The 71,580-nt window shown below is 42.9% G+C and overlaps 1 protein-coding gene and 16 non-coding genes across 17 annotated transcripts; 4 read left to right on the top strand and 13 right to left on the bottom strand.

The window, feature by feature from the left end:
- Window positions 1–9,822: 9,822 nt before the first annotated feature.
- trnan-guu (transfer RNA asparagine (anticodon GUU)) lies at window positions 9,823–9,896 on the top strand. Its single transcript has one exon. It is a non-coding gene; the product is annotated as a tRNA-Asn (tRNA).
- A 2,080-nt stretch (window positions 9,897–11,976) lies between these two features.
- Window positions 11,977–12,087, top strand: trnal-caa (transfer RNA leucine (anticodon CAA)). The gene is made up of 2 exons: window positions 11,977–12,014; window positions 12,042–12,087. It is a non-coding gene; the product is annotated as a tRNA-Leu (tRNA).
- Window positions 12,088–12,804: 717 nt separating this feature from the next.
- Window positions 12,805–12,877, top strand: trnak-cuu (transfer RNA lysine (anticodon CUU)). The gene has a single exon. It is a non-coding gene; the product is annotated as a tRNA-Lys (tRNA).
- A 3,590-nt stretch (window positions 12,878–16,467) lies between these two features.
- On the bottom strand, window positions 16,468–16,540 carry trnam-cau (transfer RNA methionine (anticodon CAU)). The gene has a single exon. It is a non-coding gene; the product is annotated as a tRNA-Met (tRNA).
- Window positions 16,541–17,078: 538 nt separating this feature from the next.
- trnam-cau (transfer RNA methionine (anticodon CAU)) lies at window positions 17,079–17,151 on the bottom strand. The gene has a single exon. It is a non-coding gene; the product is annotated as a tRNA-Met (tRNA).
- A 571-nt stretch (window positions 17,152–17,722) lies between these two features.
- trnam-cau (transfer RNA methionine (anticodon CAU)) lies at window positions 17,723–17,795 on the bottom strand. Its single transcript has one exon. It is a non-coding gene; the product is annotated as a tRNA-Met (tRNA).
- A 2,812-nt stretch (window positions 17,796–20,607) lies between these two features.
- Window positions 20,608–20,679, bottom strand: trnae-cuc (transfer RNA glutamic acid (anticodon CUC)). The gene has a single exon. It is a non-coding gene; the product is annotated as a tRNA-Glu (tRNA).
- Window positions 20,680–30,602: 9,923 nt separating this feature from the next.
- LOC142385689 (uncharacterized) lies at window positions 30,603–32,368 on the bottom strand (the record flags this gene model as incomplete). The annotated part of the gene is made up of 2 exons (XM_075472414.1): window positions 32,339–32,368; window positions 30,603–32,192 (listed from the first exon to the last, which is right to left on the bottom strand). Coding segments are annotated over exons 1-2 (1,620 nt in total), but the record flags the coding sequence as incomplete, so codon positions are not given.
- Window positions 32,369–54,591: 22,223 nt separating this feature from the next.
- Window positions 54,592–54,680, bottom strand: trnay-gua (transfer RNA tyrosine (anticodon GUA)). The gene is given in 2 exon segments: window positions 54,592–54,627; window positions 54,644–54,680. It is a non-coding gene; the product is annotated as a tRNA-Tyr (tRNA).
- A 716-nt stretch (window positions 54,681–55,396) lies between these two features.
- On the bottom strand, window positions 55,397–55,468 carry trnah-gug (transfer RNA histidin (anticodon GUG)). The gene has a single exon. It is a non-coding gene; the product is annotated as a tRNA-His (tRNA).
- A 316-nt stretch (window positions 55,469–55,784) lies between these two features.
- Window positions 55,785–55,857, bottom strand: trnar-acg (transfer RNA arginine (anticodon ACG)). Its single transcript has one exon. It is a non-coding gene; the product is annotated as a tRNA-Arg (tRNA).
- Window positions 55,858–55,971: 114 nt separating this feature from the next.
- On the bottom strand, window positions 55,972–56,060 carry trnay-gua (transfer RNA tyrosine (anticodon GUA)). The gene is given in 2 exon segments: window positions 55,972–56,007; window positions 56,024–56,060. It is a non-coding gene; the product is annotated as a tRNA-Tyr (tRNA).
- Window positions 56,061–57,164: 1,104 nt separating this feature from the next.
- trnar-acg (transfer RNA arginine (anticodon ACG)) lies at window positions 57,165–57,237 on the bottom strand. The gene has a single exon. It is a non-coding gene; the product is annotated as a tRNA-Arg (tRNA).
- Window positions 57,238–57,556: 319 nt separating this feature from the next.
- Window positions 57,557–57,630, bottom strand: trnai-aau (transfer RNA isoleucine (anticodon AAU)). The gene has a single exon. It is a non-coding gene; the product is annotated as a tRNA-Ile (tRNA).
- Window positions 57,631–58,137: 507 nt separating this feature from the next.
- Window positions 58,138–58,210, bottom strand: trnar-ucg (transfer RNA arginine (anticodon UCG)). Its single transcript has one exon. It is a non-coding gene; the product is annotated as a tRNA-Arg (tRNA).
- A 1,647-nt stretch (window positions 58,211–59,857) lies between these two features.
- trnak-cuu (transfer RNA lysine (anticodon CUU)) lies at window positions 59,858–59,930 on the bottom strand. Its single transcript has one exon. It is a non-coding gene; the product is annotated as a tRNA-Lys (tRNA).
- A 10,808-nt stretch (window positions 59,931–70,738) lies between these two features.
- trnam-cau (transfer RNA methionine (anticodon CAU)) lies at window positions 70,739–70,811 on the top strand. The gene has a single exon. It is a non-coding gene; the product is annotated as a tRNA-Met (tRNA).
- Window positions 70,812–71,580: the final 769 nt, after the last annotated feature.

The raw sequence follows: 71,580 nt of genomic DNA, 5'->3' as shown, positions 1-71,580 counted from the left end.
TTGTACAATACCACTGTTTTATTTAAAAAGAGGTTCAGGCTGGCAAGTTAGACAGCCTGAACCGCCACTGCTGCGGCAGCTTCTTCCGTCGGATTGGCGGCGGCAACCGCCACTGCTTCTGTCGGATTGGCGGCGGCTTCTTCCGTGGGACTGGCGGCGACAACCACCACTGCAGCTTCTTCCGTGGGATTGGCGGCAGCAACCGCCACTGCTGCTTCTTCCGTGGGATTGGCGGCGGCAGCTTCTGTCGGATTGGCGGCGGCGACCGCCACTGCTGCGGCAGCTTCTTCCGTGGGATTGGCGGCAGCAACCGCCACTGCAGCTTCTTCCGTGGGATTGGCGGCGGCAGCTTCCGTGGGATTGGCGGCAGCGACCGCCACTGCAGCTTCTTCCGTGGGATTGGCGGCGGCGACCGCCACTGCAGCTTCTTCCGTGGGATTGGCGGCCGCCACTGCTGCGGCAGCTTCTGTCGGGGCGGCGGCCGCCACTGCTGCGGCAGCTTCCTCCGTCGGATTGGCGTCGGCGACCGCCAGAGAAACATTCACTTCTCTTTTAGCCTTCAGATTTACTTGTGAGATGTCAGCTTGCTTATATTTCATGTTGCCAATGGATGCAGCAGCTTTAACTGCTTTGCTTTCCATTAAGACTGCAAAGAAGTTCAAAAGTGGATTAAGAAATATAGACAAGTTAGCCATAAACAGAAAATGCAAATACTTCAGACCTGCCCCAATATATGGCATTAAACTCAGTTTAGTCACTTTTCTTGCAGTGTGACAAAGCTTTAAAGGGCTTTACCATATCCTGACACGTACTATACAACTATGCAGAAGTCAAGTAGACAGCAGCAGATTGAAACGGGTCACTGTTCAAACAGAAGTCTTATGAAAACCATTTTCCAGTCAATGCTCAAACGCAGTTTATAAAGTTTCACCATCCAAGGAAGACTCAAACTCATTTTGCATACCTTCTTTTGAGTTCTTCCCCAACATGGAATCCATTGGCTGGACAAGTTCAAGGGGTTTCCTTAAAGACAAGTCTATGACACAGAAGGCATCGAGTTACTATGAAAACCTACAGCTTTAAAACATTTCTTACAGCTGTCCTTACCGCTTTGCTTTTTCTGAACCTCACTGGCAGCTCCATGATTCATCCCAACTATTGGCCAACATGATCCTATGGAGAGAGCATATTTTGCACAAATGCTAATCGTGAGACAGAACAACAGACACAATCCAGTTTTAGGACTTAACACCAATAAGAGCAGACAAAATGCAAAACCTTTGGCCAGCCAAGCCGTCAGCACAGAAATCAGCAGGACTCCAACAGCTCCCATTGTTCCAGTCAGCAAACAACATCCCAACCCACCTGTGAGGTTTAAATCAGCTCCTCGTGGAGGTGACACAGCTGTTGCTCATCAGGTATAATTAGATTTAGAAGATTCAGGGCTCATTCAGATAATAGTGAATTAAAAATACCAAAAGTGGATTTAAATAGTAGTATTGAGGATTTTAATCTTTATATATGTAATGCTATTGTAGAAGTGGCTAGTCAAACTATAAGGATAAAAGGTGGGAAAAAGGAAAGGAAGTTGGTACCATGGTGGACAATAGAATGTACTGCAGCTATTGAAGAAACAAAATAAAGCCTTTAAAGTATTAAAAAGAAATCATAGCCCTCAGAATTTGAATGAATACAAAAAATTGCAAGCAAAGGTAAGAAGAACTGTTAAAAGTGATTAAAAGAATGAAAGGAATTAAAAGAGTGAATGGATGTCCAATATTAAATAATGGAGAAACAACAGCAGTGAAAAATAAAGATAAGGCAGAGATGTTGAGAAAAGTGTTTGTTAGAATTCATAGTTCTGAAAATATCAGTGTAGTAGGGCAAGAAAAGACAATTCTGGAAAATAAGAAGTTATTGGAGAAAATGGTCGAATCGAATGATTTATTGAATATGTCATTTACAATAATGGAATTGAATAGGGTAGTTTAAAAATATAAATGATACGCTCCAGGAAAGATCAGATTTGTTATGTAATGGTAAGTCATTTAAGCGAATTTTCTAAAAATATTTGATAGGAATTGTATAATAGAATTTGGGAGGAGGGAGAATTACCAAAAAGTTGGAAAGAAGCTGTGGTTATACCAATTAGAAAGCCAGGAAAAGATGAATCAAAACCAAAAATCTAAAATTATAGACCAAGAGCTTTAACATCCAATATATGTAAAATAATGGAGAGAATGATAAATGAAAGATTGTTATATTATATAGAAAGTAAAGGACTTATATCAAAGTATCAAAGTGGATTTAGGAGAGGGAGAAGTACAATGGATCCAGTAATATGTCTAGAGAATGAAATAAGAAAGGCTCAAGTAAATAAAGAGAGTGTTGTAGCAGTATTTTTTTATATTGAAAGAGCGTATGATATGATGTGGAGAGAAGGGTTATTAGTTCAAATTAGAAGAATGGGTATAAATGGTTGTATGTTTAAATGGATTAAAAAAAATTTAGAAGGAAGAAAAATACAAGTGAGAATAGGGAAGGAATATTCTGAGAATTTTAACATAGAAAGCACAGTTAGTCCATTATTATTTTCTGTGATATGTTTAAGGCCTCTCACCAGAAGAGCACCTAAAAGATTTCTGAGGAGTGTGGACATAAATCCCGCCACATTTTACCTGGAAAGCAAGCCCTTTATAATTTGACCTAATTTGCCTTCCACATTTGGGTATATACTGAAGAGATTGTAATAACCCCAGCCCTAAATTTGACTTGTCCTAAGTGCAATTGCTTTTGTTTCGCCTAATTTTAAATCAAACAACCTCAAACATCCCTACATGAAACCACATTTAGATAATAATGATTCTATTTTTGTGAAAGGGGGATGAATTCATACCCTCTGTACACATAGCCTAGCTTTACATTAACCTGTTTTATTAATGTTTGCAGATGACTAAGACAGGGAAACCTGATGCTTACTGGAGGGACATCTGTGTAAAATATGCCCAGGGCCAATACCACTTCTCTACTGGCAAACGTCCAGGGGCCAAGAAGTGGAAAAGGGCCCTGGAGAAAATTGATGCTTGTCCCCTGCAGAACCACACAAAGGATCTGTTCGGGGGAAGCCTTCTGTGCTCCTGTGGGTTCCACAAGGTAGGTGAAATGATTTACTAAGTCCTGGTAAGCCACTGCAGCATGTGGATTTATTTATTGAACAATATATATCTGCACAACTCTGGAGAAAACTGTGAGTGTAGGATTCTGAGTTGCATGTAGTACAGCCTAGTCAGCCAAGGAGGAGGAAATAGTCCACCGCTACACAGCTCTCCATGCCATGGACAAGAAGCCTTCAAGGTACAAAATAGTAATTATTTTGTGCACCAGAATTAAACATACATTCCATGGGCTGAATGAAGAATATGGATGACTCTTTCACCATTTAGCTACACCCAGAAGGCTAGGAAGAAAGCGCGGGCATCAGGAGGACCGTGGAGAGCACCGAGGAAGCCGAGTGGCTCTGCTCCTGGACAGCAGGCGGCAGAGAGGTGCTTTCTATCATTTTGGTTCAATGCAAATCATTGACTAAGAGACAGCACATGTTATTAAGTGTAAATTACTTTATTGCAATCCCTACTGACATTGTCACTTGGTTCTTCGTGGCTTTACAACCTTGTTCACGGTCCAGATCATATCACACTTCTCTCCCACAGACTGTACATGACTCACGGCCAAGCAGCCCGGGACCCCGAAGTCCACAGGGTCAGTGAGTGTGTCTGCCTCAGACTAGTGATGTGTCGGTCGCGAACGATCCGGCTCTAAGAGCCGGCTCTTTGAAGTGAACGACAGGAACTGGCTCCACAATGGGAGCCGTTTTGGGATCCTATTTGGGAGCCGTTTTTTTTTTTCTTTCAGTATCTCGCTGTCTCGCTTGTGCTCTGCAAGTGCCACAGAGCCGACAGTTTTGTCCCCACGTCGGTTTTTTTGTCCTTGATACCTCGCTGTCTCCCCCCCCCCCCCCCTCACTCTGCTCAGCTTCTGCCAGTGCTAGACGGAGAGTTTTTTTTCCTCGGTCTCCACTGCCCTCATGGAAGCGTGTGCTCCACACATCTGACTAATCACACGCAGCTTTCAATTAATAAGGTGACGGGGCTGCTTTTATACTTTTTCGTACTGTGGTGGGTATTTGTATTTAACACAGTGAGTTCTTCATCTCTAGTGGTTCAAAACTTGTGTTGTTCACATGTTTTTTATCCTTCATAGTTTTATACTTTAATTTAATAGCACTGAAAGTGATACTTGTATTATGGTACCTTTTTGTTATGAAGCTGCTTTAATACTTTTTCGTACTGTGGTGAGTATTTGTAATACAGTGAGTTCTCCATTTCTAGGCCTAGTAGTTCAAAACTGGTGTTGTTCACATGGTCTCTTTTATCCTTCATAGTTTTATACTTTAATTTAATAGAACTGTATTTGATATTTGTATTGTGGCACCTTTTTTGTTATGAAGCTGCTTTGATACTTTTTCGTATTGTGGTGAGTGTTTGTATTTTATCTGTTTAATTTATTTTAAGTTATTTTTGTGGAAGTGGTGCTATTTTGTGATAATTTAATTGGTTATAATAAAACTTTTATTTATAAAGCACTGTTATGCAGCATTTTTACTCATCATAAGTGCTTAACAATGTCAATAATGAAACAAAATGTTATAAAATTAGGTTTAAGCTATTAATAATTAATAATGTAAAAATATATATGGGGAGCCGTTTGGGAGCCGAAAGAGCCGGCTCTCCACAGTAAGAAGAGCCATTAGAGCCGCATCTCGAAAAAGAGCCGAAAATCCCATCAGAGGTTTGTAGCAGAGTGGCGCAGCGGAAGCGTGCTGGGCCCATAACCCAGAGGTCAATAGACCAAAATCATCCTCTGCTATGTATACATTTTCAAATCAAACTCGACATCTCTCATTAAAAAACCTGGAAAAGACGATGTAACACTCATAGCATCACAATTGACACTTGACCAACTCTGAAAACCTTTCAACACACTCTTAATTAAAACTCGTTTGGTGTGCTCACGAGTGTTCTCCAAAGTCCACTTTTCTGATATAAGTAAAAAATAAGAATTATTGTTGTCAAAAGACTGAAATCTTTCACTTTTGTTAAATGGATTAGAGGATCGTTTACCCGATCTCTTTAAGTTGTGTTTTTTATTTTGAATAGTCACGTGGATAAGGCACTGGTCTCCTAAAGCTGGGCATACACTGTGCAATTTTTGGCCCGATGTCGACAAGACTTTCACTCGTGCGACTATTTTGGAGATCGGACCAAGTTTTGGCTCAATCGTGCGTCTCGCATCGTGTGGTATACATGGGGTAACAACAAACGATTAAGCCCTCCCGACCACCTCCCGATCGTTCGGATGAAAATCAAACTTGTTTGAAATCCTGGTCGCCGCTCGTGAGGCTCTCGCACAGTTGAAGCAGTTGCACGCGGCGATTGACCTCATTCTGTCACACTACGCAGAGCCAAGCAGAATGTCCAGCAAAGAGGTGTTCTTTTGCTGGGGAGAGGCCGAGTGCTCCTGCTCAATCGTTTCCAGTTGTTGCTTGGCTCTTTTGATATAAATTATCAGAGCCTGAATTTGTACTTGTACCTTCAAAGCATCCTCGGGTGACAGGAACTTCATCCTACGAAAGCGGGGGTCAGGGGCAGCAGCAATGATGGCCACATTTTGTCCATTCTCTTTGAAGCAGACTCAGACTCCCACCTTGCTTTCATCTCTTGGTCTGCAGCAATCTGAAGCAGACCCGTATGTGGTTTTCTTGTAGACTTATGGAGACCCTTCAGCAGTGGAGGTAAAACAGATATTGTGACATAGGACTCTCCACTGAGAAAAACAGTGGCCTGAGGACCTGCTCCAGTTCCTCTAGTAAGATCCACTGATCATTCCTCAAATCCATGTATTGCTTCCCACGCTGTGTAACGTCTGGGTCAGAAAGTGTTGGGACCACCGGCCACCGTTGTTCCAAAAGGCGACTTACCATGTAGTATGAGCTGTTCCATCTGACAGACACATCCTGGAGCAGGGTATGCTCAGCTGTACCCCACTGTTTTTGTTTCTGTTTCAGCTTGCTGCTAGCCGGCTCACTTTTCTTGAAATGCTTCACAAGAGACCATGCAGCCCCGAGTGTCCTGTCGATCATGGGGTTGTTCTTCAAGGCATGATTTACCACCAACTGAAGCGTATGGCCGGCACAACGATGTGATGCTACCGCATGTTTCTCCTCTAGGATGCGAAGAGCTGCAACAACATTTGCTGCGTTATCATGTACAATCGCCAGTACATCATCTCAAAGGGAGAAATCAAATTTATCTGCCACCATCTCAACCCAAGAGGCAATATTTTCAGCAGTGTGGCGCTCCTCAAGTGGCATTGTAGTTAAGCTAAACGAGGTCAGCTCCTAATTTTCATTAATGAAATGACAGGTGACACCTAAATATGCCTCAGTGGCCAGAATGGTCCAAGCATCAGTTGTTAGGGATAGTTTGGAAATGCTTTTTTTCTAGTTCACTTTTCACTTTGTCCATGGTAACCATATACTTCTTCTCCATTAAGTCAGGAAGTGGCGCCTGGATGGAAGGGTGTATCCTGAGTGGAAAGTGTTTATCATTTCACGGAAGCCTTCACCTTCAACAATCGCAAGGGGCCTCATGTCCTTCACAATCATAGAAACGATCCTGTTTGTGTACACACTAGCCTCCTGGGGTGTGCAAGGTGCCTGGTTCTTTTTATTAAAAAAAAGGTCCGCCACACTGCTTTGCTTACTCCTGTAATGGCAAAAAACATAAAGTACATGAATATTCACAGCAGCAAATCAAAAATATAGCATCGTCCACATCATTGCTGTTATTATGATACATTTAGCTAACAGTAGGCTATACTACAGCCATCTCAGAGGCTCAACTTAAAAAATTATTTATGTAATTTAAATTGTCAACTTGTAATGCGTGTTTACTGCTTGGATCTGGTTGCTACTAGATCGTGGAATTTCGACAGTCAACAGGTAGACTAGAACTACATAATGGCAGAGTATAAAATCCACCGTCCGGTGTTAGCAAATAGATAACACAGAAGAAACATGTCGGGACTGGTAGCGCTAACAGCTTTAAACTAGGCAAACATGGGACCTGTTCTAGTCGTAATTAAAAGACGTAAATTTTACGCCGGGAATATAACTGGACAACAACTCAACAGTCTAACGTAGCATTTATTCAGAGAGGATCTTGAAATGAACAGAACTTACAGTGTTTTGCTGCCATCCTGACGAGCTCCAGGGTGCTTTCGTTTTAAGTGTTCGTGCATCGCTGATGTACTGCTGTGGTACGCCAAATTAAATTTGCATAGTCTGCAAACAACCACATTGTTAGCAGCATTAAGGGTGAAAAATTCCCGGACTTTGGAAGACCGTGTGCGTGATTTTTTAGCTATATGCTCTTCAGTGCTCCAACTACTGCTTGCCGCCGCCATCGTTATGAATTCTTCTTCTTCCGTTTTAAACTAAGGCGTCTACACCGATTGGCGACTCTGGTGCATATTTACTGCCACCACTGGACTGGAGTGAGAGTTCATCTAGTAGGTCGTTTGGAACGGGGACTTCAACCAAAAAAAAAAAAAAATTAGCAACGTATAAAACGCAAATTATTCATGTCGACGAATTTATGACGTCGAATAAGTCGAATACGTCGACTATTTGACCCAGCTCTAGTGCCAAAGCATGCTGAGCTGTTTGATGAGAGATATTACAATTGTATTGTAACTGGTAATCTTGCTGTATAGCACCTCCTACTTTTCGGTTCAAGTTTGACATAGATTTAGTCAGCAGTCAAATGTTCACTCAAGTCTCATCACGCAAAAATACAGAACTCTTGCATCTACCGCCATGAGGGGGCAGCTCGAAGCCACGCTCACTGCCAACAAAAGCCAGGCAGAGTCTCTGTGGCGCAATCTTTTAGCGTGTGTGGCTGTTAACTGAAAGGTTGGTGGTTCAAGCCCACCCAGCGACAATTTTTTATACCAAAAAATCCACTGGCCAGCAACCAGTTGTATGTTTGGTAGCAAATCAAAAGATTCACGGGGTAACTTGTCCCACTGAACCCACAAGTTATCCTTTAAGTCATTTGGTTGACATGCTTGCCAAATTCAAAAAGGCTGAGAGACCAAATGAGGGCAGTTGGGAAAAAATTTGACATTAAATCTCTTTCTTTAAAGCTGCAGTCGGCAGGTTTTCAAAATTAAGAGTCTAAAGTCGGAAAATTCGAACTGATACAACTTTCAGGTCCCTCCCCGAACCTCTAACAAGCTCCGAATCGCCCCCCAAACCCCTCCCCCTCTGTGGACGAGGTTGTGCACGTAAGTTCACACCAGTGTGAGCGCACACAAGCTGTGTGATGACTCACGCTCAGCAGCGTGTGCACAAGCTGTGATTGACAGGTAGGATTCCTCCACCCTAACTTGATTGGTTAAAAACAGTCGGGAGCGCTCGGTTTTTGCAAGCATGATTACAGGCTTCAGAGGGAGCTACAGATTTCGTTATTTTTCCTAAACAGACTATTTAATATTCTACTTCCAGAATCCCATGACAGTTCAAGCTAATATGACTAAAAAAAAGTTGCAGACCACAGCTTTAACAAGTCAGAGCAGGAAGTTATTGACTACTTGTTGTGTGCTACTTTACTTGTTACCTACACAGCAGATATCAACCTTATGACAAACATTAATTAATCGAACACATACTCTAATGAAGGGATGAGAGGTGGTAGTGATCGAGGCCACGCCCACAGACAGCTACAGCAAGTCTCTGTGGCGCAATCGGCCAGCGGGTTCGGCTGTTAACCGAAAGGTTGGTGGTTCGAGCCCACCCAGGGACGAGTGTGTGTACCAACAAATCTACTGGTCAGCAACCAGTTGTAGGTTTGGTAGCAAATTGATAGCTGTAATGGGTAACTTGTCCCACTGAATCCACAAGTTATCCTTTAAGTCATTTGGTTGAGAAGAGTTAAGGTGCCAAGGCATTCTGAGCTGTTTGATGAGAGATATTACAATTGTATTGTAACTGGTAATCTTGCTGTATAGCACCTCCTACTTTTTGGTTCAAGTTTGACATAGATCAGCAGCAGTTCACTCGAGTCTCATCACATAAAAATACAGAACGCTTGCATCTACCGCCATGAGGGAGCAGTCAAGCTCGAAGCCACGCCCACTGCCAACAAAAGCCAGGCAGAGTCTCTGTTGAGCAATGGGTTAGCGCGTTCGGCTGTTAACCGAAAGGTTGGTGGTTCAAGCCCACCCAGGGAAGTTCTGACTTATGCGTATTACGTGAGTTAAAGTAAACATTCTGCTGCCAAAACGCTCTCCTTACGCATTATACACGCTCCTTGGCAAAATATTTCTCCAAGGGTGACCTGTTAAGTGCAGTGTAATGCATGACTCAACCTGGAGGCTCCTCTGTCTTTTGTCAAAATTGCACATGCAAAGTGAAAAAACAACCTTTTTGTCATATTGCTATGAAAGTCACACACAAACAAGAAAAAATTCAAAAAGGCTGAGAGACCAAATGAGGGCACTTGGGAAACAATTTGACATTAAATCTCTTTCTTTAACAAGTCAGACCAGGAAGTTATTGACTACTTGTTGTGTGCTACTTTACTTGTTACCTACACAGCAGATATCAACCTTATGAAAAACATAAATAAATCGAACACATACTCTAATGAAGGGATGAGAGGTGGTAATGATCGAGGCCACGCCCACAGACAACTACAGCAAGTCTCTGTGGCGCAATCGGCCAGCGCGTTCGGCTGTTAATCGAAAGGTTGGTGGTTCAAGCCCACCCAGGGACGAGTGTGTATACCAACAAATCCACTGGTCAACAACCAGGGGGGTATTCCTCGAAAGTAGCTAAAGAAAGCCAGGCTATAGCCAGAAATCGTCGCTTGAACTAGCACCCTCTCCCAATTAAGCCTCAAGTTGCTCCACAAAGACATTTCAGCTACATCTCAGCGAGGCTAATCCAAGCGAGCTTACATAGCCTAGCTTAGTGCGAGTGCACGAGGAACGTAAGAAGCCCTAACGAGTGGATGGTGGAAAAATGGAGATGGCAGAAAAGGAGAGCAAGACAACAGCTCTAATTTTTTCGGCAGCCGAATAAATAATGCTGATGGAGCTGTATGAGGATTTTAAAAGTGTCATCACCAGAAATGGTAATACAGCTGCGATCAAAAAAGCGAAGAAACGGCATGACTAACAACTGCAGACAGACTAAACGCCTAAGTTCTGAAAGTTTCAATTGTTAGACATTTATTTTACTGTACTCATGTATTTATGCTCTCCTCTTTGTGTTATAATGTGTTTACATAAAGCATGTTGAATTGTCTCTGTATGAGATGTACAGCACAAGTATACTGGCCCTGCTCACTTTATTAATAACCCAATAATCGACACGTATCATCATACTTTGTGACTATATTATCGTGAGTGTGTGACCCACATATTAATTTTTTCACTGTTACATCTCAACAGGAGCTATCTTAACAGCCAAAAGCGTACCTGTCAGCAGGTGAAGGTAAAGCACAGGAAAATATTTCAGAGTGGTAAGTAGCCTTTGAAGAAATGTGTTTGTCAAATAAAGAGAGCAGCAAACTAGCTATGGAAGAAACTGAAAATAAAAAAGATCAAGCTAGAGATTATGAAACTGGAGAGGGATGTTAGTATAAATTCAGATAAAGGAGAATTTCGTGTTGTGAACTGTATTTAATTCTGTTTTCTCTCCACAGCTTGAGAAACATGTAATAATAATTAAACAATTCAACACAACTTGAACTCAAACTTGTCATTATTGTACGATTCATGCAAAGTGTTAGAAATGTGTTTTTTACATTTATATTCACAGTGGGGTGCAATGAGCTAAACGTGTGGAAAGTTATAAATCATCTCTGTCCATTTAGCCTTCTTACACTTGCTCTGACTTAAACTGCTACTGTGTCAATGCTAAATTATGAAAAGAAGTTCTAAGTAAAAGGTCACAACAATAAGGATCAAAGGAAATATGTGTCCCTGTATAGGTCCCTCACTGTGTCAGGAGAAACTGAGTCCTTTCAGGCACCAGAACCTGCAGGGACTCAGACTTCAGCCTGAAAAGTTGTCCACAAGACAAAATGTATAAAATATGAAGTATACTATTAATTTAAGATGGCTCTGTCAGAAGTCAGCTATGGTGCTTGAGAATTTTAAGCAATGAACCTGTATTTAATTTGGCCAAAGGTCATTTCTATCCGTGCCCTTGTTTTAGCATGTGCATGTGCATGTGCATGTGCATGTGCATGTGCATGTGCATGTGCATGTGCATGTGCATGTGCATGTGCACATGCCCTTGTTCCTGGATCAGGATATGGCGTGAGGAGGGACGGCCAACAGATGTTTGATCCAGCACTTAAAGTCAAAGTTCAGCTCTGTTACCACCATCACAGCGTCCTCAGTGGTGCCTCTTTGAATGATCACAAACCTCCTGAAATGCACAATATGAGTAAAAAACATTCAAACTTGTGCAAGAGCATTACTTTGACCTTTCTTTGGGCTCATGTCATTTCTGTATTCCCCGTTTGCTCAAGTATGATCATTCACTTTAAAACAAAAGAAGGAAGATCTGAATAACAACCCATGGCCTCTGGCCCTCTCTTGCTTTCATTACTCATCCAGTGACATCACTCCCTGGCCAATCAGTGGCCTGCAGTCTGTAGACGTCACATTTTCGGCTGGACTCAACTCGAATCCCTGCCGTGTAGGTGCTAAAAATGTAGCTGCTACCAGCTGTTACTACCTCATGGAAAACCCTAAAACCCGAGTCGAATTTAGTCAAGTGGAGTAGCGTTTTGCATTTTGGTTCACGTTTCTCATATTTTACACAGGCAGGGAAGTAATGGTGTCAAGATGGCCGAGTGGTCTAAGGTGCCAGACTCAAGGCTTTATTCCTTCCTTAGGACAGGGACTTCTGGTCTCCAAAAGGAGGCGTGGGTTCAAATCCAGCTCCTGACACTAATTTCTTGCTTAAATCTTACTTTCTTATTAGAAGACCGTGAAGAAAGCCATGTCAGGCCATGGTGAAAAAGGGCATTTATCTCTGAAGACGGGCCTTCAGTTCCTCCCATCAACATACACAATTCTGCTGTGCGATGAGGCAGTTCTCCTGCTACATTAAGCTCTTTTCCACTCGTACTTACTCACAACCACCTCAATGTGGGTGGGGTCGTTATAGCAAGGAGGTCCAAAAGTCCTGTGATGTCACTTTTATTGGACAAAACATGACACAACAATTTAGGACATCAAGGTGAAGGTATACCTGCTACTTGGTCTATGTCTTTGCGTCTAGCAATCCACCTCGTTGACGATCACAGAATACATCAAATCCAACTGTTGCTGTTGCCGGGTTCTTGTTAAGGAGTGGCTTTCATGACTCATCCAGTGACATCACTCCCTGGCCAATCAGTTGCCTGCAGTCTGTAAATGTCACATTTTCGGCTGGACTCAACTCGACCCCGACCGAGTAGGTGCTAAAAATGTTCCACCTTGTGCCAGGTGGTATTACCTCTTGGAAAACCCTAACAGCTGAGTGGGATCCAGTCGAGTGGAGTAGGTAGAGGTTGAAAAGGGAGGAATGTGTTCCCATGTCATTCGAAATCTCTGAAAGTTGACTTTGGCTTTTTTTATCTCTTCTTTTTTTTTCCGGAAGGCATGTTTTATAAAATGTGAATAGCCCGGCTAGCTCAGTCGGTAGAGCATGAGACTCTTAATCTCAGGCGCGTGGATTCGAGCCCCACGTTGGATGTAGTAGTTTCAATAATCAACAGATGTTTGATCCAGCACTTAAAGTCAAAGTTCAGCTCTGTTACCACCATCACAGCGTCCTCAGTGGTGCCTCTTTGAATGATCACAAACCTCCTGAAATGCACAATATGAATAAAAAACATTCTTTCCCTGCCATTTGCTGCCTTTGTGTACCTCAAGTACTCTGGAAAAGATTTCCCTTCAGAATTGCTTTGACTCTGTAGTAGCCAATTTCCTGACAACACCAGTTATGTCACTGTCCATGAGCTTTACTGGCCACAACCCTGGATCATTTAAAAGTAGATCCTCACTTTCAGACTGGCAAATGTCCATTAACCCTGCCCCCTCCTGCTCTTGCTCCTTACTCTGTGCTGCGCTGTCATCTGCACTGCTGGCACTGGCCCTGTTGTCGTCACCATGGCCTGATGAGGGGCTTGGTTCTGTATCATGGATTCAAATGGAGTTTAGTTAAAGCATGCAGGTTAGTGATGCACGGACGTTAATGCATAGAAAAGTTAAATGCATGCAAGTTACAGTTATGCATGCAATCAAATTGACTCCATACTTAGCTGTAAAAGTGTAACCCTTAAAAGAAGGGAAACATCTTATTGTGAATCAATTTGAAAGTGACATGGTACTCTTTGCTACTTTCTCACCATCTTCACTGCTGGTCCTCGTCCTGTCCTCCTGCACTTCAGCAGTGGTGGTGTCACTGGCCGCTGCAACATTGCCTGATGTGGAGCCTGGCTCTGTATCAGTAATGAATGCAAGATAAGTTAATACAGGAAAAGGTTAAAGCATGCAGGTTTCAGTTATACATTCAAGTTGGATGTATATTAATATGTTAGCCTACCATTCGCTAACATCTAGTGTTTGAAAGCTCAAAGTCAGTGAGTGAACTTACCTTTCTTTGAGAAAAACTGAGTGATCAGTTGCCTGCCTCTACTGGCCCTCTCGTCTTTCTTCCGTCTTTCCTTCCGCTTCTGATAACCCGACTTCATTCTAGATTATTTCAGTCAGCTCACCGTCCATCATGTGTTTCAGACAGCCGCTCCGTACACCTGCCTGCATTTCGGATGCGTTCAACTACAATTCGATCAGAACTGGACCGCACCATTTTGCAAGAGGGGGAGGGCCGAGTAAATGTCAATATGCCAAAGAACTAAAGAAAAGTTATTGAAATCGAAAACTGTGTTTAATTAGTTTATTTTCCATTAAAAATGTTGTAATTCATTAGAAAATTCTAAGAATGGGCAACAATATTAATATTATATTATCACTACCTCCGAGGGCCCCCCAGGCCGCTGGGCCCTTAGAAACGTTACCACCTTTACCCGCCTGGCGGCGCCCCTGGTGATGCCCGCCTCCACCAGGCTGTGCACCTGCTCCACCTTCGCTAGAAATAAAACCACCGCACTGTTCATGCGGGCAGCGGACTTTACCGAACCGTGCCCGATCACCTGCCCCACGGCCAGCGCCACTTCCTCCACGCTGCACGGAGAGCCGGCACCGACTCTGATGCCGTGCTTCCGGGACAGCATGGAGAAGCCGCCAGACGCCATTGCGGCCGGGTAGCGCACCAAACAAATGCGAAAAAAACCTCGAAATTAACCTCACAAGACTACACAAAGTACACAGAACTAACACAACTAATGAAACATTTAACAGAGAAAACAAGGATAGCGAATAATGGGTAGAAAAACCACCTTTACACTTAGCCTTTCTCTCAGCTCTTCCACTCACACTCCTCTCACCAGCAGAAGAAGAAGAAGAAAAGGAGGAGTGAGGATGCGCAGTGGTGGAATAGGGGGAAGAGGCCGAGGAGCACGAAGACACCGTGCTGTCCCAGATGAAATTCGGGCCACAATTATAGATCATGTCATCATTCATAGCCACATAATTTTGCTTGTTTTTTGTTTGTGTTTATATTACAGTATATGTGTGCAATGTATATTTTTCTTTTCCTTCTATAATACTATACTGTATGGAAGTTACGTACTTCACAGTATTTGTGTGAATAAAAATGGTTGGTATGAGTGTATTGTGTGTGCTTTGAGGCTACTCTTACTGTGAAACTTTTTTCCTTCACTTTTATACACTATTGTATTCTGTTAGGTAGTCCTATGCCATAGTGACAAAACATCTAAACAGTTTGACTTGTAGTTCTCACACAATGCCAAAAGGACAATGCATTTTGGGGGCACTGACTATTTGAATGAGAAAGAAACTTCATTTTGACACATGGCTGAACTGTTTAGGGGGAGATATGAGCTTTTGCTGGTGAACCATGGTGTTTTGCTGAACCATTCAGTTTAGTTTAGCAAAAAGTACTAAAGAGTGTTGAAAACGTCCGGTCTGTTTCAAGAAATGAGCCTAGGCAACTGAGAAAGATCTTAGCAATTTGGGTGGGACTGACTCTTTTCATGGGAAAGAAATCAGGTCTGAAGCATGGGTGAACAGTATTGGGAGAGATATGTGCTTTTGCAGGTTAGCTATGGTGTTGTGCTGAACTATAAGAGTGTTATGCCAAATGATCTTAGAGTTTTGAGAATGTAATTTCTGTTTCAAGAAATGAGCCAAACCAATAGAGAAAAACTGTAATAGGACGTTTGTTTGAATGGAGGGATATATAAGAAACAATATAACTTGATACTTACTGTAAGATTGTTTTTTTAAGTCGGCAGAGACAACGGCTCGATAAAAAATCCCTCTTCTGTAACCGCTAACTTTTATAATCCTCTAACCTAACGAAAACAAAATCTTTAATTTGTTTTTTTGTTGGTTTTGTTGGAGGAGGGGGAGCGGGAAGGGAGGGAGGTTAACTCCAAGTTAGGGCTTCACCTTGATTGGCCGAGTTCCATTGTGAGCTCGGGCGTTGATAGGCTCGGTTCATTGTGAGTCGGTGCGACATTGGCTAAACCGTTCAATGTGAGAATGGAGAAGTAGGAAGCCTATTGGAGGTGAGATTTAGACTAACGTGAGCGAGGTAGCGCCAACGAGGCTTAAAAATCATAAATATGCATGTATTGTCAGCCTAGGCTCACTTTCCCACACCCATCCATTGGTCCTGCAGACTTTGCTAAAGGTATGTGATAGCCACTTGCCCAGCTCACATGGATTGCATGGCAATCAAATAAGTGGATGGTAGGAAATAAGATCTTCTAACCTATGGGGGGAGAGAACGGCAAAGCCAAAGAAAAATGTGTCCCATGTCAGTCTATGTCAAGAGAAGGAGAGTCTGCAAAGGTGCTTTTGTCACACAGCGTATTCTATTATGTTAGCGTGATGAACTTCCTATCCTTTGTCACGGGTCTTGGCCAGGGTGCAACTTGCTTTTCTGAAAGAGACATGGTTCGAATCCCCATAACTTGGGTTTGACACAAGGCGACAAAGACCTGATTGCAATGCTTTAAAAAAAAAAAGAGATGGTTCGAAACCCCATAAGTTGTGTTTGACACCTTCCACACTTTGGAGTGACTGAGCTTCCGAGTGGGCTTTCTGCAGCTCCAACAGAGAATAATCAGAGACACTTGTGCCCAGCAAGTTTCCAGCTGTAACTGAGGTGAAGTGCTATAAACACATCTAAACACCTGCCCCGTGTGAGGGTCGAACTCACGACCTTCAGATTATGAGACTGATGCACTGCCTACTGCGCCAACGAGGCCTGCAAAACATAAATATGCATGTATTGTCAGCCTAGGCTCACTTTCCCACACCCATTCATTGGTCCTGCAGACTTTGCTAAAGGTATGTGATGCCCACTTGCCCAGCTCACATGGATTGCATGGCAATCAAATAAGTGGATGGTAGGAAATAAGATCTTCTAATCTGTAGCCCCCTGTGACATCTATGGGGGGCGAGAACGGCAAAACCGAAGAAAAATGTGTCTGACATGACAAGTTTAAGTAGATAATAAAGGAAGCAGAAACTGAAAGGCGACAAAGATCTGATTGCAAGGCATCTCTAAAAGAGCGATGGTTTGAATCCCCATAACTTGTGTTTGACACAAGGCGACAAAGATCTGATTGCAATGCTTTTAAAAAAAAGAGATGGTTCGAAACCCCATAACTTGTGTTTGACACCTTCCACACTTTGGAGTGACTGAGCTTCCGAGTGGGCTTTCTGCAGCTCCAACAGAGAGCAATCGGAGCCAAGTTTCCAGCTGTTACTGAGGTGAAGTGCTGTAAACACATCAAAACACCTGCCCCGTGTGAGGGTCGAACTCACGACCTTCAGATTATGAGACTGACGCGCTGCCTACTGTGCCAACGAGGCCTGCAAAACAGAAATATGCATGTATTGTCAGCCTAGGCCCACTTTCACACACCCATTCATTGGTCCTGCAGACTTTGCTAAAATATGTGATGACATGGCTTGTTGAGCACGTAGCTACTTGTTCAAAAGACCTGTTGTCTGGACTAGAGGTTAAACAATCAACTCACAAGTTTCTTTATCTGGCTTTCATTCTCATTTTGAAAGTTTATGGAAAGTTGCAAAAGAGGTAGTTTCACGTGGGATAAACTTGACTGAATTGTCCCATGTCAGTCTATGTCAAGAGAAGGAGAGTCTGCAAAGGTGCTTTTGTCACACAGTGTATTCTATTATGTCAGCGTGATGAACTTCCTATCCTTTGTCATGGGTCTTGGCCAGGGTGCAACTTGCTTTTCTAAAAGAGACATGGTTTGAATGCCCATAAGTTGCGTTTGACACTTTCCACACTTTGGAGTGAGTGAGCTTCCGAGTGGGCTTTCTGCAGCTCCAACAGAGAGTAATCGGAGCCACTTGTGCCCAGCAAGTTTCCAGCTGTAACTGAGGTGAAGTGCTATAAACACCACATCAAAACAACTGCCCCGTGTGAGGGTTGAACTCACAACCTTCAGATTATGAGACTGACTCGCTGCCTACTGCGCCAACGAGGCCTGCAAAATATAAATATGCATGTATTGTCAGCCTAGGCTCACTTTCCCACACCCATTCATTGGTCCTGCAGACTTTGCTAAAGGTATGTGATGCCCACTTGCCCAGCTCACATGGATTGCATGGCAATCAAATAAGTGGATGGTAGGAAATAAGATCTTCTAATCTGCAGCCCCCTGTGACATCTATGGGGGGCGAGAACGGCAAAACCGAAGAAAAATGTGTCTGACATGACAAGTTTAAGTAGATAATAAAGGAAGGAGAAACTGAAAGACGACAAATATCTGATTGCAAGGCATCTCTAACGCTAGTCGTCCATTGTTCCGTCACGTCAACTTAACTCGCCGGATTGGATGCCTAGTGTCGCCGTGTTGCTACTACAGTGGGCGTGTATACGAAGTTGTAGATAGAACATACGGTAGAACGGCTCCGGGGTAAAGTAAATAACTTGTGATTTTAATCAACCGAAGTTTCGGAGTTTCGGAGGGAAATTAATGTGTATTAATCGTCAGCAATGGAACATTATTTCATATTGCACCATGGATGTGGATCTGCGAGCGAGGAGAGTTGCTATTGTGCTGCTGCTGCGACACAGGAGATCTCCTTCTCGCTGCATCACCTGTCCCTGCACCTTTTCTCTGATTTGAAAATGAAACATGAACAAGACATGTTGTGAAAACATGGCCATGGGTGTGATTTGGTTCTTTTGTTGAAATGAATGCCTATCACAATTATGGATAACGTTTAATTCACTACTCCACCTCTACCCATGAAAGAATTTGATGCACTGGATTGAACCTCTATTCCTTGATGGTCATTACTTTACTGCAAAAGTGGAGATGCTCACAATTGCCTGATGTTTGAGGTGTGTTTATTCGCCTACAATCGTTTTAGCACAGCCATTCTGGCCCCTGCTGCTGTTCATTTTGCCCGCAATAGCAATGACATGAGCAATACCCGAAATGTTCAGGGGTGAATAAACAAAGGGAAAGAAAACTACATGATCTACTGTCATTGGATAACGCACTACGTCTGCCGTGGCAAATTTGCATAAACTTCGAGCGAGCCCAACTTTTTGACGTGCCGCAGGTCCCCAGCTCGCCGTGTCAGAATCCCAGCATGCTTTGCGAGCACGGCGACAACGATCGGCCGGATTTCATTGGAAATTAACTGAATACGTTGGATACGGCTTGCGTTGACGGAACAATGGACGACTAGCGTAAAAGAGCCATGGTGTTAACCAGTACATCTTTTGATTTGCTACCCAACCTACAACCTATAGCTCACCGGTAGATTTGTTGGTGCACACACTCCTCCTTGGGTGGGCTCAAACCACCAACCTTTCGGTTAACAGCTGAACGCGCTGGCCGATTGCGCCACAGAGACTTGCTGTAGCTGTCTGTGGGCGTGGCCTCGATCATTACCACCTCTCATCCAATCATCAGAGTGTGTGTTCGATTTCTTTATGTTTGTCATAAGGTTGATATCTTCTGAGTAGGTAACAAGTAAAGTAGCACACAACAAGTAGTCAATAACGTCCTGGTCTGACTTGTTAAAGAAAGAGGTTTGATGTCAAACTTTTTCCCAGGTTCCCTCATTAGGTCTCTCAGGCTTTTTGAATTTTTTTTGTTTTGTGTGTGACTTTCATAGCAATATGACAAAAAGGTTCTTTTTTAACTTTGCTTGTGCAATTTTGACAAAAGACAGAGGAGCCTCCAAGTTGAGTCATGCATTACACTGCACTTAAAGGGGAACTCCGGGGCATTTGAAGCGCAATCCCATTGCTAGAGGTTGTCAAATACTGATAGTAGGACAGACAGGTGCAAATCTGCGCTCCCTGTGCGGATATTGCGCTGTTTGTGCAGCCTGTCATGCGAGGCTAATACGTGGTGGCTAAGGGGCAAGTGCTAACCCTTCCACGTAAAACAACAACTTGCACACTGCAGAAACGTCACACCACTTTATAAACCATCCGACAATAAAGTCACAAGCCTTACCATCAAAACCATATGCATGGTTCTCACATTATTGGCATGGGGACGTTACAAAACAACTTTATAAACAGCATGTCACTTACCTGTTGTTTGTATGCTCGCGCATGTGAAAGCCCAAAAGAGTCAATGGACGATACTCCCAAATACAAAGCAATTATCTTCTCAAGAAAAACTGCGTTCAAGTATTTAAAACATTACAACAATACATGCCCAGTAATATTGTTGTCACCCTTGGAGAAATATTTCGCCAAGGAGCGTGTATAATGCGTAAGGAAAGATTTTTTTATATTTATATTAATTATATATACATTTATAAATTCGTTCATATTTATATACATTTTTTTTACCCAAAATTTCCCCCATGCCAGATCGCCAAATGCTCCAAGTCCGCGGACAAAAACATTTTGTCCGACAATAGACCATGAAATTTCTCTTTTTCCGTGTCATTTGTGGATGCTCATGTCATTTAATGACAAATAGCATTTGTCTTTGCTGCTCAAAATGTTATTAAGCACCGTATTACACATCAAAGTATCAGAAAAACTTGATCATTCTTTTAGTTTTTAAAAGCCACGATGGTCCTAGAGCTGCTGGAAAGAGTTAAGCGAGCCCTTCTCTAAAGAGAAGTAGTAAATCTGCTGGCTGTAAAGTGTTATTTCAAATCAAGTGGTGCGCATAGGATGACTCGTTACAAACCAACGTCCTATTGAATTTGTCACAGGGCTAGATTAAATTGACATTCCTAGTCATGTCATTGGAAAACAAAAGCAGAAATGTCTTTGGTTTACGCTACTCACAGTGCCAAAACCTGGTTGCCTCATTCCCTGACCAGGAATCGAACCCAGGCCTCGGCGGTGAGAGCGCCGAATCCTAGCCACTAGACCATCAGGGACCCGAAAGCAGTGCACACGGTACAGGTTGCAAGACTGTGGTAAACTCATTCCTGACTGGCAAATTAATTGGCATAGTGCATTGTACTGAAGTTGTGAACATTTTAGCCTTAGATGAAAGCAATTGTGCGCATCTGGAGAATGAATCCAAGCAAGCACAAGTTTCACGCTTTAGACTTCTCTCTTATTTCAGGGAGAAATAGAAAGATTCCTGAGTAAGAGTGAGTGTGTCATAGCCCTGCAAGAAAAACAGTTGATAGATGACTAAATAAGGGTCTGTCAGGGCAGTGGTGGTATAGTGGAGAGAATAGCTGCTTGCCACAGCAGGGCCAGCCATGTATAGGTGTAGAACTGTGACAGCCAATTAAATTACTGCATTTTTTTCAGTCCTGCATATAATTAATGTCATTATGTAGTTCATAACCCTGCAGGTTCGAATCCCGTCAGGAGCACTCTAAAATAAAGAAAATAAAAGAGGAAGGTGTTGGAAAATCACTGTTTTATTGCAACTGCAACTTACATGGTTGTACCCACTGTAATATTCATGTTATGAGGGTCAAGAACCCTTTTGGTCTTCATTTATTGATTCATTTGTTCATTCCTATCTATACTTGTTTTTTTCCCTTTTACAAAACCACTTGGCTCGTAGGAGTATCAACATGAAGGAGACCACACACAGTTGTGCAAATGAACCAGTACATGTTTGTTTAAAGAATAAAATACAAATCAGTAATGTGACAGTGTACTGTGTATCACTAATGCAAAGATGTGGTGCAAGCAGCAACGCAGGGAGCACAGAGCTGGCCAGGTCACACCTCCTCCTGTAGGTTTAAAAATGAACACACAACAAACACAGGGAGAACAAAGCTGGCCAGGTCACACCTCCTCCTGTAGGTTTAAAAATGAACACACAACAAACACAGGGAGAACAAAGCTGGCCAGGTCACACCTCCTCCTGTAGGTTTAAAAATGAACACACAACAAACACAGGGAGAACAAAGCTGGACAGGTTATACCTCAACCTGTCACTTTAGAAATAGACAGTGTTATATTTTTCCATTCTACCTTTATCATAAAGCTTTCTATGCTTTTGCTGAAAATCCTGTGTCTTCTTTTATGAATGAGAGTCTGGCAGTGTGACATCCATTTCTGGCATCTAATAAGCTAATGTACCTAATAATATATTAGTGTCTTACAGTAAATATAGCATACAGAGCTCTGTGTTTGATCATCTTGCCTTCACCAACAAAAAGGCTGTCAATTTGGAGGATCAGAACTGTACTACTCTTCCACAAAACAGGTGTTTATACTAACACAGTTTTCATATCTAATCAAAAGTCATTGTGCGTGCGCTCGTCCAGGCCCTCTATCTTGTCCTTGACTCTCCATAGCTCCCCCTCGCCTCGGCTTTGGTTCTCATATCAGCCACCTACAGAAAACATAAACTCACATATACCCACACACATAAAAAAGAAAAAGAGACAAAGAGCATATACAACACGCATCCTTCCAGTGATCTGAGGCCCCATCCACACGTAGCCGGGTATCTGCTAAAACAAATATATTTTTCTACGTTTGGACCTGTCATCCACATGAAAACTCATAAAAACGCATCGTGAACGAATGTTTTTAAAAACTCCGGGCAAAGTGAAGATTTTTGAAAACTCCGTTTATGCATTTGCGTGTAGACAGAGATAACCGGAGATTTGCGTTTTCGAACGTCACAATATGCGCCAAAACAACAACAAATCTGCTTTAAAGTCTAAAGTGCGACCTTTGTTTACTGAAGAAGCATGGATGCCTTGAGAACTGTGGTGGTTATTATTGTGCAGGCGCTGTTTACAGCCTTGATTTTACACGCCTAAGTTATACTCCCAGAGGAATGGTGTGACAATTTCGCATGTCCCGGTCCTCACTCCTGTCGCTGTCGGAATTATTACGTCCTCATATCGAGGGGCAGTCCACTGTCATACGATCACCTGTCCGTGTGCTCAAAAAAGTGGCGTGCACACTTTATTATTTAGCTGACGAGGGCAGATTGCGCAAAACAGCAAATGCATTTGGGTTGTCAAGACAGGTGAAAACGCAGATGTTCGGTTATGTGTGGAAGGTGTTTTTTTTCGAAAACGAGGTAATGTGGATACAAATTTTTTTTATAAACGGAGGGGGGGAAACATTCGGTTTTAAAAATACCCGGCTACGTGTGGACAAGGCCTGAGACAGCGACACACTTTAACACACTTTAACACTGACATTCAAGTTTGTACAATCAGGGTCATATTAACAACACACAGGGTCATATTAACAAGTCCTTCCCACCATCCACCTGTAGATATACAGTATGTATCTATTATTCTTATGATCCCAAGACTGTGTTTCCTTTACCTAAAGGAAATATCATCATTTGAATCAACACAGGGAACACAGAGCTGGCCAGGTCACACTCCTACCTGTAGGTTTAGAAATGGACAGACAATAAACAACACAGGGAACACAGAGCTGGACAGGTCACACTCCTACCTGTAGGTTTAGAAATGGACAGACAATAAACAACACAGGGAACACAGAGCTGGACAGGTCACACTCCTACCTGTAGGTTTAGAAATGGACAGACAATAAACAACACAGGGAACACAGAGCTGGACAGGTCACACTCCTACCTGTAGGTTTAGAAATGGACAGACAATAAACAACACAGGGAACACAGAGCTGGACAGGTCACACTCCTACCTGTAGGTTTAGAAATGGACAGACAATAAACAACACAGGGAACACAGAGCTGGACAGGTCACACTCCTACCTGTAGGTTTAGAAATGGACAGACAATAAACAACTCAGGGAACACAGAGCTGGACAGGTCACACATCCACCTGTAGGTTTAGAAATGGACAGACAATAAACAACACAGGGAACACAGAGCTGGACAGGTCACACATCCACCTGTAGGTTTAGAAATGGACAGACAATAAACAACGCAGGGAACACAGAGCTGGACAGGTCACACTCCTACCTGTAGGTTTAGAAATGGACAGACAATAAACAACTCAGGGAGCACAGAGCTGGACAGGTCACACTCCTACCTGTAGGTTTAGAAATGGACAGACAATAAACAACACAGGGAACACAGAGCTGGACAGGTCACACTCCTACCTGTAGGTTTAGAAATGGACAGACAATAAACAACACAGGGAACACAGAGCTGGACAGGTCACACTCCTACCTGTAGGTTTAGAAATGGACAGACAATAAACAACACAGGGAACACAGAGCTGGACAGGTCACACTCCTACCTGTAGGTTTAGAAATGGACAGACAATAAACAACTCAGGGAACACAGAGCTGGACAGGTCACACATCCACCTGTAGGTTTAGAAATGGACAGACAATAAACAACTCAGGGAACACAGAGCTGGACAGGTCACACATCCACCTGTAGGTTTAGAAATGGACAGACAATAAACAACTCAGGGAGCATAGAGCTGGCCAGGTCACACATCCACCTGTAGGTTTAGAAATGGACAGACAATAAACAACACAGGGAACACAGAGCTGGACAGGTCACACTCCTACCTGTAGGTTTAGAAATGGACAGACAATAAACAACTCAGGGAACACAGAGCTGGACAGGTCACACTCCTACCTGTAGGTTTAGAAATGGACAGACAATAAACAACTCAGGGAACACAGAGCTGGACAGGTCACACTCCTACCTGTAGGTTTAGAAATGGACAGACAATAAACAACACAGGGAACACAGAGCTGGACAGGTCACACTCCTACCTGTAGGTTTAGAAATGGACAGACAATAAACAACACAGGGAACACAGAGCTGGACAGGTCACACTCCTACCTGTAGGTTTAGAAATGGACAGACAATAAACAACACAGGGAACACAGAGCTGGACAGGTCACACTCCTACCTGTAGGTTTAGAAATGGACAGACAATAAACAACACAGGGAACACAGAGCTGGACAGGTCACACTCCTACCTGTAGGTTTAGAAATGGACAGACAATAAACAACACAGGGAACACAGAGCTGGGCAGGTCACACTCCTACCTGTAGGTTTAGAAATGGACAGACAATAAACAACACAGAGAACACAGAGCTGGACAGGTCACACTCCTACCTGTAGGTTTAGAAATGGACAGACAATAAACAACACAGGGAACACAGAGCTGGGCAGGTCACACATCCACCTGTAGGTTTAGAAATGGACAGACAATAAACAACTCAGGGAACACAGAGCTGGACAGGTCACACTCCTACCTGTAGGTTTAGAAATGGACAGACAATAAACAACACAGGGAACACAGAGCTGGACAGGTCACACTCCTACCTGTAGGTTTAGAAATGGACAGACAATAAACAACACAGGGAACACAGAGCTGGGCAGGTCACATATCCACCTGTAGGTTTAGAAATGGACAGACAATAAACAACACAGGGAACACAGAGCTGGACAGGTCACACTCCTACCTGTAGGTTTAGAAATGGACAGACAATAAACAACACAGGGAACACAGAGCTGGGAGTAGGTTTAGAAAGAGAGAGACAACAAACAAACATAGCCCTTGTAACGTCACCGTGGGAATATATGACCAAGGACGATCCACACAACAATAACAACAAACGATGTCCGCCTTTTATACACTACTTTTACGACTAATATTTACAGCCAAAGGCAGACAAAATATGCTCATGTATGCCAAAGCTACGGCGATTTCACACGATCACACACGATCACAAAACACAGGTGCATAAACACAGAATAACAACAAACGATGTCCGCATTTTACACTACTTCAAAGGGAGACAAAATATGCTCATCATGTACACCAAAGCTACGGCAAGGTCAAAGTACCACATGTATTAAAATCATCATCTACTGCACATAAATTGTCATTTCAATGCAGTTGTTTTAAAGCAGCCAAAGACACAGCTAGTGATGCGTTGAACTTTAAGATAGCCTCTACATTACAGTCGTCTTTGATATAATAGTTTGACAAAAAACACGCCGAATGGAGACGGTACTTGCATGTACCGGACAGCTTTGTAAAGTTATACCATCATAAAACACACATTTTGACTTGTTGACGTTATTTACTTACCTCAGTAATTAATCAGATGATGAATGATGATGAACGGTGCTAGTAGCAGCAGCAGCCTGGCGACCCGGTTAACTTTGGCCGTTTCTCAACTAATACTTTGTAATAAGAGATGTATAACAGATATACATATATAACATTTGTAGAAATGAAATACTGTTATCACTAGCAATACCGTGTAACAAATTGGTCTGGTCTGCCTCTTTCTGGCTAGCAACTGCCGTACTCTATTCTGATTGGCTAACCAAACGAGTCTACCTGTAAATGTCCCAAAATATCCCCCATAGGCCAAAGAGTGCAATGCATCCGTGGTGTAAGAACTTCCATTGAAAATGAATGGGAAAAGTTAAGAGAGTTAATCTTAACGCTCGATGATGTTGTTTTCATGAATCAGGCGTTTCTGAGTGATGAAGAGGTCTCACTCTGAGTTATTTTCGCGATCCGAGGAACGGAAGCTTGTTGGAACCAGGTGGAACCGTCGATATAAAGACATCCTTCTACAAATACACGATCTTTGCTGCAATACCGTGCCTTACGAGGGTCAAAAGTCACTCATTGAAAAGAGATATGGCGAAGAGGAGGAAAGAATGACATGAAATAATGTAAAATTTAAAATATTTATGAATATAAAAAGACAGTTATTCAAAGATTATGAAATAAAAAGAACATTGAAAAGAAAAGAATAAAATGTAATATATTGAAATAAAATTTCTGAAAATAAAAGACAACCTGATGCAGGGATAGAACAAAGAAATAAAAATCATGACGAGAAAAAGGAATAAAATGAAAACAAATCAAAGGGAAATAAACAGAAATGTATTAAAATGAAGACGATCTGACAACAAAATATTAAAATGCATCAACTTAAAAATCATCAAATAGTTAGACTAAATAAAGATAAATACAAATAAAAAGGAAAAAAATGGTGCCATCCAGTAAAAAACTTCTACTATCATTGTATGGATGTATTTACAGTAAATGTTATCATTAATATTGTTTCTAAATGTCATGGTGAGACTGTTTAGACTTTTAAGACAAAAAGGTTTTTTTCCAGCCAGCACACACGCCCATGATGCACAGCGGTGGGTATTTAAAGCAAAAACTATTTAATTAGTATACTATGACAAAATGAATAAGAAATAAAAACAGAAAACAAACTCTTTGCCACTATCCTGGTGAACTTATTTCATGTTAAATCATGTCAACTTCTTTAGGTTTCTGCTCCATCACATCTGTGGACCTCTGCTCTGATCCATGCAGTCGAGTTTTTACCTGGTCCACCATCACAGTCTCACTGCAGCACCCCAAGACTTACGGGGACCTCATCAGACCAAAGAATACAAAGACCATCAAAGACAGCACTTCAAATGTGACGTGAGCTGAGAAACGTTCAGGTAACACTGTTGAACTACTGACACCTAGTGGTCAGAGCTGGAGATAGCAGTCATCTCACTGGAACTCCAAACTGCATCTGTATACATTGTGTAATTCGAGCGTTCTGCTGGGAAGAAGTCAGAAATGCTTCTTCCTGCAGTAATAACACCATTTCTGTTCATCCAGCTTTGCTTCCACATACTAGTAGAAACAGTTTTTAATCATTTTTTTCTCACACATTCTTGTTATTGTGGCACATTACAACTTTCAGAGGAAATGAATTCTGAACTGTGGCTTTTAAAGTTTGAAGTTTGGACCAGAAGAGGCTCTCTCTGTCCGTTCAGACGCAGCGAGTGCGTTGCAGCCATTTCATGTTGGGAATTATTCCTGCTCTTGGTGATCCTGCTGATGTTTAGCCAGAGCAGATGCTGAGACGAACACTGCAGCACACCGGTAACAGTGGAACAGTTCATATTCAGGGTGGGAGGGCTTATGAGCAGCAGACCGACTGGTGTCGCGGCTGAGCTGCTCCTCAGTGTGAACACGCTCATGAAGCGTGCGCTGACCTGCTGATGGGAAGCTTTTCTCACAGTGTCCACAGCTGAATGATTTCTGTCTGCGCTGGACTGTTTGGTGTCTTCTGAGGTCCGCTGCAGTGGTGAATGATGAGCCACCCTGCTGACAGCAGTCCTGTTCACCACTGGGACGGTGCACACAGGGCTCAGAACTGGGTCCATCTGAGCCGCTCTGCTTCTGAAACAACAAAGACACAAAGACAGGGAAGGTCAGGGTTTCCTGCTGCTTTTTACAATGAACACACCGGCTCTGAACTCAACCAATACCACCAAAGAAGAAGATAGAAATCTGCCAATGTTGTAGGAAACTGAAAGCTAGGAGTTTTATTTCAGTCTAATATCTGGAGGTTAAAACTAGAAGTTGGGAGCATTCAGTTAGAAAACAGATCACAGTTTGATGCCTGATGAAGTCAAATTCCTTCTTAGCACAAAGAACAAATACTTTCCACAATTTTTCTGAGGAAATGTCCTGATTTCTGCACTTTGGGCTGTGTTTACTTTACTGATTTAGCTAAATGAAAACAAACTGTGGTGCTTCTGTTCTGTTAGTGCCAGTAATCTGGCATCGAAATCCTAAACCAAACCAAACGAGCAAACAGTGACCGCTTGAAGAGGTGTTTTAGTCGAGATCGAGATATGAAAGCAGCACGGTCCAAAGACGTCCAGGAATTTAGATACATCTCTAGGATGCTCTGGGATGCATCATCAGTGATCTTCCTGGGGTCACAGTTAGCTCCGACATGATCACCCGCTTGGTGGCGTCTGAGTGAATAACCAAGTCTGTCTGTCTAGTCTTGTCTGGGTGATGTGTTCAGGGACCTTTAACTGTTTTCCAAGGTCCACTTTCAGCTGCCAATCTGAGGCTGTGGACAGCCAACATGCATTTGTTTTCGGGTGGTATGGGGGCTTCTCTCCAGCCCTAAGAAAGGGGATGGGACTCTTCCTAGGGCGGTGTCTGCTTGAGAGAATGGCTAAGGTGACTGCTTCTGCAACTGCCTTCAACACCTGGGCCATTTGTTTATGGGCAGGAATCGGGCAAACATACAGAACAGATTCTTGATTTTAGACGTCAGTCAGTTCTAAACCTAGGGGCTGTGTTGCTCATTAGAGGTCAGCATAGGCATCAGAACCACATATTATCTTGATTTGTGTCTGTACAGTTGCTGGATGTGGTCACTGAGTCCATTTGAAGTGCCATCAACAACAGGAAACTCTTCAAACCATCATCACACCAGATAACATTCATTAGAACAGGAGAACATCCCAGCTCCTGGCAGAATACTCAAGAAGATGCAGGTGGACCTGGGGAAGCAGCTCAGATTTACTAAAGACATCAGAGAAAAGTCTTAGACTGGACATTATGCTTTTTGCAAAAACATCGAAACAGGTGGTCCTGGAGGATGGGGTTTAGCTTGAAAGACCCAAAACCCTGTATGACCCAAGGTATTATCACTGATGATGTATACAAGAGTATCAACAGATGCACATTACAACCATGATAACCTTTCTTCGCCAGGGAATTCCAGCATTAGGATGGTTGATGACCATGAATAAACCAGGATCAACTGGAGGGAAAGCTGAAAGATGCATCCGGGTCGGAAGGGGCAGCAACTCAACCTGCAGCTTTTGTGTGGGAGGACGCAAACCTGCATTAAAAACTCCCAAAGAAACATAACCCAAAGAGAGGCCAAGAGGAGATGAAATTGAGCACCCCGAAAGACAGATAAGCAGGCAACAATCCATGCGATCACACAAATTACATCAAAACAACTTAATGTATGTCACAAGATCTCCAAACACTCCCAAAGCCTGAAATCCACCAGGCCGAGATGGAATTGCAGGGAAAGGTGACATGAGGAGCCGTGTCGTATGAGGAAACATTTGAGCCGTGACAACATGACAAGGGGCGGAGCTACCAGCCACCAAACACCTCCGTCAGATGTGTTCCTATGGAACCCAGAACAGACCCAGCTGAGGAGAAGGAGCTGAAATGGTTACAGGAACTGAGGGCCGTGGTCCCGAGTTCCTGTATGTGCGAATGTGGGAAAAAACGACCCCGTTCCTGAAAAGGTTATAGGAACTGTAGAAGGTTCCTACAGTGGGAATGCGCCTAATGTTCCTGAATGCAGGTAGGATCTGTAGCAATTGGTTGTAAAGGGTTGGATAGAATTCAGAAAAAAAGAAAGAAGTTAAATAAAAAGACAGAGAGACGTGGGATGTGGTCCAGAATATACAAGAGCTGGGGTTAACTCCTGGACCCGTTTGTTCTGTGACCCGACCTTGGATAAGAGGATGAAAATGGATAGATGGTTTGGATTGGCTATTTATGCTCCCTAACAAATTAATTATTGGTTTTATTTAGACTACACAGCTGTTTGGTCCCAACATGTTAAATTCTCTCCATCCAGTATCTGATAATGGTCTTCCTTTCACAATTAAACATGACCTTACTTATACTGTTGATTTCCTTTGGGTTTGATTTCGCCGAACATTTAAATGACATTGAACACTTCTGACATGGCTGTTTAAGGAGAAACAACTCACTGAATATGTTAGGATTAAAAAACTCCTACATCGCTGTCCTTCTCCAATGGGAGCCTCTTGCCTACTTGCTCAGTTAAATCCTAAACTCATCAGGAGATGGGAAAATAAGTGTTTGATGTACATACCTCACAGTGATTCTTCTTGGATCGTCTCTTTCTGCCGTGGCTTTGTTGGTGACTCTGAAAGCCACGTGGAGTCGTTAAATTTTCATTGCACTGGGAATCACTGCATGGTTGTGCTCCATTGCAGACAAGCTGATGTTTTTTTAAGGCAGAGAAGTAACCAAAGGACTCCCCACACTGTCCACAACTGAAATGTTTAACTCCACTGTGGTTACGTTGATGTGTTATTAAGGTACTTTTCTGAGTAAAAGCCTTCCCACACTGTCCGCAAAGGAAAGGTTTAACTCCACTGTGGAGACGTTGATGTGTTATTAAGGTACTTTTCTGAGTAAAAGCCTTCCCACACTGGTCACAACTGAAAGGTTTAACTCCACTGTGGATATGTTCATGTGATATTAAGGCACTTTTCTGACTAAAAGCCTTCCCACACTGTCCACAAATGAAAGGTTTAACTCCACTGTGGTTACATTGATGTGTTATTAAGACACTTTTATCAGTAAAAGCCTTCCCACACTGTCCACAACTGAAAGGTTTAACTCCACTGTGGATACGTTGATGTCTTATTAATTCACTTTTCTGAGTAAAAGCCTTCCCACACTGTCCGCAAAGGAAAGGTTTAACTCCACTGTGGATACGTTGATGTGTTATTAAGGTACTTTTCTGAGTAAAAGCCTTCCCACACTGGTCACAACTGAAAGGTTTAACTCCACTGTGGATATGTTCATGTGATATTAAGGCACTTTTCTGACTAAAAGCCTTCCCACACTGTCCACAACTGAAAGGTTTAACTCCACTGTGGATACGTTGATGTCTTATTAAGTCACTTTTATCAGTAAAAGCCTTCCCACACTGTCCACAAATGAAAGGTTTAACTCCACTGTGGATACGTTGATGTGATATTAAGCCACTTTTCTGAGTAAAAGCCTTCCCACACTGTCCACAACTGAAAGGTTTAACCCCACTGTGGATACGTTGATGTGTTATTAAGTCACTTTTCTGAGTAAAAGCCTTCCCACACTGTCCACAACTGAAAGGTTTATCTCCACTGTGGATACGTTGATGTCTTATTAAGTCACTTTTATCAGTAAAAGCCTTCCCACACTGTCCACAAATGAAAGGTTTAACTCCACTGTGGATGCGTTGATGTCTTATTAAGTCACTTTTATCAGTAAAAGCCTTCCCACACTGTCCACAACTGAAAGGTTTAACCCCACTGTGGATACGTTGATGTGTTATTAAGCCACTTTTCTGAGTAAAAGCCTTCCCACACTGTCCACAACTGAAAGGTTTAACTCCACTGTGGATATGTTGATGTGTTATTAAGGTACTTTTCTTAGTAAAAGCCTTCCCACACTGTCCACAACTGAAAGGTTTAACTCCACTGTGGATACGTTGATGTGTTATTAAGGTACTTTTCTGAGTAAAAGCCTTCCCACACTGTCCACAACTGAAAGGTTTAACTCCACTGTGGATACGTTGATGTGTTATTAAGTCACTTTTCTGAGTAAAAGCCTTCCCACACTGTCCACAAATAAAAGGTTTAACACCACCGTGGATACGTTGATGTGTTATTAAGTCACATTTATCAGTAAAAGCCTTCCCACACTGTCCACAACTGAAAGGTTTAACTCCACTGTGGATACGTTGATGTGATATTAAGGCACTTTTCCGACTAAATGCCTTCCCACACTGGTCACAGCTGTGTGGTTTTTCTCTGTTTGCTGTTTTTGATAGAGCTTCATCATTATCCTGAAGGGAATTAGGTTCCACTGTGTTTGTGCTTTTAAACTCCTAGAGAAAGAAAAAAAAGAGACCATGAAGAACAAAGTTTATATGTATTTAGCATCTCAATAACATGAGCCAACTACTTCTCACTGCTATTAGAAAGAAACACCTCTGTAATAACAGATCTATGACACAGAATGACTGAAACTGACCAGACAAACATGGAAATATCCTGAGTTCATATATCTTTGGTAATATCTTTATATAGATTATTACCTGATCCTGTAACAGAGTCAAACTGAATCTGAATGAATTTGTAGTTACACAGTGGGATACTGCACATATCTCCATTCAGATCTGCCATCAGGAGGACGCTGATGGAACCTACTACACTGAGGCAGGTAAACAACCTGTTAAATATTGATAACTGAAGATCATCCCATCAGAAACAGGGATATCAGAGCATCATGGGTTCATCCTCAACTCCGAAACCTAAACATTCTCCCTCTTCAGAGGTCTGTAGCACTAACACAGGTGACCGATATGTAATCGGCCAGAATACATTTTTGGGAACTATATCATAATGAAACCGTCTCACCTCTTCTGAAGAAGCCATTTTCCATCTGTAGTGGTTGAGTTGAGAAAACAAAATGTCTGCCAACGTTCCTCCTTCGTCATCTGTTAATCCCACCGAGCACCTGTAGCATCAAATATTCATTAGCCCCCATCATTGTTTCATGTTCATCAGCCAAAACAGTATGTTGGACAAAGACAGTCTGGGAGAGGACCTTTAAGTTCAAGATCCTTTGGGACAGATAAGATAAAGTGAAAAAGCACACTCTCCCTATTTTAAGGATAAAGTACATAAATCCCTTACATTCCACTCAGTGGAGGTCAGGTTGTGGAGGGAACATGTCCAGTTGGGACCTCATATATTATCAACTGACCAGTCCACTCCCTTTATTGAGCTGTTAGCATTCCCCTGATGGACACGCAGTTCTCCATATAACACTGGTGTTAAGATCTACTGGTGAAACTAGAGTATCTGAGAAAGATGTTTCATAGGCGTCGTTTTTGGGGATCAAAGGTCAAAAAAGCAGCAAAGAAACAAAGTTAGTCCTTAGAATCATAAAAGTCCTCTTTCTGAACCGTAACAACAGAACAATCTCGTGTCAAATTAACTTTAGCCTGAAAAAAGTTATACATTAAACTATGACAAATTCTTATTTGGACAATTATTAGCTGATATTTCAGATTCATCAGTCCTCTGTTCAGAAGGAGACGGAGGATGTACTCATCCTGCCACCCCCCCCCCCCCCCCCCCCCCCCCCCTTCCTGCCGCGGCTTGAAAAGTTAAACCGGATGGACCAACTGGAAAACAGGCTCACGGCTGACGGTTGTGTCATGTAAAATACTTTGTGCAATTATTTGTAAATAAATGATGTCGTTAGGAATTTGCTGTTGTTTCATTCACTGGAAGAGGCTTTGAGTATTAAGCGCTATATAAAACCGATCTATTATTATGGGTGCCAATGCCGAAGGCATTAGACACACATATTACTCCTGTGCTGGACTATTACTCTTCTGTTTCCGTCATGAATTTCGGTTAGCTACTAGTCTAGTAGCGAGCTCCACGAGTGTCAAAATGCTCTTTTTTAGAGGCCTTATAACTCAGCCATAAACCATAACAAAGACCTCATTCAAAGTTTATATGTGACAGGAGACTCTCGGCTTTAACTGAACCAAAGGGTTTCAAAATTCAGGTGAAAAATTATTTTAAAACTGCCGTCTCTTGGGGCGCTGACGGTTCAAGAATTATTCGGATACAACTTTTTACTTTGCAACAGTGACCGTTTGTTCGAGGCTGAAGTCAAAATTATAGTCATTTTTAAGAAGCCATAGTGTGTGCACATATCTCAGTTTGCTCTCTGTCTAACACAGACAGCTGGTTCCGTCTCCGTAGCAACGCATTAGGAGCCTGCTCTGTTCTAAGACTGCTTATGAGAGCAGAGCCAAGATGGATGCCCTGTTATAACAGCTTCATGTTATAAATCTGATATGCGTTTCTCCTTTAAACTGATAGTGAGGGGAAGTTTGAAAATACCCACAATGCAATGGGAAAATGCATTGAAAAGCACTTACCGAGGCCATTTTGAAAATGCCATAAAAGTTCCATTTTAAACAGGACCTTGATAAAAATGACTTAACTGTCTTCATCATACCTGTCTTAGAAATTTTGGGCCTCAATCGATTTAAAAGCACTTTTTTGGCACATAAATGCCAAAAACTGCCCTATTTTGGAGGCCTCATAACTCAGCCATATAACATCGGAGAGACCTCATTAAAAGTTTATATGTGACAGGAGACTCTCAACTTTAACTGAACTAAAGGGTTTGTTGATAGGGCGGGCAGTAGATCGGCACCCATCTAAATTTCTTCAGAAATTCTCTAGTTATTATTATTGTTCCATCATGAAAGGGAACGATAATTCCCAAGTGTGTCCATTGAAGCACACTATTTCATAACAAACAAACAAAGGGTTACACAATACACTTAAAAGTCCTATAACTATATTCTAAGTACTATATCAGACTATAATGGTGAGAACACACCTATTGAAATACCAACTTCTGAAGCCTCATCAGCTATTATGTAAATTATCTTTCTCTTTGGCCGCCTTTTGGCCGGTAAGGTTCTAAGCAGCAGCATCATTGATGACAGTGCTACAGGGGCATTGTTTTCTTCTCCACTTTCGTCCTTGTAGAGTAGTTAGCGGTAACCGTCTCGTAGCAGTGACACCTCTGTGATGGAGAAAACTGCAACTACTGGCGCATCAACTCGCGCCACTATAAATGGCCGGAACGAAACCGTGACGTCATCAACACCACTCACGCGAGCCATCGCAGCAACCATGCTGAAAGCTTTACGCTGTGTTAGCTGCGTTAGCTGCGTTAGCTGCGTTAGCTGCCATCACCAGCTGGACATCTGCTGTGTGATTTAATGCAGAAACTGTTAAAATTGGCTTTGTTATTTGACATTATGAATTCATATTCTGTATTTTATTAAATAATCTATGTTCCTAGTTTGTACTTTTCCACTGCTCATATAAACACAGTGTATGTCCAAGACTTCAAGGTGACATAGTGGGACTAAATAACTGGGTTAGATGAAGAGTCTGGGAAAGCAGATGCACGCTTAAAGCGGACGCTTACTCTACCTGCTCTCTGCTTGCTTTGCTTATTTTATTGATTTTATCATGCTTTTTCCCCTTTTTTTTCCCAAATGAGCCTATCTGCGATAGCTTCTGGACACTTATAAATCTCTGGGATTAAAGTTTTTTAACAGAAACAGCAACATTTTTTATAGTCCTTTATCTTCAGCGCTCCGTGCACTATAATAAATCATCCAATAATAATCCTCCCTGGAACCGTCTCGGTGCAAAACCAAAAAGTAAATCATGTCTCCTGGAAGTAGGAGGACGTATCACAGGCAGGGCACAGCGAGCTGAAATATGTGAAACCTACTGGCCTTCACTTCCCACTAGGGCTGAACGATATATCGTTATCGTATCTATATCGAGATATGAACATTCAAGAAAGTAATTTCGAAAAAGCAACGACATAAACGATATATTTCCCCCGCGCTCGCCCTGCTTATACAGCTCCGGCAGTCACCATAAACATTACTTTTAAGATTGCGCTTGAACGCACCCCACCGCCAGCCAACCACAAAGCTTATTTCACGCTTGCTGTGGATCGACAGCTGAAGCCAACCAATGACAAACATAGGAGGGTGGGAGTGAGGGAGAAGTAGACTGAGACGCACACAGCCACACACATTCACGGGGAACAGGAGGGTTTCACTTGACGTCACTTCCGTATTTTTCTAAGCGTGCGAACCCAGGTGGTGGGCAACCTGAGCTGGAGCCCATTGAAAACACTGTGTTTTGTCTGCCACTTTTTGCCCAAAATACCTCAGTTTTGTGCCGTTTTTGGATGTTGCAATCGGTCTAACCGAGAGAAGGGAAAGGGTTACTATCGAGCACCAAAGGTAATCGCCCATAGAGGTGAGAAATGAAAAAAAACTCACAGAACAACGCCGCAAAAAGTGGATAGTTAACCTACGTTTACAGACTGGAGGGGCTGAATCTGCAAATGCTCGTGTCTGCGGTGACCACTTCGTCAAAGGTATGTGCGAAATCTAACTGTTTAATAGTAGTTCAGTAAAGTATGTTGTTAAATGCCAATCAACAGTAATGTAATACGGGCTACGTTTGGGCTTTGTTTTGAAGGCTGCCCCAGCTCGTTGCTGGCTACTGAGTCAGTGGACTGGGCTCCGACGGTCAAGCTGGGTTACCAAAACACAGAGCTAAGGCACCGCCATCGGTGTTTCATGTGATCTCTGAGAGTGGTTGATCTAAACAAAACAAATTTGTCACAATCTTCACGTTTCAGTAGTATCCACGAAGTGCTTAAGTGCTAACAGGGCACATTAGCTCCCAAGTGAAATCAAAACGAAAGAAATGAAAGAAAAGTGACATGAGCGCAGGAGATAATTCGGCCGGTGGCAGTGCAGAATCTAATTTTGTGCCAAAACATAAATCATCCTCCATTATTTGGAGGTATTTTGGATTTAGAAAGGATGATTTCGACCAAAGCGAGGTGTTGTGCAGGTCGTGCTTGGCGAAAATTGCGACAAAGCAAGGGAACACAACCAACTTGTTTCACCACTTGAAAAAACACCACCGTGTGCTGCACGATGAGTGTATGACATTGAAAGAAACATCGGGGACCTCTCAGTCATCCCTTAAGTGGCCCAAGCAAACTATGCTTGATGGCAGTGAGTTCTAATCAATAAAACTGCACTCTTTTGTTTTATGATGTTTTTATTTTTCTGAAAAATGCTTGGTTTTCACCGAACCCATAGTCATATCGTATCGTATCGATATCGAGATATCTGGCATGAATATCGAGATATGAAATTTTGTCCATATCGTTCAGCCCTACTTCCCACCACACAGAGGAGCTCTTCTACCCCTGCACATGGGAGGAAACAGGACTGGACATCCGTGAATGGGAAGGTTAACAACAAACCTCCAAAACAACCGAGTGTGAAACTGCAGAACAGATTTGCTCCACTATCGAAGGACTCTGGATCTCTGTTGGATGACCATCCATCCCAAAGCGGCAAGGCAAGGACTGAAAACCTGTCAGAAAGTAAAAGGCCACAGGGAAAGCTAAAGGCTGGACCTGAAACTCTGATTGTGGGTGACTCTGCCGTAAATGATGTACAAAGGATGTGCGGTAAGAACACTGAGGTCCTCTGCTTTCCCAGGGATATGGTCAACGATATGAAGGAGAGAATTCCTGAAATAGCAGATGAATATCCATCTGTGACAAACATCGTTCTGCATACAGGGTCAAACGATATGTCCCAGCAACAATCTGAGGTTGTGAAACGGGACTTTATTGGATTATTAAACGCAGTGAGCTCGCTGAATGCAGCTGTATTCATCAGTGGACCTGTACCACCCGTCAGAGGAGGAGAGCAAAGATTCTGCAGGGTGTTGGCTCTGAATAAATGGCTTTTATCGGCATGTGCTGACCACTCAGTGCATTTTATTCATCATTTTAAAATTTTTTGGGGAACGCAGGCTTCTTTTTAAGGCAAATGGATTTAATTTGAACAAGACAAGGGTGAAACTGTTCACCTCCAACTTATTTTACTTCCTACGTCATCCATCTGTGCTCGGGGCCAAGACTGAGATAAACCAGGAGTTATCTCATAGAGAGGAACAAACAAAGCCCAGCAGAAGCCCTGAGGAGGAACTCCATCTGCCCCCACCCGGGAAGAGCTTCGGAAAGGAGAGACATCAGAGGCAAGAAGAGGGGTCCTTATTTGCCCCCAACCCTCTCAACAGCACCAATGAGCAGGACCAGGACCTTCCCCAGGCCCCCAAAGCCCTGACAGGTCATTGCGCTCCTCACCCTCCCTTTCTCCCTCCTCCCCTCACCTGAAATTCACTGAGCAGATGATGGAGCGGGTCAACGCTGGGCTCAGATCTACCCCCCAGCCCAATCCCTTTTTGTCCCCCATAAACCCCCCACCAGAGCGGCCAAAGGTTCGCCCCCGAGCCTCTCCCCTAGCAGAGCAGCTATGTGACATATGTTAAACTATCAGGATTTAACAGCAAGGCCAGACAGTCAGATGTCAGACAGTTTGTTAGCATCTTAAAGCAGTAAAGGTTAGCCTTCATCCTTTTAGAGATCAGATTAACACCACTTTAAACATTTAGCTGCTCTAATTATTTCTCCTCTGCCTCTTTTCACCAATTCTGAGTTAATAGTTATCATCAATATTTAGATTTGATCTCATTAACCCATTGTAGTATTGAACTAAATCATTGAACTGTTTAACTGCAGCAGATCTATGAAACAATGAATATGCTCTGTGAACAAAGCAGCAAAGTGCTTTATATAGAGCTTTAAATGAGTTGGATTTTTAGGAGATGAACAAAAAGACAGCTGCAGGGAGACTGAGTCATAACAAGACAAGTCAAGGTTTGTTTTTAAGGCGCATTTAAAAACAGCCACAGTGAGCAGAGCGCCGTACGAGTGGAACAATATATCACCAGGAGAAGCAGCTTCTAACCCTGCAGATAAACTCTTATAGAGCAGAAACAGCTGAACATTGGATAGAAGGAGGGAAACAGAAATAAAATGCTGTTTGCAGCTAAAGAGATGCCACTCAACCAGATTAACAAACATTTTGGATATATTAACCTCATTAAACACTTGTACCTCCATCTTTATCAGAAACATGCCGATAATGGAAGGCTAACACAGCGCATTTATTGGCTTTGGCGGTGCTTTTAACACTGCTTCGTGTGGACCGTGTCGCTCCAAACAGGAAGACTGAACCGGAGCCGAACCGTCCTAACGATGAAGATGGAAAACTTACCTGCGGCGCTGCTTCAAAGCTCCATAAAAACGAAGACGACAAAAGTCTCTGGTGGTCTTCTGGTCTTTAGACTGTTGTGGAGAAATTAGAGTCGAATCCCGCGTTGGTCAGCCGTCCATTGGGGAGTTTATTGAACAAACCGTCACAGCAAAACGTGCATTCGGAATGTACAAAATGTCCGACGAGCTCATCTAGTGACACCCTTTTATACCGTTTTATCATAACAAGTGTACGTGGCCCTCTCCGGAGGCGCCTAGCTTTCGCAGTTTATCATAAACACGCTCCTTCTAACTATCAACAATATTCTGAACCAGTCAACAAGGCCCAGGATGTAACTAGGCCAGAAGTCATGAACATGTCATGACATCCTTCTCCCACATAGTCCCCCCTGAAATCACTTATCAGTGATTTAATAAAGAAATAATCTAAAATAAAAGAAAATCATCCCACATAGTTAATTAAGAATTAATTACCATAATAAACCCTAAATTATTCTAATAATTCTACAATATCAATCAACGGGACCATTTTGAATACATGAAAAGGAATATATATATGTGTCTACTCGAATCATATTCAATGACTAACTTAAATTACACGATATTGATTTCAACAACACTACAAGTTTTACATTGCCATCACACTTGTCCACTGTTCGCAGTGCATAGGTGCGAAAAACCCACCGGCTGCTACTTTCGTAACTCATGTTCTTATCTTGGGAAAATTCACCTACGGCCCCCCCCACTGGCGACCGACCACTTTACCAAGGTCGCACTCCGAACAGTTGACTGACACAATTGGCAATGGACATATCAGTGATCAGTTTTGATTGATAATACACATAGACTGAATACACCACCTTCAAATCAGTTAATCACCGTTTTGTATCAAGTACAATACATAAAATTATGGATTATCACACAACAATAGTAATAAAATGCAATGTAATGCAGCCCCTTCAGTCCCGTCCCATCTCCTGTGCTCTGGTGTCGTCTGCTTCTGGCCGAACATCCGTCCGGCTGGGTCTGGAACTGCTAAGCTAACTCTGGGAGGAGAGGTCGCCAGTACGTCACTCCCAATCAAAGAGATCTTCAGCATCTCTTCTCCCTGTCAGGCTATACTTGGTTCCACCCTCGAAGAAAGAAACTTGTGAACCGCCCGTTGATAACCTTCATTCGTTGACCCGCTCTTCCCATGCGTTGGTCCTCAGGCCTGGTCTCGCATGGTCATCTGCCTCCAGATTCCTTCCGCTGTTTGTTTGAACATCACTTGCAGCAAACACCTTCTCAGAATGGGTATAATGCAACACACCAATAGGGGAACCATTCTCACTATCAACAATATTGCTATTCCCGCCTTAACTGTCATCGCTCCCCCTTCTCCCAAAATCCCAAACAGACCAGTCCACCACCGTTCACCTCCACCAGCATCACACGTCAGCTCCTCTCTCCGTTCTCTGAACTTCTTCACGGCTGTTGTAACCGTTCCATCAGCTGCTGCAGTGTTCCCGGGTGTAAATGTACAACATTTTCCCAACCATCTGGCACACACCATTTTCCCTTCTAATATCCATTCTAAAACTTGTCTGTTCTACCAAGCCATCATATTCGTCTCATGTAGCTGTTCTCCAAAGCCTGCAAACCCTTCACTCGTGTAGCTAAGAATTCTCTGTTGGTTGTATTATATGTAATTAGTCCACTCCCCATTTTGTTAAATATGATTCCCTGCAAACCAGCCTCAAATCCAGCTGCAATCTCCCTGCGTGCTTTGAGCTCAAAAGGAATCCCTTTCGGCTGTAATATAGCATCCAAGTAAACGTGCTTATCCATGATGTAGTCATCACTATCTGTTTTAACTCTCCCTTCTTCCACATCCAATCCTCGCATCTCGTTTACCTTGTCATACACTACCACAACTGATGTGTTCCTCCTCACCAGTGCCCAAAAACCTATCTCCCTGTTGGGTAGCACATTTAACAAAACATGATCTCCACACATCCAGTAACTCTCAGCTATCAGGTGTGTCTGATCCCCAAAAAGATATAGAGTTAAAATGATCATTTCTATATTTTCACATTTTGATCCAAATAAATAAATCCCAATAAATCTTGTTTTCATTTAACATTAGTACTACCTACGCGAGTTCCAAAAGCATTCAAACTCACCATCGTAATCTACTCTATAATCAGTGGGAGGCCCCTCCTGTGATGTACTCAGATTAAATTCAGCACAAGAAGACTCAAATTTGTGGCCCTCCCTTATTTTGAAAATAACTATGTAATTTATTTGGCCCGAACATCAATCTGCACTTAATACCACACATAGGAAACAATAACCGTTTATCCTCCTCCGATGTGAACCTACCTTCTCTGCATTCCCGCTGCTGGACCACTGCACAGTCCCTGAAGGTGTGTGGCTCTGGAACACAACAGGCAATGCTCCTGGAGCGTCTGCGCATATGAGACACTCCGTCGCCGTTAGTTCTCTTGTAGTGTACCATGCCCATCTATACCACGTATCCTGTGCTGCCTTAACCCATTTTCCACAGTTACACTGTTTTCCCGACTCCACCTGTGCATGTACACTCCGTCTGTTCTTGGATTAACATGATTATTCTGTCCTGTAGTGCTAATGGTATCAAATCCCCCTAGATTTTCCCGTGAAATCTTTCTATTCTTACAACCATTGTGAACAACTCCTTCTGACCCGATCTGACATGATCTTACCAGATTGCCCCTTTTTCGTGGCGTCCAGAGGCGGTGATTTGGTCGTCTCCTCCACCGGACCCATGATCCACACTTCCTCAAATCGTTTATTCCATGAACTTAAATTCAAGCTTAGCAGATACCTCTTCACGACTAGCTCTCGTGTGTATTGCTGGCAAAGTCTGTGGCGTGGCATGGTCTGAGTGGGTGTGTATTGTTGCATTATACTCATCTGACCCAGGCTGGCTACTTCCCTGCGGGGTGGCTTCATCACGGGACCCTTCCAGCCTCTCCTGTCTGCGGGATCCCGTCCAACATCTCCAGGCTTCGTTCTCCTGAGCCCATGCTGTCGGCCACCCACACCTGGATGCTCACAGTCTCACAGTGTCAGAAATCTTAACCTCTTCCTCTCGTTCATCCTTTCCCTCGGACTCCGTCTGTGCCTTTAGTTCGAACCTTAGTGCAGTGATTCAAATGGTACCATGTGTTGCTACCTTCCACTTGAACTGCTGTTGGCGTTGCTCGCACCATTGTGTACGGCCCTTCTTGTCCTGGCTCAAGCCACTTCCCTCGGAACACTTCGATGTGCACCTGGTCACCTGGCACCACTGGCCCCTCAACCAGCTGTTTGAGACTCAAGTCTCTGAACTCCTCCTGTAGATAGATTGTTCTGTGGACTGCAGTTAGTTGCTTCATGTAAGCTGTCCACTCTGTTTGCACCTGCTCAAGTGGGAACTGAGGTGGCGGCCTGGGTCGACCCGTTAGCATTTTATGCGGTGTTAGTGCCTGACTCTATGAGTCTGCATACGAAAGCTCATTAGTGCAAGCGGCAAAGCATCTAGTTAGTTTAGTTGAAGCACAGATTCAATTCAATTCCACTTTCCAGGTTCCATTGATCCTCTCATGCATCCCTTGACTCTGTGGATGATAAACGGCCCCACAGCGCTGCTTGATTCGCAGCTGCTGCAGAATGCCTCTTGCACTTTTATAACCAAACACTTAACCATTATTTGAGCTAATCTCTGATGGAATGACAAACAGATGAATCGATTCTCTAACCAAAAAAAATTTACGACTATTTATCCAATATGTATGACCAATATCCTTGTGATGGCGCGACCTCTGGCTCCAGTAACACCATTGGTGCCAAAACAGCAAGCTGGCACTTTGATGCTACTTTCGCTGCTTCATCAGCCACGATATTACCTTTACCAACCATTTTGTTACCTTTACGATTATTTGACACTGTATCACTGCCAATTTTCAATTTTCATGACTGCAATCCGCTCCTTCATTTGGACCTCCTGTCGCACTGGACTTCCGTCTGACCTCCTGAACCCTCTCTGCTTCACAACTGCTCCAAATGAAGAGAAAATATCATGAGCATATGCAGAAACTGTGTACACATTCGTAACCTTACCTTTCACCAGTCAACATGCTTCCGTTAGTGCCTTCAGTTCAGCCAACTGTGCCGAACATGGCCGTTCACACTTCTCAGCTTTCACCGTCACAAAGTTCCACCTTCCTGTTTCACAACTGCAAAACCTCGTGATTACCCAAATGATCTCACAACATGATCCATACACAACATAAGTGACATCAGCCTGAACAAGTGGAGTTGCTTCTAAGTCAGGTCTCAGTTTAATGTATCTCACAGCTTCTGACACACGCTCATGTGGTTCTCCTTCAAACTCACGTGGAATGACATCTGCAGGACCCGATGTAGTACACCTCTGTATTCTCACATCTGGACGTGCCAAATGATGCACAACCTGCAAACATCCTGCCTGAGTCACAACATACCTACTCTGATTTATTAGTTCTGAAATCTTATGGTTTTTATTGGAGACATATAAGAAAAATGGCTTCTCATATACTAATGTTGCCCGTTTTGGATGACTTTTGCTAATTTCGTTTCAAATTTTCAAAGTTGTGCTTTCAACCTTTGATCTTTGGATTTTTCATGATTCCTTCCAGAGGAAGCACATTTTATTGCATCATCCTCCCAAAAGAAGATCATACTTGTTGTATTTTAATTTTACTTATTTATTCATTAGATATTTATTCATTTATGTTGGACATGGCGCTTTTCTTACTCCCTCCAAGTGGGATGGAGAGATATCAGTAATTCCCTATGGGCTAACTAGATACTCTAATTCAGACTATCAATGCTAAAATTTAAATTAGAAACTTTGTTCCGTTCAAATTTTAGAACTTCGTAGTAGTGGCACATTTAAATTTTAAATTCAGAAACTCTGTTTTGCTCTGTCCTAGTAACAGTGACCTATTTAAATTCAAGTTTTAGAAACTTAGTAGTCGTGATACATTTAACTTAAAAACTTCGTTTTGTTTTGTAATAATGACACACCTGAGGGCGGTTTTTAAACCGTTTTGAGTACATCCGGTGTAAGTGTACTTCTTACCTCTATATGTCAATGTAAACCAATACTGGGATTCCTCTGCCAGAGGAACGCCTTGGACCTGCCGGGCCACTTGCTCCGCCCCCCAGGGACTGGCCACGGTCCTGCCGAACACTCGGGTTTCTCGGTGCTCTCGGACAGCTGTAAACAAAGTGTTCCCTCTCGCCACAGGCCCAACATGCCCCCGAGGACCTTCGTCCTCCTGGTGCGCCTCTTCTTGACCTTTGACAGGGTCGACGATGGACTTGCCCCTGTGACGGCTGTTCAGCGGCCCCCGCTGTCATGGCCTCATTTCGTACCTCTTGCTTCGCTTGCAGTTCTTCTAACTGCAACCGTGCAAGTTCCCTTTGCATATCCTTCTCCTGCTCCTTCCGTTTCAGTTCTTTTCTGTATTTGTTTACTGCATGCACCACGTGGTCTCGGAATTGTCCATGTGACATTGAATTCAGCCCCACCACATCCTCCAGCCGCCCCTGAACTGGGGCAGGCAGAGCCTCTTTGATGGAAACTCTGAACAATGTCACCCAAGCTGGGCTCTTCTCGATTTCTCCCTCAGACTCTTGTCTCCGTTTCTTCAATTGTTGTGCAATGTACACCGCCGGACTCTCTGTTCCTGACAGTGGCTCCCCCTTTAATGCTTCGAGGTCCACTCCCGCAGGAAACTCAGCTCGTAACGCTCTCCAGAGTGCAGCTCGATATGCATTAAAGTCAGTTCCATCAGCTCGGTGGCTCAACATCCAGTCATTCTCACTGTGTCTCAAAATGCCCTCCATGGTAGAAGTTCCAAAACACAGTGCCCACACTGCCTTAATGTGTCCCACAGTCAACAGTTTATCCACAGTCTCTTGTTCAAACGCTCTTATCCATCTACTTGCACCTCTGTGAATGTCCGGCAATCGAGCAACCAGCCCCCCTAGGTCGAGCGTCTGCCACGGCACATACTGTCCCTGCGTCATTTCTATCAAACTCGGTGCTGACGCTGTTGGACTCTTATGTTCTTCAGAAGATTCCTTTTGAACTGGAGATGCCAGTTCGGGTGATTTTTGGTATTGTGGGAGCTGTCCCCCTGCCTGATCTGAATTACAGATGGCGTCTGGCTCAGGAGCTCCATGACTGCTTGATGTAGCTATTTTTAGTTCTGGACGTTCATGAGATATTTTGTGATCTTTTATTTCAGAATCTCCTTGTATGTTTGCTGCTCCCGGCAGTGTTGGAAATAGCTCTGCATTTTCAAAGAAATGTAAAACTTTTAATTCAAGCTCTCTCTTTTCCTGTCTCTTTTTGCTTTTGTCCTTTGGTTTGTAAGCTTTAATCCTTTGTTCCATAATCTTACAGGTAGTTACATTGAAAGTGCCACCTTTTGGCCAGGGTGAGACGTTATTTTTTGTTCGTTTTTCCCATTTTAGAGATATCTTTTTAACATCTTTGGAATGTTCAGGATGTTTGGCGCTGATGATTATTGTTGGTGTTACATCCATTGTTTCACCTAGTTAGTTCCCTTCTATTGTCTTTTGACTTTTTCTTTTTATTTACTTATCTATTTTCTAAATTTCCCTTATTTATTATTCGTATTCCCCCTTTTTTTTTTTTTTTTTTTTTTTGAAAGTCAATTTAAATGCACTAATTATTTAACTCTAATCAATGCTAATTTAATGCTCGGCTAAATTTAGCTTAGATGCAGCTAATTACTGGATTGGATGTTGTCAATGCTAATGTTAAGGTTAGCCTACGTTAGCTTTAAAAGCTTATGCTCTAGGTTGTTTTTTTTTTTTTTAAATTAAATTAAACCAATGTTAATTCAATGTTAGGCTAATTTAGCTTTTTGACTTCTGGTTTGGAGTTCGGTTACTATTATTGCTAATGTTAATGTTTGCCAACCAATGCCAATTGATGTTAGCTTCCTAGCTGTTGCTAATAAATGCTAACCTATTGCTAATTAAGATTTAAACCAATATTTGCCTTATTGCTATTGCTAATCAATGCTAATTGTCTTTCTGATCAATGCTAATTATGGCTAATGAAATGCTAGCAAATGCTACTAATGCTAACCAATGCTAACTATTGCTAATCAATGCTAGCTTCCTTGTTGACCAATGCTAATTGAATGCTAATTATGCTATTCAACGCTAGTGATTGCTAATCAATACTAATTATTGCTAATCAATACTTGCTGTATTGCTAATACTACCCAATGTTAATTTATTACTAATCAAAAGCTCAGTTAATGCTTACTCTGTATGAAGTGACTCAGGCTAAAGGCGTTGCCCCAACTTTTGCTCACCTCCGGATGCTTCCGATCCAATCCACACACAATGTCCTCCACCAATCCAGATGATCCAATGTACGTCACAGCTACGTCAATTCTGACCAATGAAATAAAAATATTTTTTGACCAATGAAATCTGAACACACCTCTAACTCTAACTCCAGTGAAACACGTCTGAGACACGTAACTTCTAACCAATAAAATATGAACCCACCTCTAAGCCTGCCTCCAATGCACCACGTGAATTTCTAACAAATCAAATATGAACACACCATTACCTCTACTTCCTAGACTGTTATTAGCTCCTCCCAAGCATAACAATTGAACCAGACATAACAATTGAACCACACCCCAACTCAAAATGGCGTTTGTCACACTTATATTACAAGTTGAGAAAAGGAGGAAATACAAACTTTCAGCTGGACAGAGAAGAAATACAATTTAACACAGAAATAACAGTTGCACTATTCTTCACCTCGAAATGGCATTTGTTAAGAAAGAGAGAGAAATACAATTTAACACGCTGTGGACAGGGAAACTACAAATCAAAAGATACAGAAACAATGCATAAGCGAAAAACTTTCTTTATCAGGAATGTCACATTCAACCTGACTAGAGACAGCAACCTCTCCTCTAGAATTGCGAAACCCTCATTACTCGACTGATAACAACTCCGCAACTAGCACATTACCTAAAGAAAACTAATAATTATTACAGTTCAACCATAAAGTGCCCCTGGAAGACACAAGGAAAGAAAATGTGATCACACACGAACATTTGCAGCAGCAGAGAACTGTCAAGGCCAGAGCACGCACCCACACACCAGCCGCGGGAGCGCGCAGCACCCTCTGTCCCCCTGAGAGCCAGAACACCTTCACTCGCCTGTTAAGAATAGAACTTTAGAAACTTAACCCCAATCACAGCAGTACTCAATAATAACAAGATGCACTCAACGAAAATATAGAGTCTTAAAGAAAGAAACCCACAGCGTTTAAAAATAACAGCACATTTCGGCACAACACCTTATTTCCCCAAGTTATTAATGCGGCAACTATCACAATTAAGCAGATTATACCAGTGAAGCAAATTATGACCATAAAGCCAGTTATAATAATGAAGCAAATCTGAGTGTAAATTAAAATACTACGAATACTCAAAAGTCAAGGGATGATATGAGTCAGAACCTTTTCTCTTTTCTTCTCTTTCTTGATTCACACAAACATCAGATTTCACACACACATTGACAGACAACAGAGACCGGTCCCACACATTCAAGTCAGTCGGTCAAAAGTTTTGTCAGTCACCGTTCAAATCTTCACATTTTTAAATTATCAATTTCTTTCATTTAGACTTTTAATTTTTCAGGAGATGTTGGTGTCGGCAATATATGGAATACAAAATGTGTTTTCCCTACAAGCCTTGTGATATGGTCTCTGACCAAAGCAACAGATGCTGACGTGTACTTTACCAGCTTCGCTGTGACCTCTCAATAATAATCTCCTGTGGCCAATTTCATAAACGAATTTGAATTTTCTTCTCAAAATGTCTTTATACTGAGGTCTCGGATAACTCCAAAGAGTTCTAGGCAGATATATAAAATGATATAAACATATATACTTAAAATGTGCTCCTCATAGAACTGGATTTTTTCATTTCAGAGTTTTTTTTGAAAGCCTGATTGATTCAACCGTTGAACTTTAATGTTCGCCCGTCAATCAATTATCAGTATTCGTTTTACTCCTTGACTAGTGAAAATAATTTTCACGTATATTTAATGCGTCTAGTGTACCCCGTACTCCCGTCAGTGTCCCCCCCCCCATGCATTGAAGGATGGCTGATAGAACGCAAGAGTTACTATTGGCGATTGCTCAACAACCTGCCCGCCACTTTACAGCTATTAATTAATCCAGTTTGAATTCATCCGATTCACAATTGGCCGGAGCGCAGCGACTAGCCCTTCTTAATTACCACAAAAATACAACAACACCATAGCCCGACCAACTGCTCACAGCTGTCTGCTTTACAACTCACATAAGCTGCTGTTCACCCAATTTTATCCAAATTCACACATACGGCACCTCTTGGCCCACAGTTTCCCAAACAATTTCAGCAGCCCCTCTGCGCAGAAGTAAACAATGGAAGGGCTTACCGTGTGCAGGATCCGTCTCTCTCCTGTGTTCTTTTAAATTTGGGGAAGCCGGAAGAAGCCGTCAGCTGTGCTCCACTAACCGAGATCAACTGCGTAATGGTAGGAACAAAATCCCACCTGCCGGCTTGTAACAGCCGATGTCGGCTGTCGGGGCACAGCGAACACGCTCCGCCGGGATCCAGATGCAAACTCTCACGAATTCGGGGTCACCATTATGTTGTGGAGAAATTAGAGTCGAATCCCGCGTTGGTCAGCCGTCCATTGGGGAGTTTATTGAACAAACCGTCACAGCAAATGTGCATACAGAATGTACAAAATGTCCGACGAGCTCATCTAGTGACACCCTTTTATACCGTTTTATCATAACAAGTGTACGTGGCCCTCTCCGGAGGCGCCTAGCTTTCGCAGTTTATCATAAACACGCTCCTTCTAACTATCAACAATATTCTGAACCAGTCAACAAGGCCCAGGATGTAACTAGGCCAGAAGTCATGAGCATGTCATGACATCCTTCTCCCACACAACCTGCTTCAGAATGGCAAATCATGCGCATGTCTACAAAGGTCCGTAAAAGCACAATAAACGTCCATTTTCAAAATAATCAACTCACCGGAGTGGTTACTGGTGTGCACTGGTAATCCATATCAAATTTGTGGCGAAAAGTTGCTTCTGTCGTGTTTTATTTGACATTTTGTACTGGATGTTCGTTGATATTACTCCGCCACCGCTAAGAAAATAGTGCGAGCATGAACGAGCTGCCAAAGAGAAGCAGCACTGGACTGTTGCTCAGTGGTCCAAAGTACTTTTTTCGGATGAAAGCAAATTTTGCATGACATTTGGAAATCAAGGTGCCAGAGTCTGGAGGAAGACTGGGGAGAAGGAAATGCCAAAATGCCTGAATTCGAGTGTCAAGTACCCACAGTCAGTGATGGTCTGGGGTGCCATGTCAGCTGCTGGTGTTGGTCCACTGTGTTTGATCAAGGGCAGGGTCAATGCAGCTAGCTATCAGGAGATTTTGGAGCACTTCATGCTTCCATCTGCTGAAAAGCTTTATGGAGATGAAGATTTCTTTTTTCAGCTCAACCTGGCACCGGCTCACAGTGCCAAAACCACTGGTAAATGGTTTACTGACCATGGTATTACTGTGCTCAATTGGCCTGCCAACTCTCCTGACATGAACCCCATAGAGAATATGTGGGATATTGTGAAGAGGAAGTTGAGAGACACCAGACCCAACACTGTGGATGAGCTTAAGGCCGCTATCGAAGCATCCTGTGCCTCCATAACACCTCAGCAGTGCCACAAGCTGATTGCCTCCATGCCACGCCGCATTGAAGCAGTCATTTCTGCAAAAAGATTCCCGACTAAGTATTGAGTGCCTAACTGAACATAATTATTTGAAGGTTGACTTTTTTTGTATTAAAAACACTTTTCTTTTATTGGTCGGATGAAATACGCTAATTTTTTTAGATAGGGATTTTTGGTTTTTCTTTATTTTTTTACCAAAATCATCAATATTAAAACAATAAAAGGCTTGAACTACTTCAGTAGTGTGTAATGAATCTAAAATATATGAAAGTCTAATGTTTATCAGTACATTACAGAAAATAATGAACTTTATCACAATATGCTACTTTTTTGAGAAGGACCTGTATAATATTATGATTATGTCAGTGGGTCAACAATTTTATAAAGGCAACTTTACATTTCTTTTTAAATTTTCAAAAACTCTAATGTAAACATAAAGAGCAACCTCAAAACAAGATCTAGCATGTTACATAGCATGTTGTCTCTACAGCCTGAAGGAAGAAATCTTGGGCTGTTGATGCCTTATTGTTTTTGGCAGCATGTAGGTACATGATCTTTGTGAGGATTTGGAAAACATAAACACCACAGAAATACATTATTAAGCATCAACTATCCATCCATCCATCCATCCATCCATCATCTTCCGCTGGTCCGGGGATCGGGTCGCGGGGGCAGCAGCTTGAGCAAAGAGACCCTGACGTCCCTGTCCCCGGCCACTTCCTCCAGCTCTTCTGGGGGGACCCCGAGGCGTTCCCAGGCCAGCCGAGAGACATAGTCTCTCCAACGTCTCCTGGGTCTTCCCCGGGGCCTCCTCCCAGTGGGACGGGCCCGGAACACCTCACCGGGGAGGCGTCCAGGAGGCATCCTCACCAGATGCCCGAGCCACCTCATCTGACTCCTCTCGATGCGGAGGAGCAGCGGTTCTACTCCGAGCCTCTCCCGGATGACCGAGCTTCTCACCCTATCTCTAAGGGAGAGCCCAGACACCCTGCGGAGGAAACTCATTTCGGCCGCTTGTATTCGCGATCTCGTTCTTTCGGTCACTACCCACAGCTCGTGACCATAGGTGAGGGTAGGAACATAGATTGACCGGTAAATCGAGAGCTTCGCCTTCTGGCTCAGCTCCTTCTTCACCACGACGGGCCGGTGCAGAGCCCGCATCACTGCAGACGCCGCACCGATCCGTCTGTCAATCTCCTGCTCCATTCGTCCCTCACTCGTGAACAAGACCCCGAGATACTTGAACTCCTCCACTTGGGGAAGGATCATAAACATCAACTACAATAATATAAAAACAATAAATGAATGAAATGTTGGGAAGCTGGGAATGATGTCACAGCCGAGTTATCATCAGCGTTCCAGTTACCGCGTCCACCAAAGCTATTCTCGCGCTCGCCTTGTCCGAATATAAACAACTTGTGATCTACCAGGCTAATGTTAGCGCGGCCTGCTTTGTAGTTTGCGTGTACCCGACTCCCGAGTACAACTTGAACGCACCATGAGCAGAGTGAGTGAAACGGGGAGGGGCGTGGGGACAGATGACAGGCAGGAAGCTCGGCAAATCATTTTATTCGGTCCGAATAAAACGATTGGTCGGACTTCTATCAGAAATATATGAGAATTGAATATTGACGAGTTTCCACATATGGTGGATTGCTTTTACATTTTAGTGTGCCATAAGCTTATTCGGAACATTTTAAGATTACAAAAGAAAAGTGTAAAAATGCCAGAAAGGTAAGTATAGCATTAAGGAAATTACATTGAATATTATATCACACACTTTAATCTCCATGGGGACACTGACCTTTCTTGAAAAGCCATCTATTCCACCAAACATTACCACACCATATCTGTAAAATAAAAATGTATCAATTGTTTAATGCAGCTACTGTACATCGTGGTCCATTACACCAGTAGAATCCAGAAATCTGGAGAATGTATGCCATAGATCATTTTTTAAATCGATATGTAGATATATAATGTCCATGTGATGTCCTTTGCTGTCAACTTACCTGATTAACTTGTGGTTGGTATCTATATGTACGAGTGACAGGGGACCTGCGACATTGTAGGTCCTTCTCACAACACATCCGAGGCTTGTCATTCTCTGTAGTATTCCTAGACTATCAACCCGGTGCATGGAATCCCACAGTCTTGTCCACTGAACTCTGTGGCCTAAAGCCCTCAGACGGCCTTTTACCATTCTGTGACCTAAAGGAAGATATGTGAAAACAATTGTTATTTAAGATCTATTGATTGATAATTATGTGAACAAACAATTAAGGCATTTAACTTTTTCTCAGGTTAGGGTTTTCTCAGGTATACATGCTATGATGACTGTGATGGCCAAACCCATGGCCACACTCTAAAGTCAGCGACTCTCTTATGTAGTATTCTTTTACACATCACTTTCATCACTTTAGTTCCAATAAAATGTTTATTGTTTGGGTTAAATCCATTTGTTCTATTTGTAAGCGCGCACATTTAGTTACTTTCTCAACCTGTGGTTTCTGTATATTTAATTATGTTTCTTTTACTGGTATTTACCTGTTGTTCTGTGGGAGTTGCCTGACAAGAGTTGAGCATGCAAACACTGATTGGACTGAACCATCAGTTCCTGCTCGAGGGGGGGAGGAGATTTTGAGTTCTTTAGTTAAATAAGTTTTCCTATTTAAGTGATTTTTGTATTTAAATTGTAAGACTTTTGCTCTTATTTTTGGGTGGTTAGTTTATTTACTAATGTGGTTGTAATGTGGTATTTGTTGTAGTTGGTGATTGTATTTTGTTTAGTTACCCCTAATGTGTGTGTTACTGGTCTGATCAGCCAGCATTTACCCTTGTGTGTCATTTCTTTGTTCAGGTCAGTTATGTTTTGGTTGTACAGATACTTTGTTCACATTTTTGCCTGAGTTCAGTTTTGTTTCTTTGACCTCTTTTATGAGCTCAGTATTTTGTAGTGGATTTTTGGGTTAAATAAAGAAACCCTATTTTCTAATAATTTTCCAGTCTCTTCTCTTGGTTTGACGTGGTCCCTCACATATGGTGTCAGAAGTGGGATTCTTGAGTTGAGGAGACAGGATTTTTTTTTTCTTTTTGTTACTCCCCCAACAAATCTTTTGAGCCATGCAGAATGGTGTGCGACCCAGGAAAGGAAATAGAGTGGAGACCAAAGAGGCCTTGCAGCAGCCAGAGACGGAGGGAGCCAACTTTGCTTGATATTGCAGGAATCCTTCAGACCTTCATGGGACAGCAGGAAGTTCAGGATAAAAAGCAGAGAGAGGAATCTGCACAACAAGAACAGCGCTTCAAGAGTTTACAACACCAGTTTCGGCTTTTGTGGACAGGAGTACATGCCAGGACAGCTCCTGTCCATGAGCCTACATCAAATGATTCAGGGCTGGTTGGAAATTCAACTGATTACCAGACTCAAGTAACTTCTCAACCTGGGGTTGACTCAGCTTCCAGTCTAACAGGTCAGTCTGGGCATATTCATCATCCTAGATTGGAAAAATTAACTGTTGAAGATGATATTGAACATTTCCTGACCACCTTTGAGAGAATTGCAGCTGCTTGTCACTGGTCCAAGTCAGACTGGATTTTTCATCTAATACCTCTTCTGACTGGTAAGGCCCGAAGTGCTTATGTGAACATGGATGTGGATGATTCCCTGGATTATGTGAAGGTAAAAGCTGCCATTTTGCAAAAATATGATGTAAACCCAGAAACTTATAGGCAAAGATTCCGCTCTCTTGATGCTACTGATGAGAGTCCAAAGGAATTATATGTAAGGCTGAAAGAACTTTATGAGAAATGGATTCAACCTAAAAATAAAACTGTGAGGGAAGTTGGTGAGCTGATCATTTTGGAACAATTTTTGAGAATGCTGTGTCCTGAGCTTTAGGTCTGGATCAAGGAGCACAATCCAAAGACTGCTGCAGAAGCTGCCACACTGGCAGATGTATTTGTCGCTGCCCGAAGGAGTCAGCCATGGAGCAACAGTGCATGGAAGGCTGCTAGAGACTCACGTCGACCACAGGCCTCTCCACATCATCAGAGGTCAGCAACAAGTGTGGGCAAGCTCTTTTCAAGGGAAAACCAGTCTGCAAACACCTTCAAGTCAGGTAAAAGACCACCTGTGTGTTACCTCTGTGGACAGGAAGGCCACACAAAGCCTGTGTGTCCCAGGAATCAAAGCAAGTTATCTCAGATGTGTTCAGTGCCTCACCAGAATGTGGATATTAAATCTGAGATGAAACATTCAAATAAAGTCACCCAGGTGAAGATTTGTGAACAAGAATTGGATGCTTTAATAGACACTGGTAGTACACAAACTCTGGTGCACAGGACAAATGTACCAACTGGCTATGTATGTCCCTCTGAAACAATATCAGTTTGCTGTGTACATGGGGATGAAAGATTGTACCCCACTGCTGATCTGTTTATTGAGGTGCAGGGTGGGAGAAGTGAGAGACTAAAACCAGCGTACCTAGCTAGCCAGGAGTTGAACCTAGAATCTTCTGATCCGTAGTCAGACGCGTTATCAATTGCGCCACTAGCACTTAGCAAATCTGATAGAGAGTGGTACAGCATATTCCAAAAGCTTTGAAAGGATTGACGGAGTTGGCCAAAAGAGCCTCTGTATACAAAAGCTTGGCACATCCTTCGAGCCGGAATTGAACCAGCAACCTAAGGATAACTGCTGATGGGCACCTACAGTCCTCCACTCTACCAACTGAGCTATCGAAGGGAGCAAAGCCCACATCCTTTTCATGAATCCTGTATGAATGCATGTAACCAGGCTTAAGATGCGTATCATGGGGCACCTGCAGTTCTCTGCTGTACCAAATGAGTTATGGAAGGGAGCCAGGGGCTTGGGCCTGTTTATCAGTTAAATAAACACAAAAAGTGATGAGAAACCATCAGTTTCAGATGCGTTTCAGATCAAATCAGCCTCAGTTTCTATCATGCATTTAGTCCTTACAAAAACATATCTGGCATCTATCTGGGAAAGTCTCCACATCGTCCAACACAGATGTTGATCCTCAATATACCCTCACATTGTCCAGCGCAAAAGTCCAGCCTTTTTTCTTTGGTTCTTTTTTGTCAGGTCTATCCATCCATTCTTTTGGCGCACGATTTTCATCTTCTGTTGTTAGGATGTTTATACTTTGGGTGTGGCGGTGTGTGAAAACCCTCCCTTTAGAAGAGCTAAAAAACACAGAACATATGCGGCCTTGGCGACTCATTAAAAAGGCACTATTTCTCATTGGGGCCTGTTTGATACTTTGACCCCTTTTATGCTCTTTAAATGGGCAGACCTTCTGCATTTGTGCTGTTTGATTCTTTCAGACCTTTGATACGGGACAGAGGCCTGTAGACAAAATAATTTTTTTAAAAGTTTAAGAAATCTAAGTTGAAAGTGGGATCTTTTTTCAGCGATGCAAACAAATTCGGTCGGGGGGTTGCCGTGACCCGGATTCGAACCGGGGTTGCTGCGACCACAACGCAGAGTACTAACCACTATACGATCACGGCCGGTTGTGGGTTGTTGTCGTGTGTGGCTTTGATGTGATCCCAAACAACTTCGTATCCCAAGGATAGCATATGTAGCTCTGCGGCATGTGGCTGGCAGGCATGTTTTTTTTTTGTGTTTGGAGCAAAATCATTGACAGCAGAGATAAAGAGGAAGACGAGCTTTCCTTACGGTGTGGGGTCAGCCACATGTGTTGCAAGACGACACACTGTGAGGTATCTTTGGGGCGTAAGTGAGCTGGGATACCCAGGGAGTAGAAGGTTTAAAGCGATCCTGTTCTATAGCAGTGGGAGAAGTGAGAGACTAAAACCAGCGTGCCGAGCTAGCCAGGAGTTGAACCTAGAATCTTCTGATCCGTAGTCAGACGCGTTATCCATTGCGCCACTAGCCCTTAGCAAGTTCGATAGAGAGTGGAACAGTCTTTCGTAAAACAGCATATTCCAAAAGCTTTGAAAGGATTGACGGAGTTGGCCAAAAGAGCCTCTGTATACAAAAGCTTGGCACATCCTTCGAGCCGGAATTGAACCAGCAACCTAAGGATAACTGCTGATGGGCACCTACAGTCCTCCACTCTACCAACTGAGCTATCGAAGGGAGCAAAGCCCACATCCTTTTCATGAATCCTGTATGAATGCATGTAACCAGGCTTAAGATGCGTATCATGGGACACCTGCAGTTCTCTGCTGTACCAAATGAGTTATGGAAGGGAGCCAGGGGCTTGGGCCTGTTTATCAGTTAAATAAACACAAAAAGTGATGAGAAACCATCAGTTTCAGATGCGTTTCAGATCAAATCAGCCTCAGTTTCTATCATGCATTTAGTCCTTACAAAAACATATCTGGCATCTATCTGGGAAAGTCTCCACATCGTCCAACACAGATGTTGATCCTCAATATACCCTCACATTGTCCAGCGCAAAAGTCCAGCCTTTTTTCTTTGGTTCTTTTTTGTCAGGTCTATCCATCCATTCTTTTGGCGCACGATTTTCATCTTCTGTTGTTAGGATGTTTATACTTTGGGTGTGGCGGTGTGTGAAAACCCTCCCTTTAGAAGAGCTAAAAAACACAGAACATATGCGGCCTTGGCGACTCATTAAAAAGGCACTATTTCTCATTGGGGCCTGTTTGATACTTTGACCCCTTTTATGCTCTTTAAATGGGCAGACCTTCTGCATTTGTGCTGTTTGATTCTTTCAGACCTTTGATACGGGACAGAGGCCTGTAGACAAAATAATTTTTTTAAAAGTTTAAGAAATCTAAGTTGAAAGTGGGATCTTTTTTCAGCGATGCAAACAAATTCGGTCGGGGGGTTGCCGTGACCCGGATTCGAACCTGGGTTGCTGCGACCACAACGCAGAGTACTAACCACTATACGATCACGGCCGGTTGTGGGTTGTTGTCGTGTGTGGCTTTGATGTGATCCCAAACAACTTCGTATCCCAAGGATAGCATATGTAGCTCTGCGGCATGTGGCTGGCAGGCATGTTTTTTTTTTGTGTTTGGAGCAAAATCATTGACAGCAGAGATAAAGAGGAAGACGAGCTTTCCTTACGGTGTGGGGTCAGCCACATGTGTTGCAAGACGACACACTGTGAGGTATCTTTGGGGCGTAAGTGAGCTGGGATACCCAGGGAGTAGAAGGTTTAAAGCGATCCTGTTCTATAGCAGTGGGAGAAGTGAGAGACTAAAACCAGTGTGCCGAGCTAGCCAGGAGTTGAACCTAGAATCTTCTGATCCGTAGTCAGACGCGTTATCCATTGCGCCACTAGCCCTTAGCAAGTTCGATAGAGAGTGGAACAGTCTTTCGTAAAACAGCATATTCGAAAAGCTTTGAAAGGATTGACGGAGTTGGCCAAAAGAGCCTCTGTATACAAAAGCTTAGCACATCCTTCGAGCCGGAATTGAACCAGCGACCTAAGGATAACTGTTGTTGGGCACCTACAGTCCTCCGCTCTACCAACTGCTCACATTGCTTCCCCTGTGATCCGTTCCAGGACAAGCAGCATCAAATATATTGATATATCTTTAAAAGTCATGTGTTATGGAAGGGCACCTACACATGTGGCATTGTCACTGATGTCTGTGAAACTTTGGCCAGTATGGGGATTGAACCCATGACCTTGGCTTTATTAGCACCACGCTCTGACCAGCTGAGCTAACCGGCCTGATTTTGAGTTGCCCTATGAGCACATTTGTGCGAGAATAAGTGCTCTCAGTGTTTTCTCTGTTACCTATTTAAGTCACACAAACATTCTATACAGCTTGCCTTTGGTATTGCGGATTTGGATGTTATCAGCAGGTGAGTTGAAAGACTTTTAGTTCTTCAAAAAATGCTTTGAATGCAATTATTTTATCATTTGTTATATGCTACAATGACTCGACGTGATAGAACTTCCTCATTCAAGTCTCTCATCTTTTTGTACTGCTTGAGTGTAGGCAGTATGGGGAAGCCAAGATCATTGCGCAACATCAGCTTAACTTTGGATTTTTTTTTTTACCAGTAACAGACTGGTAAAATCGTCCGACTTTAATGGCATGCCATTCAGAGGATTTCTGACATGGAGTATAACTAGCAAAGTACTTAGCAGCTTTCACCATGTGTTTATTTGGTTAGTACTCAGTACAGTGCTCTTGATTTCTGTACATATATGACAGCATACAACTAAACAAGACAACCACGAAGGGACTCGAACCCTCAATCTTCTGATCCGAAGTCAGACGCCTTGTCCTTTAGGCCACATGGTCTCACCTGAGTCATCCGGCCGGTACAGGGGTGGTCTGCTGCCAAGTCTGAAACAGCAAGGAATAAAATTGTACCTCCAAGTCTGAGGCTCTGATCCTTATTTGGAAAAGGGTTGAGGGCCCTCTTCTTGCTTAGAACCAGTTGCTGCCTCAAGTGGAAGAGTTTAGGGATCAGACCATTTTGACCACGACTGGAGGATCTCGTTCTATCAGTCGATCTTCCTTCCAACGCTCACCTCTGGTGACTCCTTATGAGTGGTGACTAAATGAATGGATTTGGGTATATACTGAAGAGATTGTAATAACCCCAACCCTAAATTTGACTTGTCCTAAGTGTAATTGCTTTTGTTTCGCCCAATTTTAAATCAAACATTCCTACATGAAACCATATTTAGATAATAATGATTAAATTTTTGTGAAAGGGGGATGAATTCATACTCTCTGCACGCAAGGCCAGTGTATCTAATGAGGCTTCAATTTGAGATCGAAATTATACCAGCTGTAGTTTAAGACGGAAATTTTTATGGTCAAACTTACAAGCAAGAGGACGAGGTGGCGGAGCGGTTAAGGCGATGGACTGCTAATCCATTGTGCTTTGCACGCATGGGGTCAAATCCCATTTTCGTTGGCTTTGAATTTTAAGTTGTTAGTTTGTTAATATTTCTGATTCGACTTTTTACAAGCAGGCTTTTCAAACAATGCTTTTGTCGCAATATTTTTATTTGCTTACACTAAGTTCATTTGGGCGATTGAATCTATAGTGAAGAATTTTGAGTCTGACTTCAGGCTAATGTGAAAGAGCTGTCTTTCTTTCAGTTTACACCCACGTTTGCCACATCCAGCTGTTAATCATTTCCTCCAGAGAGCAAGAGAACAAAGGAAAGATGACTGGAGAACGCAGGCGTCGATCCCACTACTTCTCACATGCAAAGCGAGCACTGTACCATTTGAGCTAATTCCCCTTTATTTTGCTACATTCTCAGGTTTTTTTAATGAGAGATGTTGAGTTTGATTTGAAAATGTATACATAGCAGAGGATGGTTTCAGTCCATCGACCTTCGGGTTATGGGCCCAGCACGCTTCCGCTGCGCCACTCTGCTACACACCTCAGATGGGACTCGAACCCACAATCTCTGGCTTAGGAGGCCAGTGCCTTATCCACGTGACTGTTCAAAGTAAAAAACACAACTTAAAGAAATCGGGTAAATGATCCTCTAATCTATTTAACAAAAGTGAAAGATTTCAGTCTTTTGACACAATAATTCTTTTTTCTTACTTATATCAGAAAAGTGGACATTGGAGGACACTCATGTGCACAGCAAACCAGTTTGAGTTAAGAGCGTGTAGAAAGGGTTTCAGAGTTGGTCAACTGTCAATTGTGATGATAATGAATGTTATATCATCTTTAACAGGTTTTTTTAATGAGAGATGTTGAGTTTGATTTGAAAATTTTTACATAGCAGAGAATGGTTTCAGTCAATCGATCTCCGGGTTATGGGCCCAGCACGCTTCCGCTGCGCCACTCTGCTACACACCTCAGATGGGACTCGAACCCACAATCTTTGGCTTAGGAGGCCAGTGCCTTGTCCATTAGACCAGTGCCTTGTCCATTAGACTACTGAGGCACTTCTGTTGCGCCACTCTGCTACACACCTCAGATGGGACTCGAACCCACAATCTCTGGCTTAAGAGGCCAGTGCCTTGTCCATTAGGCCACTGAGGCACTTCTGCTGCGCCACTCTGCTATACAACTCAGATGGGACTCGAACCCACAATCCCTGGCTTAGGAGGCCAGTGCCTTATCCACGTGACTGTTCAAAGAAAAAAACACAACTTAAAGAAATCGGGTAAATGATCCTCTAATCCATTTAGAAAAAGTGAAAGATTTAAGTCTTTTGACACAATAATTCTTTTTTCTTACTTATATCAGAAAAGTGGACATTGGAGGACACTCATGCACACCAAACGAGTTTGAATTAAGAGTGTGTAGAAAGGCATTCAGAGTTGGTCAAGTGTCAATTTTGAGGTTGCTGAATGTTACATCATCTTTTGCAGGTTTTTTTTAGTGATACATGTTGAGTTTGATTTGAAAATGTATACATAGCAGAGGATGGCTTCGGTTCATCGACCTCTGGGTTATGGGCCCAGCACGCTTCCGCTGCGCCACTCTGCTATACACCTCAGATGGGACTTGAACCCACAATCCCTGGCTTAGGAGGCCAGGGCCTTATCCACGTGACTATTCAAAATAAAAAACATAAAAAGAAATCAGGTAAACGATCCTCTAATCCATTTCACAAAAGTGAAAGATTTCCGTCTTTTGACACAATAATTCTTTTTTCTTACTTATATCAGAAAAGTGGACATTGGAGGACATTCATGTGCACACCAAACCAGTTTGAGTTAAGAGCGTGTAGAAAGGGTTTCAGAGTTGGTCAAGTGTCAATTGTGATGATAATGAATGTTAAATCATCTTTAACAGGTTTTTTTAATGAGAGATGTTGAGTTTGATTTGAAAATTTTTACATCGCAGAGGATGGCTTCGGTCCATCAACTTCTGGGTTATGGGCCCAGCACTCTTCCACTGCGCCACTCTGCTACACACCTCAGATGGGACTCATACCCACAATCTCTGGCTTAGGAGGCCAGTGCCTTGTCCATTAGGCCACTGAGGCACTTCTGCTGCGCCACTCTGCTATACAACTCAGATGGGACTCGAACCCACAATCCCTGGCTTAGGAGGAGAGTGCCTTGTCCATTAGGGCACTGAGGCACTTCCGCCTCGCCGCTCTGCTGCACACCTCATATGGGACTTGAACCCACAATCCCTGGCTTAGGAGGCCAGTGCCTTATCCACGTGACTATTCAAAATAAAAAACACAACTTAAAGAAATCGGGTAAACGATCCTCTAATCCATTTAACAAAAGTGAAAGATTTCAGTCTTTTGACAAAATAATTCTTTTTTCTGATTTATATCAGAAAAGTGGACATTGGAGGACACTCATGTGCACACCAAACGAGTTCAAATTAAGAGTGTGTAGAAAGGGTTTCAGAGTTGGTCAAGTTTCAATTGTGATGTTGCTGAATGTTACATCATCTTTTGCAGGTTTTTTTTAGTGATAGATGTTGAGTTTAATTTGAAAACTTTTACATAGCAGAGGATGGCTTCGGTCCATTGACCTTTGGGTCATGGGCCCAGCACGCATCCGCTGCTCCACTCTGCTACACACCTCAGATGGGACTCGAACCCACAATACCTGGCTTAGGAGGCCAGTGCCTTATCCACGTGACTATTCAAAATAAAAAACACAACTTAAAGGAATTATCCGGAGTAAAATGCACTTCAGGTCAATTTACGGGAAGTTGGGAGTACATACGTTGAGTTGACATCAAAATCATGTTAAAGGATAAGACCGGTTTTTTGACATTGGGCCCTTGATTTCACATTATAATATGATGTTCTACTCACCCCTGCTTGTTGTTGGTCATTTGGAGCTGTTCCGAAGATATTCGCGAGGCGTCTGGCTGCTCTCTTGAGATATTCGGCCATGAAACGGTTTCCTATGGGCAAGCTTATACAGGCACAAACTATGCTGTTTATAATTTATTAATTACTCTACACTAGCACTGATAACGTGGAGGTGCATCGCTTACTTAAAAAAATCTGGGTTACTAATTTTGAATTTTAGCCGAATGAATAAATAAGCAGCAGGTCTGTGGGCTGTCTGTGGTAGTAGCACGATGAGGACGTCAGTAACACCCACTTTACGACGAAAAAAACAAAATTACAATAACCCAGATTTTTTTAAGTAAGCGACGCACCTCCACGTTATCAGTCCTAGTGTAGAGTAATTAATAAATTATAAACAGCATAGTTTGTGCCTGTATGAGCTTGCCCATAGGAAACCGTTTCATGGCCGAATATCTCAAGAGAGCAGCCAGACACCTCGCGAATATCTTCGGAACAGCTCCAAATGTTCAACAACAAGCAGGGGTGAGTAGAACATCATGTTATAATGTGAAATCAAGGGCCCAATGTCAAAAAACCGGTCTTATCCTTTAATTCTGATGTGTTTTGAGAATTTTGATTTGACCGTTTTCAGCCAAAAGTCGTTAGCCTGGAGGAGAGTGGAGCATATGGTATCGCCGCTACAAAACGCTATTTTTACACCTCTTCTACAGCTCCAAACAACATAACACTTACGTGGTAGTGAGTAGAGGGTCCCTAAAGCCAAACAGAAGTGTCCCGAGGTCTTCATGTGGTCGGATAGAGAGTCCAGAATTAATTTAATCGAGCCAGTATCTTTCCGGAAATCGCTCCTGCTCCAGCTGGCATCTTCAGCGTAAAGTCCGTATAGTAGAGAGCCGCATGTGGAGCAACACGCTCTGGAAATTCCACGCCCATAGACAGGTACAGCAGATGTTGACTTTGATTTGAAATTGTATACATAGCAGAGGATGGTTTCGGTCCATCGACCTCTGGGTTATGGGCCCAGCACGCTTCCGCTGCGCCACTCTGCTACACACCTCAGATGGGACTCGAACCCACAATCCCTGGCTTAAGAGGCCAGTGCCTTATCCACGTGACTGTTCAAAATAAAAAAACACAGCTTAAAGAAATCGGGTAAACGATCCTCTAATCCATTTAACAAAAGTGAAAGATTTCAGTCTTTTGACACAATAATTCTTTTTTCTTACTTATATCAGAAAAGTGGACATTGGAGGACACTCATGTACACACCAAACGAGTTCAAATTTATAGTGTGTAGAAAGGGTTTCAGAGTTGGTCAAGTGTCAATTGTGATGTTGATAAATGTTACATCATCTTTTCCAGGTTTTTTTCATGAGAGATGTTGATTTGAAAAGTTATACATAGCAGAGGATGGTTTCGGTCCATCGACCTCTGGGTTATAGGCCCAGCACGCTTCCGCTGCCCCACTCTGCTACACACCTCAGATGGGACTCGAACCCACAATCACTGGCTTAGGAGGCCAGTGCCTTATCCACGTGACTATTCAAAATAAAAAAAACACAACTTAAAGAAATCGGGTAAACGATCCTCTAATCCATTTAACAAAAGTGAAAGATTTCAGTCTTTTGACACAATAATTCTTTTTTCTTACTAATATCAGAAAAGTGGACATTGGAGGACACTCATGTGCACACCAAACGAGTTTGAATTAAGAGTGTGTAGAAAGGCTTTCAGAGTTGGTCAACTGTCAATTGTGATGTTGCTGAATGTTACATCATCTTTTCCAGGTGTTTTTAATGAGAGATGTTGATTTGAAAATGTATACATAGCAGAGGATGGTTTTGGTCCATCGACCTCTGGGTTATGGGCCCAGCACGCTTCCGCTGCGCCACTCTGCTACACACCTCTGAAGGGACTTGAACCCACAATCCCTGGCTTAGGAGGCCAGTGCCTTATCCACGTGACTATTCAAAATAAAAAACATAAAAAGAAATCAGGTCAACGATCCTCTAATTCATTTCACAAAAGTGAAAGATTTCAGTCTTTTGACACAATAATTCTTTTTTCTTACTTATATCAGAAAAGTGGACATTGGAGGACACTCGTGCACACCAAACGAGTTTGAATTAAGAGTGTGTAGAAAGGGTTTCAGAGTTGGTCAAGTGTCAACTGTGATGTTGCTGAATGTTACATCATCTTTTCCAGGGGCCTCATGTACAAAGACTTGCGTGGATTTCCTACTGAAACATGGCGTACGCTCAAACCCAAATGACCCCCAACGTCGGATGTACGAATCTGTGCGCACGCATCAATCCAAGCATATATCGTTTGTACATCCCAATCAACGTGGAATTGAGCGCACATGTCGGAGCAGCCGACTCCTCCCTGTCCACGCCCCTACTTAAATACGCAAATCATATTTAAATGAGCCCTGCACCTGCGATTCCCCTCTGTGTACGGTCAGAAAATAAAGAAAAAAGACTGAATAAGACGGGAAAAAAGAAGAACTTCACGGAAAGCGAGATGTCGGTGCTACTTTCTGAAGTGGAGGCCCAAAAAAATTTGTTCTTTGACACGCTGTCCTCCGGCATAAGCAGCAAACTAAGAGGAGTGGGTGGGAGAGCCTGAGGCTGTCAATGCTGGGGGGTCTGAGCCTCACAAGCAGAGGTGAAGAAGAAGTGGTCCAACATTTAGGTGGATGTGAAGCGGAGACTGGCTGCCCACCGCTGCAGTGTGGCCAAAACAGTCGGGTGGGGGGGTGACCGACTCTGTTTGAACAGAGAGTCGGGGAAACTATGGGTGACACTGCTCTCTCTGGGGTGGTGGGAGCTCATGTGGGTGACTCTGATTACCCCCAAGGTAAATACCCATGTTTTTGTGTAACTCACAACAACGTGTTCATACAGTAACGTGCAGAAGTGCGCCGGGGAAAAGGTGAGGCTGATTGAGACATTTCACACTTTACGCATGGGGTTATTAATATATGCCCACAGAGACTATCAGGGGCTTGTTAGAAAGATCTTAAACTGAAGTTTAACCAGCAAAAAACAGCAAGAAACTAACTTTAACCACCGACTAATATATATAATATAATAATGTTGCTGTGTGTTGTGTCCAATTACATGTCACTAATGCTGTTCTCATTCCAGTTTGATTTATTCTCCCGTGTGACGCACGTGTCCAAATACGGACCTACCTGCTGAAGTGGGCGTGGCCCAATTGGGATTCCCCAGATAAAGAAGCCGTGGACGCGCAGCGCAGGAGCGCGCACACATCAGAGACTCTTTCTTTGACATTGTTCCCGAAGCCATCCCCCGCGCATTTTGAAATTGTGAAGTTTAATAATAAATAAAACTAAGAAGATAAGAAAAAGACTCTTCTCCTGGAAAACTTATTTTGCACTCTACAAATAAGAGAGAAGTCTAAAGCGTGAAACTTGTGCTTGCTTGGATTCATTCTCCTGATGCACAATTGCTTTCATCTAAGGCTAAAATGTTCACAACTTCAGTACAATGCACTATGCCAATTAATTTGCCAGTTAGGAATGAGTTTACCACAGTCTTGCAACCTGTACCATGTGCACTGCTTTTGGGTCCCTGATGGTCTAGTGGCTAGGATTCGGCGCTCTCACTGCCGCGGCCGGGGTTCGATTCCCGGTCAGGGAATGAGGGAACCAAGTTTTGGCACTGTGTGTAGCGTAAACCTAAGACAGTTCTGCTGTTGTTTTCCAATGACATGACAAGAATGTCAATTTAATCGAGCCCTGTCACAAATTCAATAGGACGTTGGTTTGTAAGGAGTCATCCTATGCGCACCACTTGATTTGAAATAACACTTTACAGCCAGCAGATTTACTACTTCTCTTTAGAGAAGGACTCGCTTAACTCTTTCCAGCAGCTCTAGGACCATTGTGGCTTTTAAAAACTAAAAGAATGATCAAGTTTTTCTGATACTTTGATGTGTAACACGGTGCTTAATAACATTTTGAGCAGCAAAGACAAATGCTATTTGTCATTAAATGACATGGGCATCCACGAATGATACGGAAAAAGAGAAATTTCATGGTCTATTGTCGGACAAAATGTTTTTGTCCATGGACTTGGAGCATTTGGCGATCTGGCATGGGGGAAATTTTGGGTAAAAAAATGTATATAAATATGAACGAATTTATAAATGTATATATAATTAATATAAATATAAAAAAATCTTTCCTTACGCATTACACACGCTCCTTGGCAAAATATTTTTCCAAGGGTGACAACAACATTACTGGGCATGTATTGTTGTAATGTTTTAAATACTTGAACGCAGTTTTTCTAGAGATAATTGCTTTGTATTTGGGAGTATCGTCCATTGACTCTTTTGGGCTTTCACATGCGCGAGCATACAAACAACCGGTAAGTGACATGCTGTTTATAAAGTTGTTTTGTAACGTCCCTGTAGCGTTACCGGGTATTTATATACCTATTAAATATAAGGATTTATGAGATGTTCTTACAGTCTCAAATAAACCTTACCTCGAATTTAGGGGCACCACCAACCTAGGTTTTGACTTAATTTTAAGTCACAGTCCGGTCGGAAAACTGTTCGAAATCTTACGATCCTGGTGTTAAATTAATATTCAATTAATATTCAGTCTCATATCTCGCTACTTTCGTGAAGTTCTCGTTTGGTTGGACAGACATTACGTAAAGAAAGCATACGACACAATCTGTGATTATAACATATATATAGATATATGAACTGTTTATTACAATGATATGATCTTAGACATGAACCTTTAAACAAACAGGAGATGCATTGAATATGGGTGATTATATAAAACACTTAGTGAATATAAAATAAAATATGGGAATGGGGAGATACTGGATGTATTCAAATAGTTTGGGTTGGCTGACTATTTGACGCTAACTACTGACATCCATCCATCCATCCATTATCTATACCGCTGAATCCGTCGATCGGGTCGCGGGTGGGCTGGAGCCTATCCCAGGAGTCAATGGGCGAGAGGCGGGGTACACCCTGGACAGGCCGCCAGTCCATCGCAGGGCCACATAGAGACATACGAGACAAACAACCATGCACGCTCACACTCACTCCTAAGGACAATTTAGAGATGCCAATCAACCTAACATGCATGATTTTTTGGACAGTGGGAGGAAGCCGGAGTTAACTACTGACATTTCGGATTAATTTATCATTCTGTGAAAGCCTCGAGACATCCATCAAACCCACTTTAAGGTGAAAACGGGTCGGTCTTACTGTGCTTAGCCGGTTCGGACCACGGCAGCGGCCACGCGGGGTCTGAGGGGATTTCTCTTCCGCTCTCTGGGCCTTCCTGGCTGTGGTGGCTGACTTTAGCGGACTTCTCAGTTGCTTCTTTCACCGGGAAACGGGGACGATGATGTCGAGGGCTTTACTGTGGGATGATCAAATCCATCGTTGTGTCAGAGTTGGTCCGTTGCTGCTTTCTCTGATGAAGTGAACTTAAGTTCACAGAAGATTAATAAAAGGTTGCTTGGAGTTGGCTTTCTTGGTAGGAAAAGGTGATGATGGCGTGAAACAGCGGAGGTTAGGACGTGCGACGTAGAAGGACGTGGATGGCGAGGGACGAACACAAACACGTAAAACGTGCATCTTCAGAGTATTTCAATCTGTTTCTTTGTTCGGATCTTTCTTTCTCGTCTCCGGGGTCTCACTGGGTTCTGGAGGGTCTCCTCCGGTCGTCCGCTGCATCGTTATCCACACGTCCTTACGCTCTCTCCTGAGATTATGGGAAAACTCCCAAACTCCGGCGAGCTCTTCTCTTCTGCTTAAACCATTTCTAAAAGTCTATGAGCAGCTGTTTTCTGCTCATATCTCCTTCTGAAACTCTGGGTTGGAACCCTTCTGGAACAAGATCCAGAGCACAAGAGGGCAAGCGCAGACGCCTGAAGCGAGCCAGAGCACACGAGCGCAAGAGGGCAAGAAGGCAAGAGAGACTGTGTTTTCCGCGGTTCCGGGTTTTGACTCTCGGAGGCGGGGCTTACACTACTTTTTCAGCCAATGACATGCTTGAACTGTGTGCATGTCTCTGTAAGGTGATCTGTGCTAGGGGGATTTCTGGATTTAGACAAAGAAAACTCTTATTTCTCCATTACTCCCATCTCATAGAACATTTGTCTCGGTGATTCTGAAAACATCACATCTTGTTAAGATATGCAGATTAAAGATATAACATAGACTTGTAATATAAAGACATCAAAATAACACACATGATAAAGACAATTATGACTTTCAAAATTCAGATGAATATCTATGAAATCGTGACAAATGAATATTGAATTACACAATGCTAATTTCTGTGTTAACAATGGGGACACTAAACAAATACCAAATAGATACCGAAGGGACATCGTTAGAAGTTACTAGTTGCATATATTGTCCATTCCATATCCATTTTACTGAGTCCTTTGGTATTTAAATGTTCAACTAATCACACTGCAGACCACTAGGGGGCAATGTGGTTCCATCAGGCAGGTTGGGCATTTTCCACCAAAATCAGTTCTTTGTCAATATTTAAGCCAGAATCGTACAAATTGTCTCTATATGCGTCTTGTGATCAAGCTGGAAACCTGAAAGAAATTGTACACGGTTATCAAACACATTTAATATAGTTTTAAGATTTAACTAAAAGTGAGTCTTCTCAGTTCGTATGTATAGCCATCTGGTCTCTTTCTCTGGTGGGAGAGGGTGTTAAAATGTCAATTCGATTCATGGTGAAGATAAGATAGTGAGGTCTCCAACAGAAAGATCCTTTGTTCATTCGAGTTTTCCAATTTTTATGGCAAGTGTCTGTTGCGAGTTCGACTCCCCAAAAACTCTTAAGAGGGTAGAAGATCAACGTAAATTAGGCAGTTTCTGTCTCTTTTTCCTTTGTGGAAAGAAAATGAAGATCTGGTTTATATCCACATACGTAAACATCCCCCACAGGAATGTGGGTTTTGTCAAAGTTTGAAAAACTCTTAATCCACACGGCACTGTGACTGCTACATCCCCATGCCAGTAATGTGAGAACCATGCATATGGTTTTGATGGTAAGGCTTGTGACTTTATTGTCGGATGGTTTATAAAGTGGTGTGACGTTTCTGCAGTGTGCAAGTTGTTGTTTTACGTGGAAGGGTTAGCGCTTACCCCTTAGCCACCACATATTAGCCTCGCATGACAGGCTGCGCAAACAGCGCAATATCCGCACAGGGAGCGCAGATTTGCACCTGTCTGTGTCCTACTATCAGTATTTGACAACCTCTAGCAATGGGATTGCGCTTCAAATGCCCCGGAGTTCCCCTTTAAGTGCAGTGTAATGCATGACTCAACCTGGAGGCTCCTCTGTCTTTTGTCAAAATTGCACAAGCAAAGTTAAAAAAGAACCTTTTTGTCATATTGCTATGAAAGTCACACACAAAACAAAAAAATTTCAAAAAGCCTGAGAGACCAAATGAGGGCACTTGGGAAAAAATTTAACATCAAACCTCTTTCTTTAACAAGTCAGACCAGGAAGTTATTGACTACTTGTTGTGTGCTACTTTACTTGTTACCTACTCAGCAGATATCAACTTTAAGACAAACATAAAGAAATTGAACACACACTCTGATGATGGGGTGAGAGGTGGTAATGATCGAGACCACGCCCACAGACAACTACAGCAAGTCTCTGTGGCGCAATCGGCCAGCGCGTTCGGCTGTTAACTGAAAGGTTGGTGGTTCGAGCCCACCCAGGGGTGAGTGTGTGTACCAACAAATCTACCGGATGAGCTAGAGGTTGGGTAGCAAATCAAAAGATATACTGGTGAATACCATCGCTCTTTTACGCTAGTCGTCCATTGTTCCGTCAACGCAAGCCGTATTCAGTTAATTTTCAATGAAATCCGGCCGATCGATGTCGCCGTGCTCGCAAAGCATGCTGGGATTCTGACACGGCGAGCTGGGGACCTGCGGCACTTCAAAAAATTGGGCTCACTCGAAGTTTATGCAAATTTGCCACGGCAGACGTAGTGCGTTACCCAATGACAGTAGATCATGTATTTTTTTTTCCCTTTGTTTATTCACCACTGAACATTTCGGGTATTGATCATGTCATTGCTATTGCGGGCAAAATGAACAGCAGCAGGGGCCAGAATGGCTGTGCTAAAACGATTGTAGGCGAATAAACACACCTAAAACATCAGGCAATTGTGAGCATCTCCACTTTTGCAGTAAAGTAATGACCATCAAGGAATAGAGGTTCAATCCAGTGCATCAAATTCTTTCATGGGCAGAGGTGGAGTAGTGGATTAAACGTTATCAATAATTGTGATAGGCATTCATTTCAACAAAAGAACCAAATCACACCCATGGCCATGTTTTCACAACATGTCTTGTTCATGTTTCATTTTCAAATCAGAAAAAAGGTGCAGGGACAGGTGATGCAGCGAGAAGGAGATCTCCTGTGTCGCATCAACAGCACAATAGCAGCTCTCCTCGCTCGCAGATCCACATCCATGGTGCAATATGAAATAATGTTCCATTGCTGACGATTTATACACATTAATTTCCCTCCAAAACTCCGAAACTTCGGTTGATTAAAATCACAAGTTATTTACTTTACCCCGGAGCCGTTCTACCGTATGTTCTATCTACAACTTCGTATACACGCCCACTGTAGTAGCAACACGGCGACACTAGGCATCCAATCCGGCGAGTTAAGTTGACGTGATGGAACAATGGACGACTAGCGTTAGAGATGCCTTGCAATCAAATATTTGTCGTCTTTCAGTTTCTCCTTCCTTTATTATCTACTTAAACTTGTCATGTCAGACACATTTTTCTTCAGTTTTGCCGTTCTCGCCCCCCATAGATGTCACAGGGGGCTACAGATTAGAAGATCTTATTTCCTACCATCCACTTATTTGACTGCCATGCAATCCATGTGAGCTGGGCAAGTGGGCATCACATACCTTTAGCAAAGTCTGCAGGACCAATGAATGGGTGTGTGAAAGTGAGCCTAAGCTGACAATACATGCATATTTCTGTTTTGCAGGCCTCGTTGGCGCAGTAGGCAGCGCGTCAGTCTCATAATCTGAAGGTTGTGAGTTCGACCCTCACACGGGGCAGGTGTTTTGATGTGTTTATAGCACTTCACCTCAGTTACAGCTGGAAACTTGCTGGGCACAGGTGCCTCTGATTGCTCTCTCTTGCAGCTGCAGAAAGCCCACTCGGAAGCTCAGTCACTCCAAACTGTGGAAGGTGTCAAACACAAGTTATGGGGTTTCGAACCATCTCTTTTTTTTAAAAGCATTGGAATCAGATCTTTGTCGCCTTGTGTCAAACCCGAGTTATGGGGATTCAAACCATCGCTCTTTTAGAGATGCCTTGCAATCAGATATTTGTCGCCTTTCAGTTTCTGCTTCCTTTATTATCTACTTAAACTTGTCATGTCAGACACATTTTTCTTCGGTTTTGCCGTTCTCGCCCCCCATAGGTGTCACAGGGGGCTGCAGATTAGAAGATTTTATTTCCTACCATCCACTTATTTGATTGCCATGCAATCCATGTGAGCTGGGCAAGTGGCTATCCCGTACCTTTAGCAACGTCTGCAGGACCAATGAATGGGTGTGGGAAAGTGAGCCTAGGCTGACAATACATGCACGTTTATGATTTTTAAGCCTCGTTGGCGCTACCTCGCTCACGTTAGTCTAAATCTCACCTCCAATAGGATTCGCACTTCTCCATTATCACATTGAACGGTTTAGCCAATGTCGCACCGACTCACAATGAACCGAGCCTATCAACGCCCGAGCTCACAATGGAACTCGGCCAATCAAGGTGAAGCCCTAACTTGGAGTTAACCTCCCTCCCCTCCCGCTCCCGCTCCCCCTCCTC

This window comes from Odontesthes bonariensis, chromosome 8 (genome assembly GCF_027942865.1).
Source record: "Odontesthes bonariensis isolate fOdoBon6 chromosome 8, fOdoBon6.hap1, whole genome shotgun sequence".
Lineage (NCBI taxonomy): Eukaryota > Metazoa > Chordata > Actinopteri > Atheriniformes > Atherinopsidae > Odontesthes > Odontesthes bonariensis.
This window is presented reverse-complemented; position numbering and strand designations above follow the sequence as displayed.